This window comes from Capsicum annuum, chromosome 11 (assembly GCF_002878395.1).
Source record: "Capsicum annuum cultivar UCD-10X-F1 chromosome 11, UCD10Xv1.1, whole genome shotgun sequence".
NCBI classification, from domain to species: Eukaryota; Viridiplantae; Streptophyta; class Magnoliopsida; order Solanales; family Solanaceae; genus Capsicum; species Capsicum annuum.
The window spans coordinates 233942185-234014273 of NC_061121.1; the positions used below are offsets into that span (position 1 = coordinate 233942185).

The 72089-nt window shown below is 34.4% G+C and overlaps 4 protein-coding genes and 1 long non-coding RNA gene across 10 annotated transcripts; 4 read left to right on the forward strand and 1 right to left on the reverse strand.

Moving 5' to 3' along the window:
* Positions 1 to 3235: 3235 nt before the first annotated feature.
* Positions 3236 to 5082, forward strand: LOC107848240 (allene oxide synthase 2, chloroplastic). The gene has a single exon (XM_016692951.2). The coding sequence runs from the start codon at positions 3281 to 3283 to the stop codon at positions 4868 to 4870; it is 1590 nt and encodes a 529-aa protein (XP_016548437.2). The 5' UTR covers positions 3236 to 3280; the 3' UTR covers positions 4871 to 5082.
* Positions 5083 to 7711: 2629 nt separating this feature from the next.
* Positions 7712 to 13224, forward strand: LOC107847527 (ruBisCO large subunit-binding protein subunit alpha). The gene is made up of 8 exons (XM_016691826.2): positions 7712 to 8004; positions 9593 to 9776; positions 10442 to 10563; positions 10709 to 10916; positions 11010 to 11155; positions 11257 to 11563; positions 11869 to 12320; positions 12699 to 13224. The coding sequence occupies exons 1-8, from the start codon at positions 7948 to 7950 to the stop codon at positions 12984 to 12986; spliced, it is 1764 nt and encodes a 587-aa protein (XP_016547312.2). The 5' UTR covers positions 7712 to 7947; the 3' UTR covers positions 12987 to 13224.
* Positions 13225 to 29485: 16261 nt separating this feature from the next.
* On the forward strand, positions 29486 to 36669 carry LOC107847629 (P-loop NTPase domain-containing protein LPA1 homolog 2). 2 transcript variants are annotated; one of them, XM_047400009.1, is made up of 9 exons: positions 29621 to 29792; positions 30826 to 30994; positions 32259 to 32563; positions 33409 to 33490; positions 34326 to 34724; positions 34823 to 35563; positions 35743 to 35856; positions 35998 to 36041; positions 36152 to 36669. In XM_047400009.1, exons 2-9 carry the CDS (start codon positions 30830 to 30832, stop codon positions 36165 to 36167), a joined length of 1866 nt encoding a protein of 621 aa, XP_047255965.1. In that variant the 5' UTR covers positions 29621 to 29792; positions 30826 to 30829; the 3' UTR covers positions 36168 to 36669. The 2 variants fall into 2 exon arrangements, with proteins under 2 accessions (XP_016547491.2, XP_047255965.1); XM_016692005.2 differs by having other exon boundaries at positions 29486 to 29792; positions 35998 to 36669.
* Positions 36670 to 37134: 465 nt separating this feature from the next.
* On the reverse strand, positions 37135 to 43009 carry LOC124888748. Of its 2 annotated transcripts, none has more exons than XR_007047580.1 (2): positions 41188 to 43009; positions 37135 to 37578 (listed from the first exon to the last, which is right to left on the reverse strand). It is a non-coding gene; the product is annotated as an uncharacterized LOC124888748 (long non-coding RNA). The 2 variants fall into 2 exon arrangements; XR_007047579.1 differs by lacking the exon at positions 41188 to 43009 and adding an exon at positions 38461 to 38929.
* Positions 43010 to 51075: 8066 nt separating this feature from the next.
* On the forward strand, positions 51076 to 57987 carry LOC107848106 (SNF1-related protein kinase regulatory subunit beta-3). Of its 4 annotated transcripts, none has more exons than XM_016692786.2 (4): positions 51076 to 51545; positions 52447 to 52513; positions 57265 to 57324; positions 57402 to 57987. In XM_016692786.2, exons 3-4 carry the CDS (start codon positions 57292 to 57294, stop codon positions 57735 to 57737), a joined length of 369 nt encoding a protein of 122 aa, XP_016548272.2. In that variant the 5' UTR covers positions 51076 to 51545; positions 52447 to 52513; positions 57265 to 57291; the 3' UTR covers positions 57738 to 57987. The 4 variants fall into 4 exon arrangements, with proteins under 4 accessions (XP_016548272.2, XP_016548274.2, XP_016548273.2 ...); XM_016692788.2 differs by having other exon boundaries at positions 51092 to 51450; XM_016692787.2 differs by having other exon boundaries at positions 51202 to 51545; positions 52451 to 52513.
* The last annotated feature ends 14102 nt before the right edge of the window (positions 57988 to 72089 follow it).

Consider the following 72089-nt stretch of genomic DNA (forward strand, 5'->3'; position numbering starts at 1 on the left):
TACTTAAAAGTAGGTAAAATATTCTCTGCTGTATTTTGCTTCTCGAAAATTAATTTAATTAACTTTTAAAACTAAATTAGATTAGTTCAATTTAATTTGTTAAAATTTAATTTAAATATTTTAAAACTATCTCACTTCTCTCACACAAAATTTGCCAACACTGTTCATGTTCGCGATCTGCTAAAGTTATGTTACGTTTTGTCTAATTACTTTTTTAAATTATTTTTAAATACTTACGGTGTATGAATCAGCTTGTGTGCACCTCGACTAAATTCACGAGATACCTGTCACCTTCCCACCAGCAACAGGTACCAGGTAACTCTGTCCACAAAGGAATTGAACCTGAGACCAACAACAGGTGGGAGGTGACAGGTATCCCATGAATTTAGTCGAGGTGCGCGCAAGCTGATCCGGACACCTAGTGTTCATCTCTTTTGGGAATTGAACCTGAGATCAGGAACAGCCGAGCGGAGTCAGGTTTTTGGCGGGGGGTTTATTCCAACCCCTTTCGACGAAAAAATATTTCATTTATACATAATTAAAATTACTTTTTATGTATCTATATATAATAGGTGTTAAACCTCATTCGGCTAGGTGTTCTTCAAATATTGTATTCTCTATATTAAAATTCCGATTCCGCCTCTGCTTGAGACCTCATGGTGTTCATCCCGCTTCATTAAATTACTGGACCACACCCTTAAATGCTTCTTTGACTTTTATCTACCTCTTCTAACTTTTATTACCGTCAATTTCTCATACCTCCTCACTGATCCCATGAGTAACTACATAAAAAGAGGGATATCATAATACCAAAATAGACCCATGACATTTTCAGGGCCTACTAGAACATAGTGCATAATGTAAACATGTGCGCACTACTAATGGTTCCTATGATAGTATCTGAAAACACTATATGGTGTTCGAATCAATTTGTATCGCGTACGTTAATTTATGGAGAGGCGACTTCGGAATTAAATATAAAAGACTTTATTATTACAAAGAGGCAAATTTAGGAATTTATTTGTTCTAGTTTTGACGAATAGAGTTACTTTATTTGTTGCTGATGGGAAGTGACAGACATTTCGTGGATTTCGTTGAGGTGTGCGAAAGCTGACCCAAATATCACGATTATAAAAAGAAGAAGTTAACGATCGGTTCAACTTTTAAGTTCTTATCAAGGATTTATTATATTTTTGAAATTATAGATTTAACTCTTCGTTGTGCAATTTTACTACCACAATAACATATTCAATGTAAACAAAGCACAAAGTGAAGTGTGAAAAGAGTACACACATTTCACATTTTTATCTCGAGATAGAGAAACTATTTTCATTAGACTCGCTAATTGCAACAAATTAGTAAAATGTATATGTTGTATAATGGTTATGAACAAAACAAAATCCTATAAAATAATTGAACGACATTCACCTCGATTCAGTTGGACTTACATTCTTGTGAATCAATCCTTTTTTCATATTCAGTGCATAACGACAGTTCTAATGCATCCAACTGTCTAACTCGAATATTTTAAATTTAGCCATTTGTAACATTTATTAATATTAATCTAATATATCTTTATATACTCCCTTTTTTTTTTTTTTTTTATATTTAGGCATGTGATACACAATCACAGCTCACAACTTACAAAGGCTCTATCTATATTTGAATATTCAACTAGATCTAACTTTCAACTTCAACTAGTGTTGTAGCACAATATGTTGCTGGTGAGAGACTACAATTGTCTGAGCTGTATGAAAGCCGACTCAAAAATTATGATTATTAAAAATAAATAAAAAAAATTAGTCATATGAATAAAATAATTCAACTTATATATTAGATCTAACTTTAAACTTCAACTAGTACAATCTCTTTGAAATCTTCCTTTCCAATTTTTTTATTATACACGTGAAAATTTATTTAGATAATGACTTTCAACCTACCTTTCGAAAAAAAATATTTGTTTTTTAATCTGATAACCTTTTTTCATTTCAATATCTCTTGTACACAAGATTTGACAGTCTTATTTACTTTTTAAAATTTGATTTTGAATCAAATTACAAACAACAATAATATATCTATTGTAGTCTCACGAGTGGATCTAGGAAGGATACATGTATACGCCAATTTATCACTATTTTTTTGTTTTTGATAGGCTCTCGGCTCAAGACAATCGTGGGAGTAAAGAAACCACGACAAATAGTATTATACACAATATGACAAAATGTAATGAAAAAGGAGCAGTAACTATAACAAAATAATACGACAAACAAATTACCAGGAACAATATATAGTACTCCCTTTGGTTCAATTTGTTTCTTCGATATTGACTTGACACGAAATTTAAGAAAATAACAAAAAAAAAAAAATGAATCTTAAAATCTTTAAACTATCGACATATAGAATGTACCAAATACCCTGTAATCTTATTTACTTTCAACCTACCTTTCGAAAAAGAATATTTGTTTTTCAATTTGATAACCTTTTGATTTCAACATCTTTTGTACACAAAATTTTACAGTCTTATTTACTTTTTAAAATTCGATTTCGAGTCAAATTACTAACAACAATAACGTATTTATTGTAGTCTCATGAGTGGATCTAGGAAGGGTATATGTATATGCAAATTTATCACTATTTAATAGGTAGAGAGTTTGTTTCTGACGGAAAACAAACTCTCAGCTCAAGACAATCGTGGGAATAAAGAAACCACGACAAATAGTACTATACACGATATGACAAAATGTACTGAAAAAAGGAATAGTAACTATAACAAAATAATACGATAAATAAATTATCAGGGACAGTATATAGTACTCCTTCTAGTTCAATTTATTTCTTCGATTTTGATTTGAAACGAAGTTTAAGAAATTTTTTTCTTTTAAATCTGAATCTTATGGTCTTAAACTAAAGACGTATAGAATGTATCAAATACCCTTTAATCTTACTATTTTAAACATGTCACTTGAAAAGTTTGAGCTAAAACAGAATGACGACATATTGTTTTGATACAGACTAAAAGAAAAGTAAGCAGCAGCGAACTCAGAATTTCATTTGAGTGGGTTCAAAAGTAAATATACATACTAGTCGAAGGGGGTTCAACATCTATTATATAATTTGACCATATAAAAATAGTATAATTTTCCGACAAAGGAGGTTCGGATGAACCCCTTAGTTCGATGTGACTCTGCTGCTGAAAGTAAGACAAACAAACTGAAACGGAGAACGTAACATACACCAATAACCACTAGTCCCCACTACTCATTAATTATTAAAGAAAGAAATGTCATCAAACACTTTTGCATCACCTTTGAATTATTGTAGTACTATTACAACAATGGCATTAACTTCATCTTCTTCACTTCCTCTTCCTCTTCACCAACAATTTACATCACCAAAATACTCAAAACATCCTTCAATCACTCTTTCGTTATCCGAAAAATCATCGGACAGCGTAACACCACTCTCAAAATCAGCCACCCGTACGATTCCAGGTGACTATGGTTTACCAATTATTGGTCCCTGGAAAGATAGACAAGACTATTTTTACAATCAAGGTAAAAATGAATTCTTCAAATCAAGAATTGACAAGTACAAATCAACTGTATTCAGAACCAACATGCCACCTGGTCCATTCATTTCATCCGACTCAAAAGTGATCGCGTTGCTGGATGGTAAGAGTTTTCCTATCTTGTTCGACGTATCTAAAGTTGAGAAAAAGGACGTCTTCACGGGTACCTATACCCCGTCCACTTCACTGACCGGTCGTTATCGCGTACTTTCCTATCTCGATCCTTCTGAACCGAACCACGAGAAGCTGAAGAAGCTAATGTTCCGCCTTCTCACGAGTCGCAGCGATCACATTATACCTGAGTTCCAGAAAGAGTATACGGAGTTTGCGAAAACCCTAGATAGGGAAATGATGGAGGAGGGTAGAGTGGAGTTGAACGCGCTCAATGATCAGTTCTCGTTTAACTTGTTAGCTAAATCTCTGCTCGGAGTTGAACCTTCTGATACCGAATTAGGAATGGATGCCCCAATCCTGATAGGAAAATGGGTGCTGTTTCAACTTCACCCCGTACTTACTCTCGGTCTTCCGAGGGTTCTGGATGACATTGTTCTTCGTACATTTCAGCTTCCATCATTCCTGGTGAAGAAAGACTACCAGAGACTGTACGATTTCTTCTACACGAACTCAACCGATTCGTTCAATGAAGAAGCTGAGAAGCTCGGGGTATCACGCGAAGAAGCTTCACATAATCTGCTATTCGCGATATGTTTCAACACCTTTGGTGGGATGAAGATATTCTTCCCGAATATGTTGAAATGGATCGCGAAAGCAGGGGTGGAGCTACACTCCCATTTATCTAGCGAGATTCGCTCTCAAGTAAAATCTTCTGGTGGGAACATCACGATGACTGCGATGGACAAAATGCCCTTAGTGAAATCCGTTGTTTATGAAGCGTTGCGCATTGACCCTCCCGTATCTTCACAATACGGGAGAGCCAAACAAGACCTTATAATCGAGTCACATGACGCTACCTTCCATGTAAAAAAAGGCGAAATGTTATATGGATATCAACCATTCGCTACCAAGGATCCGGAAATATTTGATCGACCCGAAGAATTCGTGGCCGATCGATTCGTTGGAAAGGAGGGAGAAAGATTATTAAAACATGTACTATGGTCCAATGGACCGGAATCGGAAAGTCCTACATTGGAGAATAAACAATGTGCTGGGAAAGATTTTGTTGTGTTTGTTTCGAGATTATTCGTAATAGAGTTTTTTCTACGTTACGATACGTTAGAGGTAGACGTTGGTACGTCGCCGTTGGGAGCTAAAATTACAATAACATCTTTAAAGAGAGCTTAAATTTAGATTAAAGTCAAAAATCGAGATCGAAATTTGGTCACATGCTGGTGTGTGTTGTCGTCTATAATTTCAATAATTGTTATCCAACTTTTTTCCACTAAGGGGGGTGGATTTTTTTTTTTGGTTTGTTTAGGTTGTTGGTGGTGTACATGTTTTTTTCCTTTCCAAATTATTCTTTTCGTCTCAAAATATTTAATTTATGTTATCTTTTATATGATTTTTTGAATATTTTAATTTTAAATTATTATTAAAGCGACTCTCGAAAAACGAAATAGAGAAGAGAAGATCAATATAGGTTATGGTACAATGGTAAGATTGGTATATCCTTAATCAATGATTTTTTATTTGGGTCCTGAATATAGAAAAAATACTATTGAAAACATTATTTCTAAAATAGCCTTGCAATGCAGGATTTGAAATGGTCGAGATTTCAATGTGGATAACATTTGGTTGAAAAAAAAATGAAAAAGGAGAGAAGAAATGAGCAATAATATATATATTTATATTGGTGTCCTATCCTTTTTGTTACTACATGTTAGTCAAAGATACCAATTGACAATATTTTAGTTAAGATATTAAAATACATAATATTAATTTCATGACCAAACAGCAAAGAGATTTGTACCTAATAGCCCATTTATCTATAGTTTTATCATAAATTTTGAAGTTAAAATATGAAAAAAAAAAAAAATGTTTTTAAAGTTGTGTTCGGACAAACATATTTTTTGGAAAAATTTTGAATTTTTGTAAGCGAAAATCCAAAATAAAAAATCTAGCATTAAGTTGTATCTAAAAACTTTATTGGTTATAGCTATTTTCTTTTATGATTCATATTTTGGATTGAATTCATTTCTGTAGTAATCGAATGAATTGAGTTGTCAACATAAAGACGTAAGAACTCAACAGAAATCCCAACATCTCGTTGAAAAGGAGTATGTAATTTAAATTTTTGAAAAGCGTTAGAGTGAACACATATTTATATTCAATTATGGAAAAAATACATAAAGTAGCATACTTAAGTATTAAATTATAAAAAATAACAATACTTTTATCATGTTACGTTGTGTAGCATATGTATTTGTATTTTGTAGCAACAGCTTGCAAAAATATAAAATACATATCGATCATAAGGCAGTAAAAATCATATGTATTTGTATTTTTGTAGCAACAGTTTGCAAAAATACAAAATACAACTTGCTATATTATATAATTATAAAACTATTATTATGAAACTCATAATTAAGGGGATAGGTATGTTATTCCTGAATTTTGCCCAATTATTACTTGATATTACTTATGTTTTCAACAAAATTTGTAGTATAGCCCAATGGACTAGGATATCATTGTCAAATTTGGACCAACAAAATGATTTAAACAAAGCCCAAAATAAATGATTGAACCAAGAGAGTTGTAAATTGTGACAATCTATCCATAGTTTCAAATTCATAGCCCAAAGATTCTATTGTTGGCAAAATTAGAAATAACATACTTATCCCTTTAATTATGAGTTTCATAGCAACAGTTTTATAATTACATAATATAGCAAGTTGTATTTTATATTTTTGCAAACTATTGCTACAAAAATACATATACATATGAGTTTTACTGTCCTTATGATCGATATGTATTTTGTATTTTTGTAAACTGTTGCTACAAAAAAACAAATGCATATGCTACAAAATGTAATTCGATAAAAGTGTTGTTATATTTTGTAATTTAATACTTAAAGTATGCTATTTTATGTATTTTTTCCATAAGTGGTGAATTCTTTTATTTTCTTGTACAATTACATACATAAAGTTGTGCAACATATCGAAAAATAAGTTTTGTTCGAAACTTACGTTAATCAATCATCATAAACTAAATAACAATAGCAATAAACTAAATGTATTGTCATAAGCGGCAATTGAAGAAAATAGCGTGTATGTCGAAACTGTATTAGTTTATAAGACGAGAAGATAGAAAGATTGTTTTCGAAAAGTTTTCAGACAGCTAATAAATAAACGTAACTTAAATAGTTTAGTAGAGTGACAATTGGCTGACAACTCAATTTGTCCATTCAATATAGGTGGTTACAACTTGCAAACAAGTCATCAATCATAAACTTTGCCAATCAATCGTAAACTAAATAACAACAACAATAAACTAAATGTAGTTTCATAAGCGGCAACCGAAGAAAATAGCGTGTATGTCGAAACTTTATTAGTTTAAAAGACGAGAAGATAGAAATATTTTTTTCGTAAAATTTTTAGGCAACTAATAAATAAAACACAACTTAAATAGTTAAGTAGAGTGAAATGGCTAGCAACTCAATTTGTCCATTCAATATAGGTGGTTACTACTCGCAAATAAGTCATCGCTCATAAACTAAATAACAACAACAATAAACTAAATGTAGTTTCATAAGCGGCAACGTAAGAAAATAGCGTGTATGATGAAACTTTATTAGTTTATAGACGAGAGGATAGAGAAATTATTTTCAAATGACCTCAAGACAACTAATAAATAAAACACAACTTAAATAGTTTAGTAGAGTGAAATGGCTAGCAACTCAATTTGTCCATTCAATACAAGTGGTTACAACTTATAGACAAGTCATCAATCTTAAACCAAATAACAACAATAATAAACTAAATGTAGTTTCATAAGCGACAACCGAAGAAAATAGCGTGTGCATCAAAACTTTATTAGTTTATAAAAAGAAAAGATAGAAAATTTATTTTCGAAAGATTTTCAGACAATTAATAAACAAACACAAATTAAATTAAATAATAGTTTAGTAGAGTGAAAATGGCTAGCAACTCAATTTGTCCATTCAATTGTGGTTATAATTTGCAAACAAGTCATCACCCTTTTGTGTTTTCTGATTGGTTCTGGAAGGGATAGAATGTTCTGGAAACTCCTAAATCTTTCAGCAATAATATTTAATATAGTTTCAAAAAAACAAATGGAAAATATTAAGCCCTAGTAGCTTCTCTTTGTATACTTCAGCAAAGTTGCCTCACTCTTTGAACCCAATCCCCTTATCCACACACACACACACACACACACAACATACCAACACTTTTCTAAAACAAATGGCTTCTGCTAATGCTATTTCCACTGCTTCTATTATCCCTTCTCCTTCTAAACAGGTACCTTAATTTGGGTGTTGATGTTTTTGTTTTGTTAGCTGGTTTGTGTGTTGTTTGCGCATTTTCTTGATATGGGGTATGCTAATTTTAGTGTATTTTACTCTGTATTCGTTTTTATGCCATTTCTTAATATGGGTGTTCATGTTGAGTGTCTTATTAGCTATTATGTGTGTTGTTTGTGCCTAATTTGAGTGTATTTCACTGTAAGGTATTCTTTTCTTATACCATTTCTTTGATATGGATGTTTCTGTTTCCTCTCTTGTTAGCTATTCTGTGTGTTGCTGTTGCATAATTTCAGTGTATTATACTGTAAAGGATTCTTTTTTACACAATATCTTTGATATGGATGTTCCTGTTTCCTGTCTTGTTAGCTATTCTGTGTGTTGTTGCATAATTTGACTGTATTATACTGTAAAGTATTCTTTTTTATACCATTTCTTTGATATGGGTGTTCCTGTTTCCTGTCTTGTTAGCTATTCTATGTGTTGTTGTTGCTTAATTTGAGTGTATTTTTACTGTAAAGCATTCGTTTTTTTGTACCATTTCTTTGATATGGATGTTCCTGTTTCCTATCTTGTCAGCTATTCTGTGGGTTGTTGCTGCCTAATTTGAGTATATATTTACTGTAAGGTATTCGATTTTTGTACATTATCTTTGATATGGATGTTCCTGTTTGCTGTCTTGTTAGCTATTGCGTGTGTTGTAGTTGCCTAATTTGAGTATATTTTTACTGTTAAGTATTCGTTTTTTATACGATATCTTTGATATGGGTGTTCCTGTTTGCTGTGTTGTTAGCTATTCTGTTTGGTATTTGTGCCTTATCCTGATATGGGTCATCCTTATTCGAGTATAAATTTTTCTTTTTTTGTACCATTTCTTGATATGGATGTTCCTTTTAGCTGCTATTTGTGTTGTTTGTGCCTTTTCCTTCCTAATTTGAGTATATTTTACCAAAATATATTGGGTGTTCCTGTTTCCTGTCTCATTATTATGTGTTTTTTTTGTGCCTTATCTTGATATGAGTCATCCTAATTGGAGTATTTTTATCATTGTACGTTCTTATACAGTTTATTGATATTGGAGGATATGTACTAGGTATGTTGTATGATGTGTTGCTATCTGTTGAATTCTAGTAGTCGTAGTATTGTTCGTGTAGTTTCTTGTCTTCGATTTCTGTTGACTTCTCTTTTTTCTCTTGTACTTTGATTATTGTATTATTTTGTTGTAGCTACTGCTCAGTATGCTTTGTTATACTTTCACTTCCGTTACTTCTTTTGGACTGCTTGGACTGTTTTTTCTTGAGCCAAGTGTACCGGAAACAGCCTCTTTACGTCTAAGCTAGGGGTAAGGTCTGTGTACACTCTACCCTCCCCAGACCCCACTTTGAGGGACTATATTGGGTACCATTTCTTTTTGCTACTATGGTTGGTCTTTGTACAATTGCTTGATATTGTCCATATTGTGTCGAGTCTGTTTTGCTGCTGTGTGTTTTATCTGTATTGTGGGCCTTGTTGTCTTGAGTTCTTTTTGCTACTGTGTGGTAAATTTAGGATGCTTATTTGTTTATTTAATTGACTCTTTCATGCAGGGTTTGAGGAGCAGGAATGTCAGCCGATTGCAGGGACAGAAATTTGGCAACAAGGGTTCAAAGAACCGGTTAATAGTCAAGGCCTGTGCTAAGGAAATTGCCTTTGACCAGAAATCTAGGAGTGCCCTGCAGGCTGGTATCGACAAGCTTGCTGATGCTGTCGGCTTGACACTTGGTCCTAGGGGTATGTTTTTTCTGCCTCGTCTTTGCCCTTTCAACATTTTGCAGCACTTTTGGATGGAATTTTTGGTTTTAATTGCATATTTGAATCATTGAATGACCAACTACGAGTATTCAGGTTATCTACTTTTTCATGTGAAATGGAAATGAAGCAAATTGATGGCCTGAAATTGTGGAAATACAATTTAGCTCTCTTTGTGTGTTTTGTTTATTTAATTCCCTATCTTTAGAGCCATAGTAGATTAGATTAAGGCAGGGTGGTGTTATCAGCTGTGACAGAATTAAAGGCAAAGTTTTTTTTTCCTTTGATTTAAAGAACTTGTTGCGGATCCCGTCAATTATCTAGTGCACCTGAAGAGAGTGAACAGAAATGTATTTCATTTTGTATGAACATTTACTGGTAACTGATTAATTCTGAAGTATCTGTATGCAGAATGTGATAAAATGCCTGAGTAGTGCTTCACATTACTGTGCGGTGCCTGAATTTCCTAGTGTGCAATGCTATACTTCTATGCTGCTGTTTCTGTTAGCTGTGATTTCACTAGCTTGGACCGTGATTTCATGCTATGCCGGGTTGATTTTAACTAATCAATCCACTTGTTTGATTGAGGCTGTCACTATGTTTCTTATGATTGGTTGAAGTCCTGAAGCCCTTTTGATTTCCTGCAGGAAGGAACGTGGTGTTGGACGAGTATGGCACCCCTAAGGTGGTTAATGACGGAGTTACAATTGCTCGAGCTATAGAGCTACCTGATGCTATGGAGAATGCTGGGGCTTCCCTTATCAGGGAGGTTGGTTCTTTCTGTCAATTCTTAGTACTTGAGATATCATAGTGATTTTTTCCTCTACGTGCATTCCTTTATGTACATTATTTGCTACATATTGTCAAACTTATCTTGCTCGTTTTCTTTTCTTGATTTCAAATGCATACTGAAGGTTGCAAGCAAAACCAATGATTCAGCTGGTGATGGAACCACAACCGCATCTGTTCTTGCTCGAGAAATCATTAAACTTGGTCTGTTGAGTGTTACATCTGGTGCAAATCCAGTGTCTTTGAAGAAGGGCATTGACAAAACTGTATTGGGTTTGATTGAAGAGTTAGAAAAGAAGGCTAGACCTGTTAAAGGTCGTGATGACATCAAAGGTAATATTTGTTGCTTTTCATTGTGAACTTTATAGGTCATTCATTGTCTTTGACTAGCTGACGAATAATCTTCTGAATTGTTTCTTCAACCAGCTATTGCTTCAATCTCTGCTGGAAATGATGATACCATTGGCGCCATGATCGCCGATGCAATTGATAAAGTTGGTCCAGATGGTGTTTTGTCCATTGAGTCATCCTCTTCCTTAGAGACATCAATTCATGTTGAAGAGGGAATGGAGGTTCGTATCTATGTAGCGAATAACTTTTAATTCTTCATGGTGTCTGTCTCTTGCGGTTTGGTTCAATCTTTTATTGACAATTTTTACTTCATCCATTGCAGATTGATAGAGGATATATTTCTCCACAATTTGTCACCAACCCTGAGAAATTACTCGTCGAGTTTGAAAATGCTAGGGTCTTGGTGACTGATCAAAAGATCTCAGCTATCAAGGATATTATCCCCGTATTAGAAAAAACAACTCAATTACGCGCTCCTCTCCTCATTATTGCCGAGGATATCACCGGGGAAGCTCTGGCCACTCTTGTTGTAAACAAGTTGCGAGGTATACTGAATGTTGCTGCCATCAAAGCTCCTGGATTTGGCGAAAGGAGAAAGGCTCTTCTGCAAGATATTGCCATTGTGACAGGTTCTCCAACTCACTTATCTTCAGCTCTTTTCAAAGAAATATTGATGATAGCGGAGAGTACACCTTCGTTTTTGTCAGTCATAAGATAGAGGAGCTTGTTTTTGACATATATTCCGTTTTTGGCCATAGATGCTTGGAGTTTAAAATTAATTGAAACAAGCTTAACCGAAGAGAGAGTGGAGCAGGTTTTGTGTGTGTTATGTATACAGCAAGATAAAATCATGGCACTGTACTTGCCATTTGTGATAAAATGCATCTACATAAGCAGAACATTTCCTTACCATAAAGTTGTGACATTGTTTCAGGATCTGAGTACCAGGCATTGGATTTGGGCTTGCTCGTTGAGAATACCGCAGTCGAAGCACTTGGAACTGCAAGAAAGGTGACGATTACCAAGGACTCAACAACCCTCATTGCTGATGCAGCATCAAAGGATGAGATACAAGCTAGGATTGCTCAGCTTAAAAAGGAGCTGTTTGAGACAGACTCCGTGTACGACACTGAGAAACTTGCTGAGAGAATTGCCAAGCTGTCTGGTGGTGTTGCTGTCATAAAGGTAGGAGCTGCAACAGAGGCTGAACTCGAGGACCGGAAGCTTCGTATTGAGGACGCAAGGAATGCAACTTTTGCTGCAATTGAAGAGGGAATAGTACCTGGTGGTGGTGCTGCTTTTGTTCATTTATCAACTTGTATCCCTGCCATTAAGGACAAGCTTGAAGATGCTGATGAAAAGTTGGGTGCCGACATCGTTCAAAAGGTATAGCATGCTCAAGTATTATTTCGTTTCATTTTATGTGATAGTGTCGAACTTGCCATGGTTTTCAAGATAGAATCCTTTTGGTACACACAAAAGGTACTATTCAACTTGTGGTCGTAAAGACCTGTGATATTTTCACGGTTATAAAAGCATGCCATCAATAAGCCAAGCGTCTATCAGAAACAACGTCTCTACTTCTTTGGAGGTAGTGGTATGGACTGTGTAAATTTTACCCCAGACCCCACTAGGTGGGAAGGGAATACACTGGGTACGTCGTTGTTGTAAAAGCATGCCATCAAGGGTAACGGAATGTGCTGAAAAATATAAACGAAACATGGCAATATTAATCTTTTGTTGATTTTCAATTTGTGCTTGCAGGCATTAGTATCCCCAGCATCTTTGATAGCCCAAAATGCTGGAGTTGAAGGAGAAGTCGTTGTGGAGAAGGTGAAGGAGGCCGAATGGGAGATAGGTTATAACGCGATGACAGACAAATATGAGAATCTCGTGGAAGCTGGAGTCATCGATCCAGCCAAGGTGACAAGATGCGCCTTGCAGAATTCAGCATCAGTTTCCGGAATGGTGCTGACCACACAAGCCATAGTGGTTGAGAAGCCAAAGCCCAAGGCACCTGCACCCGCTGCTCCACAAGGACTTACAGTGTGATTCATTATGACAAATCTTTTCTAGGAATTTTTTGTTGGCGTTGAGATGAACATTTGACGCGGGGCTGGCTTGTTCGGAACAAGGTTAGCGTAGAACTAGATGAGTGCTTTGTTATTTTAGCTGGCTTTTAGCCCTCACAGTTAGAACTTGTATTAGAAGTGAATCATATCGTCGCTACTCGTTCTGGTAAACATAAATGCCAACCTTATCTATTTGAAATGGATAAAAGTCTTGGTTATTCGTGTTCATGTTCACTTTGGGGCTTGGTTCTGTGCACCGATATGTTCTATTGTGTTTCTGTTTTGCTACCCTGCTTAAGTCGAATGGTTGAGAACCTCCTAACCATATTTGATATCCTTCCTGCTCTGAGTCGCGGAGCGTTTGATTTTGGAGGTTTGTTGTCAGCCGCCTCCTGTATAGTTTGAAGTCTTGCTTTTTCAGTTCTTTTACGATTTTATGTTGTTATAGAGAGGTTTGACCGTACATAAAAATAAATGACGATTCAAAGTGCAAGGTTGACTTGTATGCTCTCGGCTGCAGAAATTTTCCAATTCAATGAGCGAGTTTGTGAACGGAAGCTTTGGAGTAACCGGTGAAGTTGTTGTCATGTGACTAGGAGGTCATGGTTTGAAGTCTTGGAAAGAGACTTTGATAGAAGTGCAAGGTAAAGTTGCGTATTACAGATCCTTGTGGTCGATCTTTCTTTGAATTTTGTGCGTAACAGAAACTTTAGTGCATCGGGCTGACCTTTTAACGACGCGGGATTCTGAAGCCTAACTTCATAATGAGGTTTGACATTTGAATAGGAAGTAACTGAAGTTAGGCTTGGCGGTCTCGAACTTCAAACCTATGAAACTAAAGTATCAGGTCTGACATTTGAATAGGAGTTGGAATTCAGGCAAGTATCTGAAGTTAGGCTTGGTGGTCTCGAGTTAGGTTTGGTAGTATCTAAAGTTAGGCTTGGTGGTCTCAAACTTCAAACCTATGAAACCTAAAGTATCAGGTCTGACATTTGAGTAGGAGTTGGAATTCAGGCAAGTATCTGAAGTTAGGCTTGGTGGTTTCGAGCTAGGTTTGGTAGTATCTGAAGTTAGGCTTGGTGGTCTTGAGTTAGGTTTGGTGGTCTCAAACTTCGAACCTATGAAACTAAAGTATCAGGTCAAGTATCTGAAGTTAGGCTTGGTGGTTTCGAGTTAGGTTTGGTAGTATCTGAAGTTAGGCTTGGTGGTTTCAAGTTAGGTTTGGTGGTCTCAAACTTCAAACCTATGAAACTAAAATATCAGGTCTGACATTTGAGTAGGAGTTGGAATTCAGGAAGTTGTGCGTGAAGTTAGGCTTGATGGTCTCAAACTCCAGACCTACGATGCTAAAGTTTGAAAACTTTAAGCTCAAACGTCTGAAATTGAGCATCGTCAAATCTACCTTCACACTCAAGTCACGAAACTCCAAATCTACGATACTAAAATTCAAAAACTTTAAGATCAAACGTCTGAAATTGAGGATCGTCAAATCTAACTTCACATTCAACTGTTTGAAGTTGGCATTGCTATTGGGGAAACTCTATTGCAGGCAGGCTTAGAAAATAAGTTAAATACTTTAAAAAGTTTAATGTAATTTAAATAAATTGTGAATTTGTAATTAAATTCACATCATCGTCATCAATAACAATAGACTCAATATATTTTACAAAATTTAATTTGGAATTATTTAAGAAAATTGTATTATTTTTGTTTTTCGGAATCCACCTTCGAATTTCGATAGAACAAATGTTCGTTTATGAGCAATTTCTTTTTAAAATTAATAATTCTTAATTGACTATTATATGAAAAGTCAAGTTAATTATTTGTCAAAAGAACAAACTCATTATCAATCACAATTAATAGTATTTGATTTTATTTTTCAATATATGATTAGAAAAGGTTGTGGTATTTGTGACTATATATGAAATAGAAATGTGGTCCCTAATGTTTTTGTCTCTTTTATTATGGTATTTTTCCATTGAATTTATGTCAACTTCAAAATAAATCAAGAAAAAGAAATACAAAAATCTTAATACTATATGTAGTAGTATTATATAGTCCAATATTAATGAAACATGGACAACTAAGGCATTAGATATCCTATTTGAGTAGCGGTAAATACTCTTTCACTCTTAATTCAAAAAAAAAAAGTTTGAGCGAGCATTATGAGCGAAATTATCTTTATTAAGTAATAATTTATAACAATATATAAAATATCAGGTGAAAAATAATAAAATGCAATATAAATCACATATATTGGAGTAATAAGTACTCCTTGATCTTTAACAAAAAAAAATTCTCGAGTTCAAGCGGTGTGTGAAACCGCCTTTGTCAAAAAATATTGTATTCTCAATGTAAAACTTACGATTTTAATTGAGTATCAATATTCATATCGAATATCGAGTGTAAATTTTAATTTTTTAAAAAATATAGACCATTAATTAATTGATTAATTTAAGATTGGGAATTACTCCCTCCGTCTCAAATTATCCGTTCTAAATTGAGATGACACATTGATTAAGAAAATTAATAATTAATAACATGCCTAATTTATCATAGTACCCCTATTAAAAGATATTTACAATTTAATTTGAAGAAAAAGTAATTAATGCAAAGGATAAAACATGGAAAATTTTTTTTATCTTGTCTTGATTAATAAAAAAAGACAAGTAAAATGGAAAATCAAATTAGAAAATTTGGGACGGATAATTTTGAAAGACATTTTGATTATTCAAATATATAATATATGTGACAAATAAGCAAGTTGAGTTAAATTTAAACGTATGAAATAAAATTATTAGCTTTTCGATATTAAAGGAAAGTGGCTTTAAACCTTCATCTATGTCAATATACTGACATCAAAAAGAGCAACGAGCAACATGGAAAGTGAAGCGCGCTCCACATCCTTCTCCGAAGGCTTTAGGGTTAAGGCAGATTGGATCGAGATAGGTCAAATCCAGGGTAATTATCAAATTTGCCCAATAATACTTTTAAAAATGTAATTTTTGCAATAAGAAAAAGTTATTAATACATGTGAGTCGTACATCAACAAAAAAGTTATCGTGAAATTTTGTTCCTTTAGGTTGTTTTTTTATTTTCTAAAAAAGTAGTGCCGGATATTAATAAGTTTGTATTTTAGCTTCTCGATATTAAAGGAAAGTGACTTTAAATCTTCATCGATGTCAATACACCGACATCAAAAAGGGCAACGAGAAACATGGAAAGCAAAGCGCGCTCCACATCCTTCTCCGAGGGCTTCAGAAAACGAAACATGAAGCACTCTATAAATGCGCAAAATTTTCTCGCGTTAAGATAGATTGGATCGAGATAGGTCAAATCAAGAATCATAATCAAATTCATCCAAAAATACTTTTAAAAACATAATTTTTGCGACCGAAAAAAAAAGTATCAATACATGTAAGTCGTATGTCTACGAAAAAGTTATCGTGAAGTTTCGTTCCTTTAGGTTGTTTTTTATTTTAGAAAAAAAGAATTTTCTTTGTGTATTACTAATATGTGTGTATTTTAGTTTTTCGATATTAAAAGAAAGTGGCTTTAAATCGTCATCGATGTCAATACACCGACATCAAAAAGAGAAACGAGCAACATAGAAAGCAAGGCGCGCTCCACATCCTTCTCCGAGGTCTTTATGAAACAAAACATGAAGCGTTGTATAAATGCGTAAAATTTTCTTGGGTTAAGATAGATTGGATCGAGATAGATCAAATAAAAGATCATAATTAAATTCGCCAAATAATACTTTAAAAAAAATAATTTTTACGAGCGAAAAAAAGTATTAATACATGTAAGTCGTATGTCTACAAAAAAGTTATCATAAAGTTCACTTCTTTAGATTTGTTTTTTTTTATTTTCGAAAAAAGCATTTTCTTTGTATATAATTAATGAGTGTGTATTTTAAGTGCCATTACATTGAGAAAATAAAATAAAGTCAAAAAGTGCTTTTAATCAAATAACACTAAAGATGGGATTCAGTTCTTTTCTCTTATTTATATTATTATTATTACTGCAATAAAAGAATCCTTCCTTAAATTATTTAAAAGAAAGAATAAATAAAATATGATTAAAAAAAAAAAGCATCTCCAATTTTATATGAATTTGTTTTCAAGAGTGTGAAGGCATATATTCCATTTTTTTTATCTCTAATTAGTTTAAATTTCGTGCTCTTATTATATTTTCGTATTTGAATTATTTCTCTTTTCTTGTTGATTAATAATTAGAATAAAAATAATAATAATAATTATAACAATAATAATAATATTATTATTCATATTGTTACGTAACCCGCATTAAAGATCTCAGTCCAAACCGTATATGCGTATGACTTTCATCGAATATGACTTTTTGCGAAAATGTATTGTCTATAAGATCGAGTATGGGAAGAAGCATATTATTTAGAATTGTATTCTCAAGGTATTTTTATTTTCAAATGTATATGTTCACATTATTATTCAAGATTCTTTCCATTTTATTATGGCAATTTATTTATACTCCAAGATATACATATTACATAGTATTCAAGGGAAGATTGGATTTTAATTACCTAGTATCTTAAATTTTAGGGGAAACAATGTTCTCGAATTGTGGTGTCCAGACAAGTCTACGCGCAGTTCGACTATTTTCACGAGATACCTGTCACCTTTCATCAAATCAGCTTGAGTGCAGCGCGATTATTTTCACGGGATACTTGCCACCTCTCATCGGATCAGTTTGCGCGCAACTCGACTATTTCCACGGGATACCTGCCACCTCCATCGGACCAGCTTGCGCGCAGTTCGACTATTTTCATGGGATATCTGCCACCTTCCATTGGACAAGCTTGCGGGCAGCTCGACTATTTCCATAGGATACCTGCCACCTCCCATCGGACCAGCTTGTGTGTAGCTCGACTATTTCCACAGGTCTGTCTCTTCTCACGGGAGGACCTACCGGCCACCTCCCACCAACAACAGGTACTTGGTAACTCTATCCACAAAGATTAAAACAGATAGGAAGAAATCACCTAGTGTTAATTTGGCTGCGTTGAAAATTAAAGCTGAGATCTCATGGTGTTTAACGCAACTTCATAGTTGGCAAATTCCCCCTTAGTACTGATTATTCATACGAAATATTGTTCCATAAAAAATAAAAAGAAGAAAATACTGAAAAAGGAGGTTGTAAATTTAGAAAACATTATTTTTGGTCATTCTATTTGTCACGATCCGAACTAGGGCCTGGCCGTGACGGACATCCCGAACCATAAAGGCCCGAAACGCCCTTCTCTATTTGGTAATCATGCACAACATTCAAATAATAAAAGAATATGCGAAAAGATAATCTGCTACAGAAACATGGTCAATTCTGAATTCAACATAAGTATAGAAACTGTAAATCAACTACATCTAAATAACATCTGACTCAGTCTGCGAAATCTCTACTACAAGGAAATCTGACAACTGTCTGAAACTGGGACAAGGCCCCCAGTAGATCAAAACGGTAATAAGTAACATAATCTGAAAAGACAGGCCTTCTGGAATAGAGAAGGCTCACCACTGCACAATCTGATCAGCTGTCTGAATTATCTACTGCTTATCTGGACCCCTAGACAGAACCTCAGAACCTGGAGGGAGGAGGGGGGTCAATACAGATGTACTAGTACGCAAAGTAATCCAAAATAAAGCTTTTATATAAATAAAATAGTTGGAGAGCAATTTGTCAAAATATCACGTATGAAATAGTTCTAAAATATATGGGCACTTTCTGAAAATCATAAATCACTCTTGTCAATGCAATGTCTGATCTTTGTATTACTTCTGAGTTAGGTGGCACTCCCCTACAAGTATGATATTCCACGGGCTATATGAAATCCGCCATTGACTTGGCAGGGAAGCCCCCAGCCCAAATGTGCCGCAAGGGTTGGAGTTACTGAATCTGATACGCCACAAGGCTCTAGGCCAGCGTAATAAATAAACCTGGATCGGCAAATCACGGTTTTGGGCAATGAGTTGTCTGAACTCACGCCTTTTTCAGGGAACCACCTAAACTCTCTTTATGCCCAATTTTATCCTGTTCTGATTCATGCATATTTCTAGTTTCAACATCTGAAAAATCTAATTTCAAACATGCATTCTATTCTGTTATGAAAATATCATGGCATAATCTGAATTGGTGTCGTCACACCAAGACTTGCAATTTCTATTTCTGAGACATAATGTATCATGCATAATTCTCTTATTAAAACACAGTTCAGACCACCCAAACATGCAAATAGTATAAGAGTTTTCATGTTCCGAAAGCATAAGTCAAAACTATGCAAGAACTCTTCAAATATAAGGTGGTCATGTGTTTTTGGCAAAATCCATGCACTCTTTCATTATATGCATTCTCAACACTTTTCAATATAAACAACCTTCTCTTTGGAATTCAAGATTCATAAATCAAGACACTTCGTAACATGCTTTTCAAGATGGATTTCAAAACAATCTATATTATATGATAAGTAAGGAAAATCATAACAAGAGAGGGATTTTCACATGAATCATGATCTCAGTTCAATCATCAACATTAAAACATGTACATATATGAGTCCGGAGCCAAAAGGGCTCTTTTTTTTAATCAAAAATTTCAAAAGGAACACTTAAAAAAAAAACCAAAACGGACAAAACGTTGCAGGCCCTGCGACTTACAAGTTGCCCGGGGCCCAGCGACTTGCAACTCCTTTTTTTTTTTTTGTTCCCATCCTTAACATCATCATTTTTACTCCTTTCTTTTCTCTTTCATTTTGACCGAGAACAATAATACTCAACCACTCAAAGATTTCACACTACATAGACCATTCACATATACTCCATTTTTTCTTTTCTTGGTGGGAGCAACAGAAAAGAATAGAGAACATTGCATCATCTTTCTTTTTCTCCAATGACCGGAAAACATAAACACAAATAATTCTTCATTTTCATCACTTCACAATTCCACTCTCAAGCACACAATGTATTTAAATAATTTAAGTTGTTAATTATTGTAATTTATTATTTTTTTAATGTAATTTTTATATTAATATACGTTACTTTTCTTATCCAAATTTTTGTGGCATTGATAGTCAATTATATTTTAAAAATAATTTAAGTTTTTAATTATTGTGATTTATAATACTTTCTTCTATTATGTACAGTACTTTTTATTTCATTTTCAAATAATATATGTTGCTTTATATCTTCTTCTGTCTCGTCCCAATTTATATGGCACTAATATAATTTTGATAGTCAATTAAATATTTTATGTTGATATATCATTTTGTTATTCTTATTTTTCTAATACATAATGACTTATAATAAGGAGTGATATAGTAAAATCATCGTTCGAAAGGCGAAAGTTTAATTTAAAACATTAAGAGTTAATTTCACATTTTATGTCTATTTTATTTTTTATTAAATATTATTTATTTTCTTAATACCTAGATGACTCATAATAATTGATTAAGAGCGACTGATTATGTTATTACTATAAAAATTAATATAATTTTATCATATCCAATAGTAATCATCGATAATTCACCGAAATAGTATATTAATTAAATACGTGATGCTATATTTACATATGCAAAATATGATATTATTAAATATTATTGGATAGTGCATTATATTTATCTTTCACAATAATAAAATTTTACTATATATTTTTCTTTATTTCTTTTTAACTTGATATATATTGACCCAACACAAATTCTAAGAAAATATTCATTAGAAATTTGTTTTATTAAATTAAATTTATTAATTTTGTACTTTAAAAATTTAAAGTTAAGTTTAAATATTAGTATTTCTATATAAGAAAAAAATAATTTTAAAATTTAAACTTACTAAAATAAATAAATAAATAAATAAAAAGATTAATTTTCTTATATAAAAGTCAAATAAATAATAAAATTGATTTACTTTAAATATTTAGTTGCAATTAATTAAGATAATTTTTTATTTTGTCATAATTGATGTTGCACCGATAAAATTTTGAGAGTTGAATAGAACTTTTATATATTTTTAAAAAAGTATTTTAGCTTGTTAATTATTGTGATTTATAATAATTTTTACGTAATTATCAAATAATATGTTTACTCCTTGTGTTCCAATTTATGTGGCTTCGATTCAATTTTGAGAGTCAACTAAAATTTTATATATCTCTTAAGTATTTTAAATTATTAATTATTATGATTTGCAGTACTTTTTCTTTTATCTCAATTTATGTGGCATTACTAAAATAATGAGAGTCAATAAAATTTTTATATGTCTTTTAAATATTTTAAGTTATTAATTATTGTGATTTGTGATAACAAATTAGTTTTGAACATGATAGCCAATTAAATAAAAAAAATTACTTCCAATATGTAGTTATAGTTAATTAATATAAACTAATAGAATATATTAAATATTTAAATCAATATGCTGAAACAATGGAATTATTATATATTGAGGCATGATATGTAATTAAGTGAGAGTAGAGGGTTTTTTTTGGTAAGAGTCAATAAATTTCTATATGTCTTTTAAATATTTTAAGTTATTAATTATTGTGATTTATGGTAGCAAATTAGTTTTGAACATGATAGACAATTAAATAAATAAATAAAAATTACTTCCAATATGTAGTTATAGTTAATTAATATAAATTAATTGAATATATTAAATATTTAAATTATAATGATGAAAAAATAGAATTATTATATATTGGGTGAGTATTATTGTTCTCGGTCAAAATGAAAGAGAAAAGAAAGGAGTAAGAATGATGATGTTAAGGATGAGAACAAAAAAAAAAAAGGAGTTGCAAGTCCCTGGGCCTCGGGCGACTTGTAAGTCGCAGGGCCCGCAGCGTTTTGTCCGTTTTGTTTTTTTTAGAAAGTAAGTGTGCCTTTTGAGATTTTTGATTAAAAAAAGACTCCTTTTGGCTCCGGACTCGTACATATATACATATATCAATTCGAATAAATTTGGGGAAGGCCTAAAGACCAAAACAATACAGCCAAAACTTCTAAAAACATAATTATATTAAATTCAAAACCCCATTCTTAAAATCATGATTTCTACGCCCATGAGATTTGAGGAAAACCCCGCGTACCTTGATGATTACGGAGAAAAGTGGATGATTCTTGAAGCCTTTGGTGTGGGGAGTCCAAATCTTTAATCACTTTTGAAAACCCACGGTTAAATCTTGAATTATTTGGGTTTTTAGTTTGAAACCCTAGAGAGTGTTCTTGGAGTAATTTGATGAAAATATCAATAATGAGATCATTTGGAATTAAAATCCCGTGTTTAAGCTGAAGAAGGGGGCTGAAAATACCCATTTTGCCCTTGAAAATGCGGAAAGAGAATCTGAAAATTTGGAGCGTGCGATAGGGCGTGCATCACACGCTTATCGCATGCTGCTACTGTCTCAGTCACTAAAATGGCCATAACTTTTCGCTCGGATATCGGATTTAGGCGAAATTGGTATCGTTGGAAAGCTTATTCAAAGACTTTTATAATAGGCCCTCTAATTTATCCTATACTAGGAGTTATGGTCGATGGAAGTTGACCCAAGTTTAAACATCCACTAAAACTTATTCGGTAGAAATGTTTTCAACTCGTCTTAGAGTTTGGGGATTTTTATGAACTTAATTCATATTCAAAGGTATTCTTACACTATAAGATTGATCACCACACATATATTAACAGGGACGACGATCTTGATTCTAGCCTGAAAGTACGGGGTGTTACACTATTTTTATATTTTATGAATCTGATTCTAGGTGAATTAATTCACAATTTTGACTTGAGCTATCATTTTTATTTTATTTCTAAACCGCTAAATATTATCTTAAATTTATTCTGAAAATGACATTAATTAGCTTTTTAGCATATAATGTTAAGTGAAAAGAACAAGTGATGATAGATAGGAGAGTACGATATATTCCTTTTTTTTTTTTATCTCTAATTAGTTTAAATTTCGTGCTCTTATTATATATTCGTATTTGAATTATTTCTCTTTTCTTGTTGATTAATAATTAGAATAATAATAATAACAACAACAACAATAATATTATTATTCATATTGTTACGTAACCCGCATTAAAGATCTCAGTCCAAAACCTATATGCATACGACTTTCATCGAATATGACTTTTTGCGAAAATGTATCGTCTATGAGATCGAGTACGGAAAGAAACACGTTATTTAGAATGGTATTCTCAAGGTTTTTTTTTTTTTTTTTTCAAATGTATATGTTCACATTATTATTCAAGATTCTTTCCATTTGATTTTGGCAATTTATTTATACTTGAATATATACATATTACATAGTATTCAAGGGAGGATTGGATTTTAATTACCTAGTATATTAAATTTTAGGGGAAACAATTTTTTCGAATCGTGGTGTCCGGATCAGCTCACTCGCAGCTTGATTATTTCTATGGAATATCTGCCGCCTCCCATCGGACCAGTTTGCGTGCAACTCGACTATTTTCACAGGATGCCTGCCGCCTCCATCGAACCAGCTTGCACGCAGTTCTACTATGTTCATGGGATATCTGCCACCTGTCATCAGACTAGTTTGCTTGCAACTCGACTATTTTCACGGGATACTTGCTACCTCTCATCGGATCAGTTTGAGTGCAACTTGATTATTTTCATGGGATACCTACCACCTCTCATCAGACCAGCTTGCGTGCAACTCGACTATTTTCATGGGATGCCTGTCACCTCTCATCACATCAGTTTGCGCACAACTCGACTATTTTCGCGAGATACCTGCCACCTCTCATTGGACCAACTTGTGTGTAGCTCGACTATTTCCACGAGATACCTGCCACCCCCATCAGACTAGCTTGCGTGGAGCTTGACTATTTCCATAGGATACCTGCCACCTCCCATCGGACCAGCTTGCGTGTAGCTCGACTATTTCCACGGGATACCTGGCACCTCCTACCAACAACAGGTACTTGGTAACTCTATCCACGAAAATTAAAACAAATAGGAAGAGATCACCTAATGTTAATTTGTCTGCGTTGAAAATTAAAGCTGAGATCTCATGGTGCTTAACGCAACTTGATAGTGGGCAAATTCCCCCTTAGTACTGATTATTCATACGAAATATTGTTCCATAAAAAATAAAAAGAAGAAACTACTGAAAAAGGAGGTTGTAACATTTGGAAAACATTATTTTTGGCCATTCTATTTTTATATTTTATGAATCTGATTCTATGTGAATTAATTCACAATTTTGACTTGAGCTATCATTTTTATTTTATTTCTAAACCGCTAAATATTATCCTAAATTTATTCTGAAAATGACATAAATTAGCTTTTTTTAGCATATGATGTAAAGTGAAAAGAATAATTGACGATCAATTTTGAACTGAAAATTAAAATTGTCATTTCCACATAATCACGATAGAAGAGTATGTTTCGCAGCGTAAAATTATAAAATTAAAAAAGAGTGAGAACTGATAAAAGTATTTATCGTTTATTATTTATCTCACGAAATCATATACGCTTATTTTAAAGGAGCTTCTTCGCCGTATAAGATTTTCAAAAATCGAGATTCGAGTGACTGACTGAGATAATGATATTTTTATTTATCGCCATCTAGTCGAACCCTACTTTAGTTGTGTAAGATTCTTTGATCAAGTTAAAAATGTGAGATCTAACAAAAATACTTTAATATATCACTCATTTTACGAAAATTTTTGCACTTATTTTTCAAAAGAGTTTATCGTCGCGTAAAATTTTTAAATTGTAACTATAACGAAGTGTGACAAGTACATTATTGTCCATTTCACTAAATCTTAATGTGCTTATAAAATTTTCAAATCTCAACTATAATGAGATGTAATATAGTATCTTATAAAATCATATTAAACTTACTTTTAACTAAGTTTTTAATTTTTGGTTCTTATATATATTTCCTATAAGGAATATAAACATTGACTTCTAGAAGATTTGGTTCTGTTTTAAATTGTGTGCCAATGGTGGAGCCCCTTTTCATAAATTCTTAATTTGTATTTTAAAATAAATAATAATATAAAATATACGTAGATTTTATAATCTCTACCTTATAAAAATATGAGAATTGTAAAAATATTTAATTTTTATATACACAAAATCTAGAAATAGTAACTTTTGTAAAGCTAGATTATACATTTATGACTAAAAAATTATTTTATTTTTAAGTTATTAATAATCATACATCTGAGTTGTTGCTCGAAAATTAATTGAGAATCAATACTCTTTCTTTAGTCTGGGGTCTTAAATCTTAATCAAGAAGAAAAACAATTAACCTTTATTGAAGTAAGCAAAGAATAATTTTAATAATAGTATAATTTATGTATTATTAATTTAAGTAGAGTTAAAAACATCAGTTGATTTCTTTATTTTCATTCAAATTACGTAACTGGAATCATATTACCCAATAAATGTGATGATAAAAAGTTACAAACATCTTATAAAATTAATCGAGAGATACAAAAATGAGCAAATTTATGATAGACCATAGTTTTACGTCTTTAGAGGAGGGATAATAGACCATACATATATGTCTCAACTCTTTCATGAATATAATTCATGCACACGTTTTTGATCTAAACAAAGTTAGGTACACATATATATTACGATAAGATAGACAAATATCTTCGATGATAATAAAAGTTCAAGCGAAATTTAAAATTTATAAGTTTTTGAATTTGTAATTTATTTATAACTCATTTCAGTTATTAGCTTAAATTTTTAAAATATAAATATAATATCTAAATCAAAATTAATTCATTTGAATTCGTATTTAATTTGATAAAATTTGGATACACAAGTGAAATGGAATTAGGTAACCCATTAATGGTAAAGTACATAAAATTTAAAAGATAAATTTATGTTTAATTTGACTTATTAATTAATTTAGGGATATACGATGATAAGAAAAAAAATTCTCTATTGATTCAAAATTTCAAACATTGCACGTATACACATATATTTTTGACACAATCAAAGAATTGAAATAATTAGAATTTATAATTGTATAAACCTATAAATAAATCAAACTGACTTTTTCTTTCTTTCGACTCTTTTCAGATCGATATATATAAATTCATATTAATTAAAAAGTACAAAAAATTCTATTGACTCTGTCATTTTACGAGTCTCTTTTTTTTTGTTGTTGTGGGCTTTATTAAATGTTGTTATACTATAAAAATCTCATTGTATCAATGGGTCCTTTTGCAAATTGCAAATTAAAAAGAAATTAATTAATTAATTAGTTAGTTAAAAAGTCGTTATATTAAAACGCCGTGAAGTGGAAATTATTGAAAAATAATCAAAGTGCATCTAATTATTTTTTTGATCTTTGAAGCTACTTTTCTTTTTTGGTTGCTAAGCTTTTTCTTAATCATGTCAATAAACAACAATAATAATAAGAATATGCTTAATATATTCTCAAAGATTTAAAGGGTAAAACTGTAAGCAGCTCATACCTCTATTTTAAAGATAAGATAGAGAAGTTGCTTCAGTCATGTCAATTATGTCAATTAATGCGTGACGTTAATAATCATTAAACTGAATCCCTCTCGATCTTTTTTCTCTAATCGATAGTGTTCGAATAAGTTTTTATGGATTTTAATTTTTAGATTGATATATTGCCTTCTTACTTTGGTTACAATGACAATAATAATAGTATCATGCTTAATAGTCAATATAATTTTATAAGTAGGGTTTAGAAAGAATGAGGCGTACTCATAATTTGTTTCTATTTTTGTAAGGTAGGAAAAATTATATTCGATTGATCCACGACTCAAAAAAAAAATTATTTTTCACATATCTAAAAATAAATGCGCAAGTAAAATATAATGATGAACGTATTGTAGAAAGAGAAATACATACAAATAGTAAATATATTAAAATAATTAAATAAAAGAAATAACATCAGCGATAAAAGCGAAGAATAAGATATTGATAGCATAATAATGATAATACAAATTTATAGGTATTTCAGACTAAAAAAAAAAGGAAAAGAAAAAAGAAAAAATGATCAGCTACCTAATAATCATCTATCTCTAATTCTTAATTTTTATGCTTTTCTATCTAGATTATGTCGCGGTAAACTGAAAATATATCATATTTGATCTAATTAATATAGTACTATTTATATACACAGTGTAGCTTTTCAAACTAGCTATTACATTTATTAACTATAATTAATTTTAAGAAAGAAGTCAACAATAATTAGTTAACCTAACTAATTATCCAACTAATTAACCCATCATGTGCCTTTTAACATGTTATGTGAATGCATTTTCAACATGGTACTACCCAAATGTTCCTTGCAAAGACTTATTTTAGCATCACAATTTAATATTTAGTAAAAAAAAAAAGATAATACATGTATAGATTAGGAACATATAAAATAGATGTTCAATAATATTTGTTCATATATTTTTTTTATTTTCTTTACTTGTTTATATTACTAAAGTATACTTTCTTCATTCATTGTAATTTGTTCATTATCTAAAAACAGATGTTTAATAGTACTTATCTGATTTTGAATTACCAATGAATAATTCGTTAATTTATATCCTATTAATAATAGCCATTATAAATATTTTTTAAAATATTAAATTTTTTAGGTAAGGGTGCTTTTGTTTGCATCTATATCTGTAGCTGCTTGTTTGTGATGTTTCGATGTTCTTTTCAATTTTAAACCTTGTGGATGCATTATTTTCATTATTATCTAGCGGCGTGTTATCTCATTTTTATTGTGTGCTTTTATATTTTCTATTTATTTATTGGTTATACTGTTATCTGTCTTGAGTCGAGCATCTATCTAAAATAGTTTCTCTATTTCATCTGAAATAGTGAAATAGATTGCATATATTTTACTTTTTTTAAAACTCATTTATTAAAATACATGGAATATGTTATTGTATTATCTATGAAGTATATGTAAACATAGAAAAAAAATATTTTAAAAGCCAAACGAATAAAGAAAAAATTATAAAAATAATATGATAACAATATATTAATTGCCTTGGGAATTGTGTCCTTGACCATAGACTGCGTCTGTCTTCTGCTATCCTTAAACCGCCCAAAATCCACAGACAAAAAAGTGAAGAGAGGGAATAATTAAATAAAAATAATAATTATTTTTTATTTTAAATTATAATTTAGTGCATGTTTTAATATATTTTCTGATGAGGTAATTTGTGAGAGAAGATAAATAATATGAAAAAATAAGTTTCGAAAGTTATAAGATTCAATACGATTTAAATCTGTATGTAATTGATAATTTTATGCAATTCGTAATTTTTATATTGAATAATGGTATAAATGAATTTTACGGTTATAAAAATACATTTTATCACGACAGAATTTAGAATTTATTATTCTCTTGTCGAGCAGATAAAGATTACTTTTGTGAAAATATTGATTCGTTTGGATCTACACGAGAGTCGATTTCTTTATTTCTTTTTTTTTTTTTGGCCAATTAAAACTCAATGGAAAGAGGTAAAAAAAAAAAGAAATTGCTCGCATGATAAGTACTTTCTACTTTTAATTCCGAGGTTATGAGTTCAAATTTAATAGGATAGTTTTTTCTTTGTTTTGTTTCTTTTATCCTAATGTTTATTTTCAAGTCCTTTTCTTGTTTTACTTTTACTAAATTTCATTTTCAATGTCTTTTTTTTAAAAAAAAAAAAAAATTATTCTCAAATATTTGTATATTGACAATTAAACCCCCCAAAACAAAGACAAAAGTTGTTGCTCATTGTCAGATCCACATTTGTCGTTTCCCATAATTACAAAACCATTGCTTCTGATTCATTCCCCACGTGTAAGCACCTACTTCTCCGACCTCCGATGTTAATTATCTAGAGATTAATTATTTCAGAATCAGTTATCCTATCATTGTTATGAGATAACTTATCTCGTTAATGTGATGTAAATGATGAGAGAAATAATTACGAGATTAATTAATACATCAAATCAAACGTCTAAACATTCCTCATTTTCAGTCTTGAGGTTGTAAATAGAGTCGTCAAGGAAGAAAAAAGGTAGAATCTCCCCATAAACGAGTATACAAAACGTATTAAACTTTCTCATTTTAATCAAATCTCGAAACCAAAATAGAAGTAAAGTTGTGTATATGTTATTATTCCGAAACTCATTTATAGAATTACAATGAGTATGTCATTTTAAATGCCCTCATTTTCGACAACTAGTTAATTTCAATTTTTTAGTGACATTTTATGCCACAAAATTAAATCACGTTTTAGTAGATTTTATGTATCTTTAATTTAAAATTATAAAATTAAAAACTTGTCTTTAATTTCAGGGACTTCATATTAAATTAAAATTAAACAAATAAATTAGAAGATAGGGCAATTGTAATACACAACTTTTTTCACATATCTTAAAAATGTCTTTCTTCATTTCTTAAATTTCGTGTCAAGACTAAACATGTTCACATAAATAATGACAGAAGAATTACTATAAATAGACAAGCAGGGACCCACTCTTTCTGTTCCTTCCCACGTGATATTCGACCCGACCCGACCCAAACCCAGACCCATGTGGTTTCTATTTTCATTCTTTTTTTTACTATAAATATGAATTCGTGTATACAAGTATGTATATTTATTTGATGCAGAATGTGTTAATGGCGAGATCGCGTTGGAAATACCTTTCTTCTTCTCCTTTTCCTTCATCATTCTCCGCCTCCTAACCCTAAACCGCGGCCGCCGTCATCATCAGACGGAACCGACATTGAATACACCGAATTAATCAACCAGGTTCAAGTCCGATTCATTGTTATTGTTATTTTGTTGTAATGTATGTGATTTTTGTATTTTTTTTCGTTGTGGAATTGATGATCGATGATGCCTAGGAGGTTGATTTAGTAGGTGTTTGTTCATGTTTCATTGTAAAAATTAGCAAAAAAAAAATTGTATTTGCAAATTGGAGTTGTGTTTGGCTGTGAAATGAATTTGAGTTGTTTTTGAACTTTTCTAGGTGATTTGGAGTGAAAAAAGTGATTTTTGTAGTTTTATTTTGTTGTGGAATTGATGATCGATGATGCGTAGGAGGTTGATTTAGTAGGTGTTTGTTCATGTTTCATTGTGAATTAGCACAAAAAAGTTATATCTGGAAATTGGAGTTGTGTGTGGCTGTGAAATAAATTTGAGTTATTTTTGAACTTTTCTAGGTGATTTGGAGTGAAAAAAAAAAGTGAAAAACAACTTTTTGCTGTATGTGATTTTTGTAGCTTTTTTGTTGTGGAATTGATGATCGATGATGCGTAGGAGGCTGATTTAGTAGGTGTTTGTTCATGTTTCATTGTAAAAATTAGCAAAAAAAATTATATTTGGATTTTGGAGTTGTGATTGGCTGTGAAATAAATTTGAGTTGTTTTTGAACTTCTCTTTGGTAATTTGGAGTGAAAAACGTGAAAAACAACTTTTTGCTGTTTTTGGAAAATTTGGAAAAAAATAAAATAGAATTTTTCGAAATTTTATGGCTAAAGGTGAAATTTTGTAGGCATTTGGCCATGCTTCATTGTGAAAATAGAAAAAGGTAATTTTTTGTTTTCAAAGTGAAAAAAATGATATTTGGAAATTGGAGTTTTGTTTGGTTATGAAATGAATTTGAGTTGTTTTGAACTTTTGTATTGTAATTTGGAGTGGAAAGACAGAATTTTTCGAAATTTTATGGCCAAATGTGTTTTCCGGAGTTCTAACTCCAGCAAAAAGTGAAAATTTTCATGGCCAAAGTGAAATTAAAGTATATGCATGATTGTATATTTTGCTTTTTTATTTTTGGTCGTAGGGAAATGGCTACAGAGGTGACAAAACTGTTGTATATAGTGGTAGTAGATGATGATGATGATAAGGAGGAGAAGAAGAGAGAGCAAGGGAAAGACTCTTTCAGATATACACGTTCTGTTCTGCAAAGTACTCTTCAACTTATGGGATGTAAACCTCGACATGCCTTTAAGGTGAGATTTTTTCTTGATGATTTCGAAAATGTGCCATCTTTATGATCCAATTTGATTTACTTCCTCCATTTTAGTTTGTTTGTTTGGTTTTGACTTGAAACGAAGTGAGTATTAACAAAGTGTTTCAATTTGTTTGTCTGGTTTTAATTTAGTATGGAGTTCAAGAAAGTGTTTTAGATTGTCTGGTTTTGGTTTTGACTTGATAGGGAGTTTTAAGGAAGTGTTCAATATGTTTTTTTGATTTTGATTTGACACAGTGTTTAGAAAAGTAGAGAAGATTTTTGAATTTTGAGGTCGTAAAACTAAATATAGGTAGAATGTTCCAAAATGTTTTTTAATCCTATGGTCTCAAACGTACCATGTGGAAGGAAAGGTGGAAACTTGAAATCAAAAAATTGCCAGAAAAGGTAAGAAGCATTATTTGAAACTGGTAAAAAAGGAAAGTAAGATTGACAAATTAAAACGGAGTGAGAACAGTTTTTGGAAGCTTTTCCTTCCTTACTGTTGAACTTGTTCATCCACAGTTATTCTTAGAATTATTGTTATTCTCGGTAATTGATTTGTGGTAAAAGCATTGTTGGGATGTTAACAATCTTTCCAGGTCAGTTATGAAAAGGAAGTTTAATCATGTATTTCTAGTCTATCTATTGTTTTTCTAATCAAGGTTGAAGTTGAAAGTCAGATTAATGACTATCTTCGTAAATTCGAATCCCCCCCATCCCATAAAAGTTGTGTTTTTCCAGGTAATGAAATTAATGCCTCTCATGTTAAAGCTCACTTGTAATGTGTTGCTTCAAAAATATATGCTTGAGAATTGGATCCTGCATAAATGCTGCCAAGAAACATTCTTGCCCATCCTTAAAATTTGAGTTTTAATGAGGCTTATGTTTCCTTTTTAGTAGGTACAAAAATTCTGTGTTCAGATCCTCCAATAATGCTTTTAGGTTATCGTTGGATCCTCCTAAGTTTTTTGCATTTTTCTGAGGATTAGACATGTATGCTGTGGCATTTTGGAGGATTTGAGCAACGTATTTTATTCGTATATCCTTCTTAAAGGACATTTAAGTCTCATTTGGTATTCTGCTTCTAAGGATTGGCAAGAATGGTTTTCTTTTACCCTGGTGATGGAAGTTCGCATTCATAAGATTCCACTAGTCCATTATTTGATGTTCTTTAGAGGATTCTTTTGCATCGTGACTTACAAAATCGTCTAGAACATATAAATTTTGGGGCTTTAATTACTGAATCATTTTTTAATTAACAGATAAGCAGAACAGTTTTTGACAAGATGAGAAGTGAATGCATGGGCGCTAAGTTGGTTTCAGCAGATAGAGCACAATTGGGACAGAATAACTCTAAAGGACTTCATCCTAAAGAGTCCAGAACCGTTATCGATGCATTTTTGGATAAAGGGAACAATCAAAGCGAGAGCATACCATTTGAGTTGTACAAAAGGCGCACGACGGTGATTGTCAGGAGAGGAACTTTCCTGGATGTTGTTTGCGATGCTTTAACCGAATACAAGTATATGGGGCCCAACCAGAGGGCTGACTTAATTTTAGCTTGCAGGTGAGGTTCTGCTGTCTCTCCCTTGGTATTACAAGGTGTATTTCGCTGTTCGTAACCCCTACCCCCATCTCACTCACACACGCGCAAATCGTAGCGATTTATATAACGACATGGGAATTCTTGTTTTGTGGCTTATCCTTCTCCCCTATCTGATATGGTGATATTTCTAATAGTATGCAACCACTTAGAAAAGAATGATCTTTTTCCAGATCTTTTTCTAGATATTGGTAATTCTTTGGCCTAATCTGGAAAGAGTTTTTGCAGAAATATGGGAGTTGTAAGAGAAGAAAAATAGAAGTTTCCATATTAATGATCTATTTGGTTTCATGGGTAACCGATATAATTTATCTATTGTTCCGTTAGAGCGCAAACTGATGTATTTGTTAGTGAATAGAACAAGTATTATGAAATGAGTCTGCCAGTCTCATCAAATTCATGCTCAGACTTCGCTAGCAATTTTCTCATCACCTTACGATGAGTAGATGACCGAATCCGTAATTAAGTTATTGAAATTAGAAATGTGTCTAGTCATTTACAATTATGGAGTAGTTGTTGCCTTTGGGGGCTTCCTCAATCTCTTTTGAATTAAAATTCAATCAGCATAGTTCTGGATTGCGCTAATCAAATTTATCAACATCATTTTCCTTTTAACTTTTGTTTCCTGTATTTGTGGTTATGTAAATTTAATATCACTTGTTAAATTAGGGGAATAATGGCCCTATCCACTTGTATTTCCAGTTTCCATGATGATTGATATAGGAAACTGGTGATGTGCTCAGTTTCTGATATTCTTCAGCAGTGTACCTTGTTCAATATTTTTTCACAGAGTTGTTGGTATGTTTCAGGATTCGAGAAAGAAAAGAATCTGTAATTGTGCTATTGTGTGGTACTAGCGGCTGTGGCAAATCTACCTTGTCTGCTTTGCTGGTATGAGTTCTCTCATTGCTTTTGGCTTTTGTACTAACCTCCTACTTTTTGCATGTCATACTTCCTTGGTCCCATTTATTTGACTCCATTTGAATTGATATTAATCTGACGTATCTCCTATACAAGTGATAATGGAAGAAAATACCAATGTAATAATTGTAAAGGTAGTTTGATCTTTTAAAAGCAAAAGGAGCAAAATAGCTACTAAGCTCATGGGGCTTGAAGTGACAAGCAAAAAGGGTAAGGCCATGCATCTTTTTAAGTGTGTGCATAATTTATGGAAAAATTAAAAATTCCAACTATGAAGTGAAGCACATAATTTATGAAAACCAAACAATACCAAAGATATATGGATAGAGTACTATAATGAACAAATTGCAATCAAAATTATTGATTTCAGAATCTGAGATGCAATAACGCTGATATTAATCCAATTACTCAAAGTTGAGAACCAAAAGAACCATTTTTCTTTTGTTAGGATTATTTTGCAGTTACTGTTTGAAGCACATGGCTTCACCAATGAAACAATAACCCCTCGCTTCACATTGCTACATCGCTTCAAGTGGTAAAGCAATCGCTTTTAGTAATATGGAGTTTGATCGGGAAATTATCACATCAAAGGTTCAAATTTGATGTAGTTTCAATGAATTTGAACCTTGATAAGTGAGAGAACTCAGTAAAATAAGTAATATCATTGGTGGAATGATGTCAAGACATTATAAATTGGGACATAAGGTGTTCGTTATTATCGCTTATTAATCTCCTGAAATGGAAGATTGCCTTGTATATTGGGACATGAGGTGTGTATGATTTCCTCCTCCATTAATCTTCACAGGGAAGCAGGTTGGGTATAACGACTGTGGTGTCCACCGACTCCATTCGACATATGATGAGGAGTTTTGTAGATGAAAAGCAAAACCCTTTACTTTGGGCTTCAACATACCATGCTGGGGAACATTTGGATGCAGTAGCTGTTTCCGAAGCAAAATCGAAGAAAAGGGCGAAGAAGTTAGCTGGAATTTCAACCCCACCAATACAAAAAGAAGGTGTAAAATCTCCACTTGCGGGGATTTCAAATGCTGTTGAGTTGATTAGTGCCAGAGAAATGGCAGTTGAAGGATTTAAGGCACAGAGTGAGATGGTAATTGATAGTCTTGATAGGCTAATCACTGCATGGGAAAACCGGAATGAATCAGTCGTTGTGGAGGGTGTTCATTTGAGCCTTAATTTTGTGGTAATAATTAATTTTAAATATTGTATATTATGCTTTTTACCTGGAGGCACCTTTCCTGTGGTGGTTAAGTTGGGGCATATATTTTCTTATACCTGCAGATGGGACTAATGAAGAAGCACCCGTCAGTCATACCTTTTATGGTTTACATTGCAAATGAGGAAAAACATTTAGAAAGGTTTGCAGTACGTGCGAAGTACATGACTCTTGATCCTGCTAAAAACAAGTATGTCAAATATATTCGGAACATCCGGACAATACAAGAATATCTCTGCAATCGAGCTGACAAGCATTTGGTGCCAAAGATTAACAACACAAATGTTGATAAAAGTGTGGCTGCCATTCATGCCACTGTCTTCGGCTGCTTACGGAGGCGTGAGGCAGGAGAGCAACTGTATGATCCAATCACAAATACAGTTGCCGTCATTGATGAGGAATACAGAAGCCAGTGTACTGCCAATTGTGTGAGCTCTAAGGGGATGTTTCAACTGATTCAAAGAAAAGGTTCTTCTAGGCACTTGATGGCTCTTCTGAATAACGATGGATCAGTAGCAAAAGCTTGGCCAGTTTACACCTTGGGCAATGATGGCAAGCCTATTGTGGATCATTCTGTTGCGAGTGGAATAGGGACCCCTATGTATGGACCACTGCAGATTGGCAAGGCGGAACCTATTAATCTGCAATTTGGCCATTTCGGGATCAGTGCGTGGCCGAGTGATGTTGGTGGTACCAGTCATGCTAGCAGTGTTGATGACTCGAGAGGTGAGCTAACAGACAATGGCAGCAGGTACTATTCCTCTTGCTGCAGCTCACCAAGGTTGCCTGAAGGACATGCAAAGGAGGTACGCCTAGAAGTTCTGATGGGTTTTTATAAACTAGCGCATAATGTGCACTTTTCACTGTATTACCCTTCGCTTGATGGAGCTTGGAGTTTGTATATATTTCATTCCTTAATTATTTGCGCCTTCCATTTAGTTCCATTAGTTCTTTGATGCATTTGTATTTTTCACCATAATTACAGCTCAAAGAAGAACAATCAGTGCATGGTAGCGATGATGAAGTGGTTGATGAATCACTTGAAAGAGACAGTGACGAGGATCTTACTGATGATGGTCCCAAACTAGTTGATGAGGAGGTATGTAGAATCCTCCCTTTTTCTTGCCAAACCATTATACTTGTCGTGCTAGGTTCCATTGAATTAATTTGAAGATTAATCGATTTTTTGCTAGCGACTGAGGATTTAACCCTCTCTTTTTTTGTTTAATAATGCACACAGGAGGAAGGCTCAGTGGATGAGGAATCTACGAAATCAGATGAGGAGTATGATGATCTTGCCTTGCTAGATATTCAAGAAGATGGTTATATGACCGATATTAATGAAGAGATACTCAATAAGTCGGAGTTTAGTAACAAGGTCGTACCTGTTTCAGGGGACGAGCTAACTGAAGGTTTGGAGACGTATAGGAAGAGCATCGACCAATCATTCAGAAGTAAGAGTGCTGTAATTTTGGAGCCACCACTGGGGAGCTACGCTTCTTTTCTCAAAGAGAAGAACGAGAAGAGAGTCCCAACTTCTGGCAACATTCGAGTAAAGAAACGTTCTAACAGCAGCATTCCAACCTTGGGAAAGCATGGAGCACTGATTAATGGCTCCCCGGAAGGAATGTCTAGGTAACATCATAGGTTTATTGTGTTGTTTTCTCTCTCGCACTTGATGCAGTTGAAGCATCGCTTCTTGCATCCCGTGAGACCTTAATTCCTTGTTTCGTATTTGACTTTGCCTAGCAACTGTGTCTTTGTTTTTTTAGCTTTGGTTAAACTACCCGAAAGAGGTATTACCTCTGTGTATAGAAAGTGCATCTGCATAAATTATGCCAGAGGGAATGCCTGTTTTATTGTGTGTCATTGTGCATTGTGCACTAATTAGTAGATTTCCAAGCTTACTGTATCCAGATCTTCTTCGATGGCGTAACACTTCTTTTATCACCGACATAGTTGTGACGTTTTCTAGATCGCGCACATAAGATCTAATGTGGTTTGACCCTTTCTCTAGATCGTGTGCATAGTCGGAGTTTAGTAATCACTCCAAATTCGAAATTCGAACTCCTTTGGTATATGGGAAACAAAAACCAAAGTTTGAGTAGCATACAAGTCATCGTCTTAGCAAATGATCTAACTCCTAAAATATGACTTGCAAACAATGATTTGAATCTGATGTTTAATTGTTTAAGTTGAGGGATAAATTTTTCGTTTATGCTAGAAATGTAATTTGAATGTTCTAAAAATTATTTCGAAAAAAATGTCTACGGATATAAAAAACAACAGCAACTCAATATATTCCTACAAAGTGGGTAACGGGAGGGTTAAGTGTACGTTGATCAAGTAGATTGGTTATTTCCGATAGACTTTCAACTCAGGACAAATAATAGTATAATAAATTAAAAAATATAAAAATAAAACTGCTAGATAATAAATGAGATAAAATTATTTGTTCGAGATCAGAACACTACGAATAAAAAACTACAAGAAATCATTGGCATAGATATAAACAGTGCACTCCTTTCTACTATTACGGACACACTTCTACTTACTAATCCTCTACCTTCATTCGCATTCTCCACACCTTCTTATTAAGGGTCATGTCCTCCGTAAGTTGTAGCTGCTCCATGTCATGTCTAATCACCTCCCTCCAATATTTCTTCGGCCTATTCCCATCCCGCCTACAACCATCAAAAGCCAGCCTGCCTGTCACACCTCCATACTAAAGCATCCGTGCATCTCCTCATCAAATATTTGAATTATAGCAATTTCACTTTCTGCATCTTATCTTCCATCGAAGCCACTCCAACCAAAGCCACTTCAAACAAATTAATTTTATACAATGAAGTCACATAGTCATAATGCATAAATAATTGTTGTTGTATGTTTTATTGACAGCGCAAATCTTAATAGTTAATCAGTTTCAATAATCAAGTGATTATTTTTACGAGTTTGTATGATCGTACATACAAACTAATTGCCTTAAAATTTTAATTTGAAATGCATAAATCATTTAGTACAGTAATATAACTTAAACAATTAAAATTTTCATATTATTAACGTTTATATAGTGTAGGGTGTTTACTAAAAAAGACAATATACATATTCAAACAACAGCAACTTTTAAAAAATAAACTTATCCAACCGAAAATATTTTTTTATGTCATAAATTATCATCATTTACTAAAAGATATGACATAAAAGAATAATAAAAGCATGCAAAAAACTTTATAAGAGTCTAACAAGTCTGAATTTGCCATGATATGAAGAAACAAAGAAATTATAATATTTATGTTAAAAGAACATTTTAACGCACTAAAAAAAATTCCATAAAAGAATGAATGACATAGTAAAAACATTTTTAAAAAAATCTATTAAGTACATAATCCTTATTAGGAAAAATATTTAATATGTAATTATAATATTATAGATTTGCAATGATAGAAAAATATAAATAAAGGAATCTAATTAATATTATGAGTTGGTCAAAATTCTTCTGAAAAAGGAATTAACATAAATTTCTTATTTATTATCCATGTTCATTTTTGGTTAGTTACCCCAAAAAGGTGATAATTTTATGACTATGAATACATTGGTGTGATAATTTTGGTTAGTTACCAAATAAATGTGAGAATTATTATCACACTATAAATACACTCTACATTACATTTTGAGTCGAATCATGATAAACTCTACTGACCGCAAACCAGTTATCCCTAAGAAGACATTGCGTTTGCAGGCGAATGAACTCACTCGCAACCCTATGTGGTGGTGAAATTGACATTGTAATTCTTTCTCCTGACAACAATATCATCTATTCAACTGAAAACTCATCTGTCACTTCAGTTGTGGATCGATTTCTCGAGGTGAATCCTTCACCCATCTCCCAGCCCCGTCAAAATGTTAAAACCCATTTTGAGAGGCTGATTGCAGAGGAGAAAAAGCGTGGTTAATATATTTCCATGAAATAATATATATGTCTTTTTATTTATTTAGTGTCATTCATTGACATTACTCAATAATAATATATATGTTTTTTATTTCTTTTTTGATGAACAACTTGTTACCTTAATAATTGTATGGCTAGAAAAACTAGTTACTATATACCAATAGCAAATGCCTTTAGACATAAAGGATTGAAATTTGATACTATATGTACTATAAAATCTCATAAAAATTTACCTTATTGGTTTTTGTCATTTCTTCTTCAAATCAATGGACCCCCCCCCCTCCCCCCCCCCCCCCCCCCCCCCTCCCTCCACCCGACCACCAATCCCTCTTCTCTTTTTTTTTTTTTTTTTTTTTTTTTCACAAATAAACCCCCCCCCCCCCCCCCCCCCCCCACCAAATTTAAATGGACCAGTTAGTACTACTACTGCTGTTTTTGTTTCTCACTTTATATATATGTGGAAGAAAAAGAATAAGCCAAATTCTAAAAGTGACAAAAGCCCCTTTTCTTGTATAGAACATGTAACATGGCTAATTAACCATTGATCTTAGTCTAACCCCACGCCCCCGGCCCCAGTGGCAGAGCCGGGATTTTCATCAAAGAGGTTCACAAGTGAACATACAAACTAACCGAAGAGGTTCTATATCCACTATATATACATAAAAAATAGTTTTAAACATGTATATATAGTATAGTATCACACTCATAAAGATGGAAAATAAAGAAAGAAACTAGAGCCATGCCTGTTTCTTAATTATTTTACTTCATATATTATAGAGCCATGCTATAAAAAAAGGTACTATTATAGTTCATCTTGCATACGATGTTTACATCAATATATTTGAATAATTTATTTTAACATTTCAAAATTAAAGTTAGGTCACATGTCGTTTAATTATGATTAAGTGATAAATATATCATGTGTATAAAAAACATAATATCTTGCGTCCATTAATTTAGCGCAAACATTGAGATAAGAGGTTTTACATCACCACTCTCATGTGCGGTGACGTCAAATTTATCTAAATCTAATATTTTTGGTGAAAAACATAACACTATGTCTTCAAATCTATTAAAATTCCAATGAATAATATGTTTGAATCGATAACTTTAAAAATATAACGAAAATCTTGAATTCGCACTCTAACAATACAAAATGTAAGTGTAGAATTACCATAAAAGCCCATGACAAGAAAAAAAAGGATAAAATTCAGAAATAGCATACTTATTCCTTTAATTATGAGTTTCATAGCAACAGTTTCATAATTACATAACACAACAAGTTGTATTTTGTATTTTTGCAAACAATTACTACAAAAATATAAATACATATGATTTTTACTGCCCTTATGATCGATATGTATTTTTACAAACTGTTGCTACAAAATGTAATTTGATAAAAGTATTGCTATTTTTTGTAATTTAATACTTAAGTATGTTACTTGGTCCCTTATTTTTGACAACCTTAGTGCCTATGTGGCACATACGTGGCACACACGTGTGCCTACGTGGATCCTTCAGTGTGTTGTGCCACGTAGATAGTAAGGTTGTCAAAAATACGGTTTTAATTAGTATAGAGGGGTAATAGGACCCTCCTAAAGTTCGGGTGTATCTCAATCTTTTCACGTATAGTTCAAGATGGAAATAGAGTATTTTAACTTAAGAGTATCCCAACAATCCCTCTACAATTAAGTTGTTCCAAGTGACCCTTCACCACAAGATCCATGGATTCTCCCTTTCGAATTAAGTTCCACATGACCTAGCTACTACCATGATTGACACGTCAATTTCCGATATTCGTATGTATATCGCTCACACGAGAGAGCATATACGGACATCGAGCCCGGGGTTAGCTTTTTCTCGTGCGCATGTGTGGATATACATCCTAGCTAAGCCTGAGACCATCACTCCGACATTATCTCCATACTCATCTCGTCGAATTATTAACTTTGATATTCCACATGACACTTCACCACGATTCATGAGTCTCTATTTTGAATTAAATTCCACATGACCTATTACCATGATCGATATGCCAATTTCTGATATTCATTGTATACCCTCAAAGCATTTTGTATTCACGCAGAGTCCAAAAAGAGCGTGAGCGTAATGTAGGCATTGATCCTACCTTAACTCAAATATCGATCAATAGCTGATCGATTTCACAGTTTAAAATCATGACTTATTGATTATACTGAAACACCGTTTCTCCAAGGCTCCGCTTCTTCTCATTAATAAAAAATCCAACCTAATAATGACAATTGACATGCACTAATTTCATGATTTTGCTCACAATCAAAGTCACAAAAATCCAGAATTACAACAAGTTCCCATATATCAAATTTTTCATTTTATTTAACAGACAAACATCACTTGGATGATTTTTCATTTTCCCATGAATACTACACTTAAAATTATATTTTGAATCTTTTTATTAATTTTATAAAAAAACAAAGAAACTTTGCAACTCAAACTAACCTCTTCTTCCAGACTTGAAGCTTTTTCTCCAACTCCTTGACCTAAAATAAAATCAGATTTAAAAAGGACATTTTGATGGTAATATTTATATGAATATATAAGTTATATATGCTGACAGTATAAAATATATAACACACTATGGTTAATGTATTTTAACATGTTATGTCCTCTATTTTAATTTATGTTTGACTTGATTTGAAGTATAAGGAACATACTAGCTACTGTTTGTGAATTCAGACACAAAATCTTTAATTTTATAAGCATAAACTCCAAATAATAACTATGCTTACAAACAACAACATTGTATTCCCACAAAGTGTGGTCGGGAGAGTAGTGTCGGAGCCAGAATTTTTATTGAGGGGTTCAGAAGTAAATATACGAACTAGTCGAAGAGGATTCAACATTTACTATATATACATAAAAATATTTTTGATCACGTAAAAATAGTATAATTTTCTGACGAAGAGGGGTTCGGATGAACCCCTGAATTCAATGTGGTTCCGCCACTGCCGAAGAGGACAGAGTGTATGAAGTTCGTACGTCTACCTCAGAGATGAGGTAGAGAGGCTGTTTCCAACAGACCCCCGGCTCGATCAAGACAAAAACAGTCTAGAAAAATATGCAATATAAGAACAAGAAACAGTAGGTAATAACAAAACAACAGCTTATAACAGAAAAAAGGAACAATCTAGAAAAATATGCAATATAAGAACAAGAAACAGTAGGTCATAACAAAACAACAGATTAACTGTAACAGAAACAAGGAGTAAAACAACAGATTGTAACAAAAACAAAGAGTACTATTCTTACTATGGTAAAATTTAGCATAATTACTTACCTTATAAGCGATCTGATTGTATAAATATATATTTTTCGTACCGACCAGGAGAATAATAATAACAATAACAGATCTACAGCAGTCCTCATTTCATCTATCTGCAACAAAAAAAATCTAAACTTTCACCTGTTAGATTCTGAAAAAAAGTAAAAAAATAAATAAAGCAGATAGTAAACAAAATTAAAACAAGTACATATAATATAACTGACAAGAATATTGATAAAGTACTGTAAAATACAGTAAAATAAAATTAAAAAGAGAAAAAAATTCATCATCTTTCTCCAGGTATAAAGAACTGAGCATTCGTACTACTACTGCAAAGTATTGAACAAATAATATCGTTTCATATGTATAGTGGATGTTGAATCCCGCGAAAATCCTACCCCTGCAGCTCGTATTAGGGTTAGGGCAGAGTTGGAGGGGCGGAAAGCGATTCATCTGAACCCCCTTCACATAAAATTAAAAGAACTTTTATTTATAAATTTATATATATATTGGATATTAGAAACCCTAAAAATCCTGGTTTGACCGCTGATAGCTGTTTATTGCTGATGCAGCATCATCAAGATTCTCACATTCCAAAAAAAAAAAAGGTCATGGTAATATATATATTCTATTTTTTCATTTAAATCAAATCTATACATATCACCTTGACTCTTAATTTTCATGTATGAATCTTGATGATGCTACATCTGCAAACAACAACTGTGTTGATTGTTCAATCCGCGATAACTCGATTCAAATCCAGAACCCTATTTTCTCTGTATCGTTCCAATTTTATTGGCATATGAACCACACAAACCCTAATAACCTTCAAACATAATTTATGATTGGTTTTTACTATAAATAAGTAAGCAAAATCCAAATATATACATATCTAGATACAATTGTAAAGATCTAAAAGAAGAATTTACTATTTAAAACTTCAAAATATTTTTTTCTCTTTCTTTGTAGATTGGATTTATTAAAAAATATACTATCATAAGTTAGACTACAAATCTATCCATATTGAAGAATAAGCTAAATCAATACACTAAAAATTGATTAAAAAATATATATTTATAATAAAAACAAAACTCCTAGAAACATATAGTTCAAGACTATATATAGCAAATGAATATAGAAAAAAATAACTAAAAATAGAGAAAATAATATGCAAGATAAAATTAATTAACCATCCTACTTAGATCCAAGAAAATTTGTAGTGTGTGTGTTTTATTTTTTTTTTTGGTGAATGAGTAAGAGAAACTACAGATGAGAAAAGAGGGATTAAGAAGCAATGGTGGAAAAGGGAATATGTATATATATACACACACATAAATGATATAAATATATTAATTTTATAAAAATTATTTTGTTGTGAAATTTTTTGGTTTGGCCCATACTTGATAGTGTGGGTTGATACCTCAGTATATGACTGAGGTAGTTACACCAAACCCTAATTTTTTTTAGGGCAGATGCATCGTTTATCGAGACAGATTCAGAATTTAAACTCTATAGGGTTGAATGTTTGAGTTTTTTTTTTGCGTTGAACTTATTATATTTTTAACGTTGTGAACTCGTATCTACTATTTTTCGCGAGTTTATTAATTTTATGTTTTGCATCGAAAATCCTAGATTTTGATGAACATGATATTATAATGATTCAACCGCTAAGGGATCGTTTGGTGGGAGGGATAAAGGTAACTGATTCTAGAATTAATTTTAATATGAAAATTTTTACCATGTTTGGTTGGGGTAAAATGCATGTGATAACTCATTCTGAGATTGTAGTATTATTTTTATTATCCCTTTTGAGGGTGGGATATCTAATCCCGAGATATATAATTAATCTCGGAATAGCTTTTTTCCAACCAAACGATCCCTAAGTATTTTATCATCGACTTCATCTAAACCTAGAAAAAAAATTTCATTTGTTTTTTTCTAATATTATTAATTTTTAAAATTATTTCTAATATAAAAAATTAAACACACGAAGAGGCGCAAGAGCAACGGCCGAGAAGAATTTTCACAAAGGAGGTTCAAAATCGAAAGAAGTAGGCACACACGAACTAGTCGAAGGGGGTTCAACATCAATTATATATACGTAAAAAAATAATTTTAATCATATATAACTAGTATAATGTTCCTTCGAAGGAGGTTTGCATGAACCCCAAATCATAAGGTGGCTTCGCTACTGCGTAAGAGGTTCAACATCTACTATATACGCGTAACAAAATAATTTTAACTAGTGTAATTTTTCACTAAATGGGGTCCGAATGAACCCGTGGGGCTCTGACTATTGCTGCACCCCTAATTGGAGTCGTTTGATTGTTGGTTAAAGTTATATAGATATTAATTAATGTAGCCATAATTAGTTATCTAGGATATATTTATTTAGGTACCATTAATTCATATATTAATATTGTTGAATAATTCACGAAAGATTAAACAAAATAATTTTTCCACATGAGAACCATAAACATGGGAATTAAATAAATAGAAAAGAAACTAAATAAGTTGGATCAAATCTAAGGCAAGATATTTTTCAACAATTAGTTAGAATATTTTTGATAAACAAATGAAGTTGAACCACTCACTTAACATATGGTACTTTTCTTTGTCTTATATAATCTTTTAATTTATACACTCTCATGAAAGGTTTTGGCCTATGGATTAGAACATGATACCCACTCACAAAGTACTTTATATATTAAATTTTTTTATTAAAAGTAATAAAATTAGTATAGTTTATAACAATTCAGAATAGCGAAGTGAGGTTGAAATGGTTTAAACATGTTAAAAAGATATATGTAGATGTCTCAGTGAAGAGGCGTGAGAGATTGACAACGGTGAATCTAAGGACAATAGACGTGCACCAAACAAATATTACAAAGAGGTGACTCGATAGAACATGACGTATGTCTTCAACTTATCGAGGTGATAGTAGATAGAAGAATATACAGGTTGCGGATCAGGATGGAAGGTTAGTAGATAGTTGACCGTTGTCTCGTTTTTCAGCAAAATAGGCTTGGTGGTAGTCTAGAACACTGTGTCTATCATGGAATATTAACTTTATTCTCGTAGTTTCTTGTTCTTTTATTTGTATTTCTCGAAATATTTAATACTACTTTCTTTATTAGTTATCATATTTTCTTCGCTCTTATATATTTTTTTTTCACAACAACTTTGATTTGTTGCTTTCGAGTCAAGGAACTTTCGAAAACAAACTCTCTTTGTCTCCACGTGATAGGAATAAATCTGCATACACTTCTATTCTCGGCCTAATACTTCACTTGTAGAATTACACTATTATTGTTAACAATTCAAAATATTATTTTAAAAATAGTTCAAAAAATTTCAATCAATGAAAATATTGAAGAGTTTCATATAAAACATTATTAATGTTTCCAAATCTCAATCGAACCATAACAGGAAAAGTAGTTTTAGAAATATTAGTATATATAAAATTCATTTTTAACTTACAACATTTAAATTATAATATTTTTTCTCCTCAAAAAAAATATGGAACTTCAACTAAGAATAAAATAATAAAAAGGTGGAGACACAAGGTTTTAATTTCACACAGTTACACCAGAAAAAACCTGAATGAATTAAATATATATTTTTGTGTAAAGTGTTAGATTTATTTTTAGATTCTCTCTGCCATCAAAGCCTCCACTTTTTATTTATGTCATAACAAGGATTATCTGTCTTCTTTTTAAAAAGTCACTATACAACCTGTAATTATTGTTTGCAGTTATGGAGCCTCGAATTATGATTTGTTTTAGTTGTGCATCTGAACATATAAAATATGATCGTAGTAAATATTATTTTTGATTCAAATTATGAGATATATATATGTATTTTTAAAAATTTATTATGTATATAAATTAATTATTCAAAATATATCATTTTAATTTATTATATGCATGAGCCTCAAATGAATCGTAAAACTCATACATATTTCAATTGAAGTTGATATGCATAACAAAAAAAACGTAATATATTTTGTATAGTTGATTTATATATGTAATGAATGCTTGAGGTTAGTGGCGAAATCAAAATTTTCACTAAGAAAATTCAAAATATAAAGAAGGAAATACATGAACTTATCGAAGGAGCAACGTCTGTTATATATATGTTAAAAAATAATTTCAATCATATATAAATGTTCCGCCTCTATTTTGAGAATATGAACATAAACTTTTCTAAAATTTGAATTAAAAGAATTAAATAAAATACTTTAACACGTGTTTAAGTTCTCAATTGAAACAATTCGTAATTCATGTGTCTGAACTAATTTATTTGTGTAAAATTTGAAAATTATTATTATTATTATTATTATTATTATTATTATTATTATTATTATTATCTTTTAAAAAAAAAAATCTACCTGAAGCTGGATCCATTTGTCCGTACAGACAACTAGCATCAGATATTAAGGCATCTCTGTTACTTGCAGCTTTGTGATTTGCTTTCTATATTCCATTACTATTTATTTTAATTAATTTTTGATATTTGTATTTTAATTCAACTAATTTAAAGTAGTATTGAAAAGTTTTATATTAGAGCTAAAACATTTTTTTGTTGAAGGTGGTTTCATATTAAGATTTCAGTTCGACTAATTTGAAATCGTATTGAGAAATTTTATGTTAGAATTAAAACGTGTTTTTATTAAAGGTGGTTTCATATCAAGATTTCAGTTCGACTAATTTGAAGTCATATTGAAAAGTTTTATGTTAAAGCTAATAACGTTTTTTTGTTAAAGGTGGTTTCATATCAAGATTTCAGTTCGACTAATTTAAAGTCGTATTGGAAAGTTACGTTTTATGTTAGAGATAAAATATTTTTTTGTTGAAGGTGGTTTCATATCAAGATTTTGGCTTGACTAATTTAAAGTCGTATTGAAAAGTTTTATGTTAGAGATAAAACGTTTTTTGTTAAAGGTGGTTTCATATCAAGATTTTAGTTCGCCTAATTTGAAGTCGTATTGGAAAGTTTTATGTTAGAGATAAAATGTTTTTGTTAAAGTTGGTTTCATATCAAAAATTCTAATATGAGGCTTTTAATTAAGAATGAAGAAATACTTATCCTTCCATAATTATAACCTTTGATTATTTAAGTGAAAGATTGATTATTTAAGTGAAATAGTACTTATCTTTCTTTTTATTTAACTAAAATTATTGAGTTTGTTCACATCTTTATTGAAACTTCTAACTTTGCTTCCACATACTTTCACTTTAATTTATAATTTAATTATAAAAAAACAATATAACTTGATTTAAATATCAAATACGAATAAATTTTTATCGTGTTATGATCTCATGGATCGTGGGGATTGGCCATAAGTCTATTATTCATTGGGTTGCATGGAATTTATATAGGTAAGATCCTTGCGACTTGTGAGGGTTTGGGGTGTTGTGTGTGTGTGGGGGGGGGGGGGGGCGAGGGGTAAGTACGTAATAATATAGTCAATATATTTTCATAAAATAGAATTTGGAATCGTATCACTATCTCAGAAATGAGGTAGAAAGATTGTTTTCGATATAAGACCTCCGACTCATGATAAAAAAACAACCTAATAAACATAATATAAGAAAAAATAATGGATTCATCGAAAACGGCCCGTTCGTCCCGTTTCATCCATTTGACCATCAAAATGGCGTAGGCGAAACCGCTAGACCACCCACATCCGCTCCACCATCGGGCCTCAGACCCACCCAACGAACTGTGGGCTCTCACCGAAAAAATGACTCGTTCGCTCCGTTTCGTCCATTTGACCACCAAAATGAACCAGATGACCCCATCGGACTACTCACGTTCATTTCACAGCCTGTCGAAGATAACAAAACAACGAATAATAACAAAACAAAAAAAACTATTACAAATAATATCACAATCAATTTATCCAAAACTATAAATATAACCAAAACTTCAAAAACGAGACACCACAAACATCTAACACTACCACTACTTTTGTAAAAGTGTGTTTATGTGGGGCTATATGATAGTACTAAAAAAGATAAACTAAAAATAACAACATTTTTGTAGTACTATATGATATGCTTCTTGAAATTTATGGATTTAGTAGGGTTATCTTCACGTGGGAAGCACGTGGACTTGTTGGATGAATTTACAATTGGCTTAAAGTCAATTTAAACATTTGTATTGTCCCACCCCCCCACCCACCCTACTTGCTACCTACAAGAGTATGGACATGGTTTCTTTATTATTTTCAAATAATTTTTTTTAAAATATATTGATTTATAGTATTTTAATATAATTTTCAAGTATGTAAATCATACGTTTTTTTAAAAAGAATTGAAGTATTTTGTATAGTAGGTCTTACTTCGATACGAAAAATAAGATCTTCTTAAAAGGCATCTTGACGAAAAAGGATTGAGAATCATAAAGCGATGCCTAAACGCTAACAGAAACTGTTTTTATAGACAAGACGATCAGTGGCAGAGTCAGAATTTTTACTAAGGAGTGTTCGAATCGAAAAAAGTAGGCACACAAACTAATCGAAGGGGAGTCAATTTTAATAATATATACATAAAAAATAATTTTCAACCATATATAAATAATATAATTTTTCATCAGAAATTCGGATAAACTTTCTAACCATAAGGTGGCTCCGCCTCCTGGACGTGATAAGGTGATGTGGAGATAATACTCAAAATTAAATATTTCGATCTTTATACTTTGAAAAAAAATTATATATAGTATTATAACAAGTAAATATATAAATTTTCATAGAAGAATTATTGAGCTGATTTTCAATGCATGAAAATAATCTATCAGAAAATATAATTTAAATGATACTCCAAAAAAGAATGACCAAATCTTTGTATAAATAGATATTCCATGATTTATATACTTAAACTAACTCTAATTAATATATGTATTATCTCTTTTGGTTAGATGTTAATTTCTTTTTTTTTTGAAGATTTTTTTTTCACCCTCATGAAACCCTATAACCTCTTTGCAATATTCAGAAATTTTTAGTTTTGGTAACTTTTATGGCCCATTTAGATTTTAGAGTAATTGGGTTGCATATTTAGAAGACAACCCAATAGTTTCTTGGCCCAATAACAGGTAAAGTTGGATTTAATTTTAGGAAAAATTACATCGCAACGCTAATTATCTTATCATATCTATGTAATATTTCATATCTTTTATTTAATTACATCCATTCCGTAAGTAATGTATACGAGATAGTAATGTACATAAAGACAATACATATTTGGAGAAAATTAAGTAATTTATCTGAGAAAATATGTATCATCAGTAAAACATAATGTATCCGGAAACATCGCAATGTATTCGAGATTATTTCATATTTTCGGCCAATCTAATGTATCAAGACCAATGAAATGTATCCTAGATTTTTAATTTTTTAAGTTTTTTAGTAATATCGAAAAAGAGTTGGGACATGAAGTAATCAATTCCAAAAGTGATGGAATTAATCGCACGAGGCGGACGTGGTAGTGAAGCTTGATTCCCAGATCCTCCAGAAGAGGGAGTGTTTAAAGTACCTTGGGTCTATGATTCAAGGGAATGGGGAAATTGATAACGATGTCACGCACCGAGGATGATTGAAATAGAGGCTCGTTTCGGGAGTCTTGTGTGATAAGAAGGTGCCTCCTAAATTCAAAGGTAAGTTCTATAGAGTGGTGGTTCAGCCGACTATGTTGTATGACGCGGATTGTTGGCCAGTTAAGAACTCATACCTACAGAAGTTGAAGGTGTCAGATATGAAAATGTTGCGATGGATGTGTGGACTTACTAGGAGGGATAAGGTTAGAAATGAGATTATTCGAGAGAAGAAAGGAGTGTCTTCGGTGGAGGACAAAATACGGAAAGTGAGGTTGCGATGGTTCGGGTATGTGATGAGGAGGGGCATGGATGCTCCAGTACGGAGGTGCGAGAGGCTGATTTCTACTACCCGGATTCGCATCCTCCACACTTTCTTATCAAATGTGATGTCCGATAAGTTGTAACTGCCCCATGTCATGCCTAATTACTTCCCTTCAATATTTCTTCGGCCTACCTCTACCCCTCCTAAAATCATTCATAGCTAGCATCTCACACCTCCGTATTGGAGCATTCGTGCTTTTCATCATATGCCCGAACCAATGCAACCTCACTTATTACATCTGTTCCTCCACCAAAGCCATTCACACCTTCTCCGAAATAGTCTTATTTCCAACCTTATCCCTTCTGGTAAGTCCACGCATCCATCGCAACATCTTTATCTTCGTCACCTTCAATAGTCCGCTCCATACAACATAGCCGGCCAAACTATCACTCTGTAGAACTTACTTTTAAACTTATGAGGCACCTTCTTATCACATAAGATTCCCAAAATGAGCCTCCATTTCAACCACCCTGTACTAATATTGTGCGTGACATCCTCGTCAATCTCACCATTCTCCTAAATCATACATCCAAGATACTTGAAACTCTTCCTCTTCTGAATGACTTGAGAATCCAGCTGCACTACCATGTAAGCCTCATATGACAAATCACTAAACTTAAATTTCAAATACTCTATCTTGGTCCTGCTTAATCTAAATCCTTTAGACTCAATGGTTTGTCTCCAAACCTCTAACTTACCTTTAACTCCTCTTCGAGTCTCGTCAATCAGTACAACATCATTAGTAAACAACACACACCAAGACACCTCTCCTTGAATACGTCGCGTTAAAACATTCATCACCAAGACAAATAAAAACGAACTAAGACTCGATCCCTAACGCAACCTCGTCAAAATAAAAAAGTGCTCTGAATCTCCTCCTACCATCCTAACACGAGTCTTGCACCACCGTACATGTCTTTAATCGATCTAATGTACTCCACGGACACCCCCTCTATCCTCCAAGCACCTCTAGACATGCAAAAATTTTCGTAAGTATACATGATCTAAAACTAATTTATATTTCAATATCCTATTTTTTGATTGTGCATAAGCGAGTTAAAATAGGTAAATAATTTTTATATGAATACGTAATTAGGTTTGTGAAAAATGCACAAATAAAACTACCTACAATAAATTCTTCTAATTCAATTCTTTTCCAAATCTCACTAAATTATTATTTTTTTTTTAAAATAAGTTTCAACCCTATGACTGATTTTGCCATCTCTAATTCTATTGTACAAATTAAGTAAAATTAAGTTAATTAAACATGATTACAAAGATAATCTGATCTCATTAATTTACTTACTTTGACAAATTCTTAATTAAGATATTTTATAATTTGGTCCATCTGCTCTTTTTGATCAAGCCCAATTATTTTTCTTTATGTGTTTCTATTTTTTTCTCTTTTACTAGCATAAGTTTTATTTCTTGAATAATTAATTATTTATTTTCTTCAAATATAATTCAATTTTGATTTTGTTAATTTGATTCCTTATATAGATTCTAAGGCGGAATCTTCTAGGTGTGATACTCTCAACTATATATAAACAGTGTTTTAGGTTTTTTTTTTTTTTTTTTTTGAGTTTCAAGAACCCTTTTTTTCTGCCATTTTTTCAGGTGAAATTCTTTCTTTTTTGCTCTATGTGAACTTAAAGTTTTGATTTTTATATGCTTAATTGCCTGTTTTTGTAGAGTTTGTGTTGAAAGTAATCACTTTTACTCAATTCTTATTTTTTTTTAGGTGAAATTCTTTGGTGTTTGCTCTATGTAAAATTGAAGTTTTGATTTTTATGTGCTTCTTTTCATGTTTATATAGATTTTCTGTTGAAAGAAATCAATTTTACTCAATTTTTGATATTTTTTTCTGGCATTTTTAGGTGAAATTCTTTGTGTTTAGTTGCTCTTTTGGTCTATCTAAACATAAAGATTTGATTTTTATATACTTCTTTGCCTGTTTTTGTAGGTTTGTGTTGAAAGAAATCTTTTTTACTCAATTCTTGATTTGTTTCCTGGCATTTTTAGGTGAAATACTTTGTGTTTAGCAATTGGGATTACTCTTTTTGCTCTATGGAAACGTAAGGGCTCGTTTGGTATGAGGGATAGGGGATAACTAATTACGGGATTAATTTTAGGATGAGTTTATCCCATGTTTGGTTTGAATAAAATCTCGGGATAACTTATCCAGGGATTGGGGATTAGGATTAGGATTAGTTATCTGGGGATTGTAGTGTTATTTTTATCCCACGTTGAGGGTGGAATAACAACCCCAGGATAGCTTGTTCCCAAACCAAACGAGCCCTGAAAAGTTTTATTTTTTTTTATACTTATTTGCCTGTTTTTGTAGAATTAGTGTTGAAATAAGTAATCTTTTCGAAATTCTTAATCTTTTTTCTGCTCTGTTGCTTGTGGATCAATTAGTTTTTTTTTTTTTTTTAGTTTAGTAGTTCTTGTGCATTTCCTTATTTTTTGGTGGATTAAAGTTTTGATTTTTCGCGGGGTTCCATTGATTTTTGTGCAGATAGGTTTTGGATTCTGCTGAATTCTTTCTAGTGCATGATTGAAGAGCCAAAGGAAAGTTGAATCAGGTTACGTAGCTCATGGAATTTATATTAGTTCATGAATGTTTATCTTTGTAGTTCCTTCTTGTGTTTGCTAATTTATGATTGTAGAATCAAAATTCCATTACAATCAACGTGTGTAGATCGTGTATATATCCCCTAGGTGAATGATTGTGGAGGGCTGTACCGGTGGCGGAGCCAAGATTTTTAGTTTACGATTTCTAAATCACCTTATTTTTGCTTGCTAGGTTCTGAGTAAATTATTTATATATGTTATAGTAAATTCTTTTAGTCGAGGGTCTACTAGAAACAACCTCTATACCCCAAAAAGGTAGGGTTAAGTTTGGCTCTCCACCCCACAAAGCAACGATAGGAGTAAGATCAGCGTACTACCTCCTAGACACATGACGTGTGAGATTACACCGGGTATGTTGTTGTTAAAATAAAAGTTTAACACAAATATACGGTTTGAGCCTAAGCTACTTGGGTTCTGTTGAACTCATTACCACAATGCTGGCTCCCCCCAGGGGTGAAGCTGCATTAAAAACACGGTAAATTATGTGCTTTTTAGGTTATAATTTATTGACCTTCCTGTTTTCTACCATTCCATAGAGAACTAGAACTCAATACTAAAAAAATCATTTGTTTCTCTTCTTGAGACTTTTGAGTTTTCCCCTTTACATCTTCTTTTTGGAGGTTGGCGAAGTAGTCGATTCTTATTTGAGAAAGAAAATCTTTGTTCAACAAATCTATTAATATTTCTAGTTGACAGTGTGTAGTTGCCGGTAAGGAACTTCAGCACCCTAATCAAAATTATAGATTTCCTATTAGATCTACAATCTCATCTACATCCACTATACACAACTGTTTACACCAAAAAAGTAAAGAGACTAAACAGTTCCATTTTACTTTTTGAATGATATTGGATTTATCTTGGAAACATCTTCCATTCTTTCTATCCATATAGACCACCATATGCATGACGGAATCAGCTTTCACCCTCTTATGAGTCTTGCTTCCTCCTCTTCTGATCCAGCAGCTATATAAGTAAGCTGTGTGCTCAGGCATGGACCAACTGCAACTGTTGATGTTGAGAAAGAGTTCCCAGAACTAAGGGGCGTAAACTTGCAGTGCATAATTAAGTGTCTATTAGTCTCCCCTGTCAGGTTCCATAGAAAGCATCTAGGGACTAGCGTCTTTCCTTTCTTCTGAAGGTCTTCTTGGGTAAGATATGCTCTTTTGATCACTAGCCAAGTGAAACACTTCACTTAGTAGGAATCAGGCCTCTCCATATGGTCTTCCATTGATAGTGATTATCTCCAGGACCCCCTTGTATCCCTCTTTTGTATACACTATTAACTCTGAACTTCCATCCTTGCTGTGTTTCGAAATGATCCTGTCTGATACGTTTGTGTATGATAAATGTGTCTCGATTAGATCTTGGGCTAAAAAGAAATGTGATATCGGGCATCCACGTTTTGTTTTGCTTGGTAGAAGATTACATGTGAAAGTAGTTGTGCGTGTCTAATGAGCTGTGAATGTACACTTGCTGTGCATGGTAGTGAAGAATAGGTGCGTGTAAATTCTGTGTGTGAAACATACGTGTATGAAGAGGAAACTATTTTAGTGGTTGCTGCATGGGGAGCTGATTTGTTCCGTAGAGTATCAAGATCAGGAGATGCTTGGTAACGTGGCTTTCATCAAGCTGTATCTTTATATGCCAAGGAGACATGTTGCTCTGTGACTAGCTGTTTTTCGTGTCTAACCTTGAGTACGTGGTAACTCAGTTATATTTCTACAGAGGTTCTGCCTTACATTGTGGACGAGCATCAAAAGCTCTTAAGATATTTTCAAATCCAAAATTTTATCCGGATTTGTGACTTGGCAATTTGAGTTGGCTAACATAACCGGAGTTCAATATGGCCTATACATAGTCTGTGAAAATTGATATAGCCAACCCCAATTTGTTTGGGATTGAAACATAGTTGATATTGCTTTTGGCGTATGGAAATGAGTTAGAAGTGAGAGACGAGGGTGTTTGGTGGAGTGGAAAGTCTGAAACCGATAGCTATGGCTTTCAACTTTGTTAGGACAAGCTTGTGTATGGATAATTTGAACTATTTGACATCAATTATTAAAAACATTTAGTTGTCACGATCAAGGACATGCTCTTATCTTCGGCAGCGTTTTGAGATTTTTTTGAAACTACGCCTCAACTCAATCTAGATTAGTTTCACTTATTTTAAATAATCGAGGATATTTAGGAGATTGTTGAAGTTTGATTTGCTGCCTATTTGAGATTTTTTTTAATGTTGTGGTTTGGGGTGCAAACATTTATGGAAGTAGCGGTAAGAGTACGGAAATGCGTACGTGTTCCATCTGTATTAGGTTTGGTATTCGAGTAGCTTCTTGTTTAAATTATATGTATTTAACCCTCTCTAGCATCTCATTTTTTGTGCATGGTATAAGCCATTATGCGGCCGTCGGCTGATCATTAAGTCAAGATGGAGTAGTTCGTGTCTTTTTTTGCTTTTTTATTTTTTATTATTAGGTTACGTTTTCAACTTTGTTTTCATGCATTACCGGTATAGGGTAAACTATAATTTGTTTCCTAAGGTACAAATAGTACCTAATCTCTTCTAACAAGAGTTTATAGTGAACGATCCATCTCCACTCTCTCGCAAGCTCCTCCATACATCCGATAAGTTATTAGAAGTGGCTAATGGATACAAAACTTCAATCAGATTGTGAAATTATCCCATCTCCCAATCTTGCAGGTTCCTTCTGAATCTCAAATCCCAGTGAATAACCCCCTCGTGAAACCTGCGAATTCGTTGGACTCTCCTCTCTTTGGCAAGATACTCGATATATAAAGCTAACTATTTCTGTGTCCGCCTCCAGCCTTAATGGAAATCTGTCCGCAAAAATCTGCCTACTCCTTCATAATACGCCTTCACAAGCCACCATAGGTGTTATCAAAACTCAACTACGAGAAAGCTATGGAGTAAAACCAATCATAGAAAAGTTAAAAGAGTCATCATCTTCATAACACAAGATCAAGTGAAGAAAGCTGGTAAGAAACTTCAAATCTCTTGAATCCTATCTTGCGTTCAATCCTCTTTTCGCTCTATATTCTCGCCAAAAACTGTCTGGCTGTGTGTGGCGTCCCTGCTGTAACCTCACAACTTCTATTTATATCCATCGCCCAACCTAATAATTGAAATTCTGAAAAATTTGCATTTGGGTTGTGCCGTTGCAGTGACCGAAACTCCATTGTTGCAACGATCAAGGCTGTTTAAGAAGTTTTGATGCAGCATTGTCGCTGCAACGGTCAGGGACTCAGGGGTGTTTTGTGCACAACTATACTTCAACCAATTTTTCTTCAATTCTTGCATCTCTTTTGCTTCAATCTTGTGTATTTCCTCCTTATCTCCTTGCATATCTATCATGAAAACAACAAATATGTGAGGAATAACATCATATAATACCTGACCTCTATAATTCAAACATGCAAAAAGACATAAATACATATTTTACACATATATGTGACTCATCACTGAAGCCAATGGCTTTCGCATGGGGACACTGGGAATTAGAAGTCTACTAGGCCTAATCTACCTTGATTCTGGCTTACGTGTTGGGACACTGCGGATTAGAAATCTACTTGGCCTAATCTACGTTGATTAGATTTCCAGATTATGTTAAGAGCTATTGCACCCCCGGGACAAAGTGAGTGGCAAGGAATTTTTGCACCCCCGGGACAAAGTGAGTGGCAAGGAATTTTTCCATTTCTAATGGCCAGGGATTCACTATTCTCATGTTTTAAGCTCTAAATTTGTGTTTCTAATATTTGGGTAGTTCTATTGTTCCGATGAAAGCAATAGCAAGAGAAGAACTCAATCTGGTTTGAATACGCTTAATTAGTATTCCATAATGGTGCCTAGCATTCTTTTACAATCATCTTCCGTTTCTTCTTGGAGTTGGGAGAGGATTTCTTATGTGGATTGTAGCTTGATGGCGGGGCTTACCTTTTTCACATGGATTTCTTTCGTTCAGTTTTAGATTTGGACCCCATAACCGCTAACCATCCCCTCAGCTTAAGACCAGACATCATTTTTTCTGAGGTGGGTCGGTGGTGTTTTAGAGTGTTGACTATGTTTGAAGAGTTCTCTGTGATGGTAGAGTTAGAAGTTCTTCGATCGATGATACTATGATTTTTTGGATCGGTTGAGGTATCTAGTTGGGAAGATTGAGTTTGAGGAAAATTTCCTGTATTGGAGCTTAAGGCGGGAGAGTGTGCGAGTCCAGGTGCAACAAAGTTGATGGATAAGCGCGTGTCAGCTTGAACGAACTTGTTCTGATGTTTAAAGGACTAAGGAGATTTAGCGTGCGCCATCCATTTTTTCTTATTTTCATTGGAATTGGTAAAAAGATTTAATCTTGTATAGTGTCCTGTGAAACTTGTCTATCTTTCTCTCTCGGAGACATATATTGTAGAAAAGAAGAAACGCTTGAAACCTTGAATTTGGTCATCTTGAATTATAAACGATCCCTTGTATAACGTGGAAACATAATTGTAAAATCGTACCACCTTCTTTGTTCATTTGAATCGCGTAATTCTTCTTTTTCTTGGTTTCAATATACGATATACTTCTTTTTAAGTATAAGTTCGATGTTTTACTGATTTGCATGTATCATTATTTTCGATTTGGTAATGCTTTAATGAGTCAATGAAACCTGAAGAGCTACTAATTTAAGGCCCCATCTCTCTATTTCAGTTTGTGCGACTCGTCGTTGAAGTGAACATGAATCAACCACATCAATATGGTGAAGCTCAAGTAAGTTGCACATTTCATACATAGCGATTGTACCGTTGTTTCTTAAAACTACGCCTTAATCCAATTTATGCACACAGGATGAAGCCACCGTGACAGGTTTCGAAGTACCAAGATCACCCGAGACAAGTTACAACAACGTGCTTCCCGGAAACGAAGATGATGAACGCGAACCACCAATGGTTCCAACACATCTGCACCATACCGTATTAAACCATCGCCGTGTGACTAGAGATCAATCTGCAGAGCTGCCATCACCACAACACGTGGTTCTAAACCATCTCTACCTCGAGAACAGACAAGCCCCGGGATCAGTTGTGGCAGTCGGTGCAACACATCGCTTTCGCTCAAAGTATGTTACTGTAGTGCTTTACAAACCAGTTCAAAGGAGAGGAGGAAGTAACAACAATGCCTGATTGTTTGTTCTGATGGCGAAACAATAGGTAGAGGTAAATACACAGGCAGCAACCGAGCAACGGGGGAGAACATAGGAAATATTAGGATCGCGATTGTCCTTGGACTTAGATCATGGTTGGTTTCGAAAAATTTACTATGGCAGTATGGAAAACAAACTAGTTATGTGTCTGATGTTAGTTTGGATTTAGCAGTAGTATCTTATGGTTGTGCTTTGGATTGAGTTATTCAATACAGTATTTATGGCTTAAATGTTTGATACCTTATATTCAATGTGTATGAAGCAGTCGATGAGGCACTGGTCCTCCCTTCCATAGGTCTCAGTTTCGAGCCACGGAGAAATTTTTTTGGCGGGGAGCGCTTTCCCAAATGGGCCTTACGCGCGGCGCAAAACAAGATTCGTTGTGCTTGGGTATCGAACTCTAGGTGGGAAACAAAAAGAGAGAAAAAACATGTTGATACCTTATATTCAACGTTTATGAAACAGTGGATGAAGCTGTTCTTTTCTTAATCAAAGGTCTCACTTTCGAGCCACGGATATGGAAATTTTTTGGTGGGGAGCGCTTTCCCAAATGCGCCTTACGCAGCAAATCAAGATTAGCTGAGATTCAACGTGGGTATCAAATTCTCCGTGGAAACAAAAAGAGAAAAAGAAAACATGTATTATATCTTATATTCAACGTGTATGAAGTAGCAAGAGAGGTTGCTCCTCCTTTCACCAGAAGTTTCAGTTTGAAGTCATGGATATGAAATGTGCCTTATGTAGCGCAAATCAAGATTAGTTGAGCTTCAATGTGGTTACCAAACTTTAGGTGGGAAACAAAAAGAGAAAAAAAAAACATGTATGATACCTTATATTCAATGTGTATGAAGGGCTGCTTCTTCCCTAACCAAAGACCTCAATTTCAAATTATGGATATGGAAATTCTTTTGATGGGGAGTGCTTTCCCAAATAGGCCTTACTCATTAACCAAAGGTCTCAGTTTCCAGCCGTATGAAAATTTTCTCATGGGGAGTGCTTTCCCAAATGCGCCTTACACAGCGCAAATCAACATTAGTCGAGTTCCAATGTGTTTACCGTACTCTCGGTGGGAAACAAAAAGAGGAAAAAAAAAACATGTATAATACCTTATACTATTCAATGTGTATAAAGCAGCGGATGAGGCTGCTCCTCCCTTAACCAAAGGTCTTAGTTTCGAGCCATGGATATGAAATGTTTTTTGGTGGAGAGCGTTTTCCCAAATGAGCCTTACGCAGCGCAAATCAAGATTAGTCGAGTTTCAATGTGGGTACCGAACTCTCGAAGGGAAACAAAAAGAAAAAAAAAAAACCATGTATGATGCCCTTTACAATTATATACTCATTCGATGGCGGAATCAAGAATTCTAACAAGGGATGAGTCGCAGCGAAAGCTTTTGCAACTATTTACGAAAGGAAAATTCATAGACTAACACACATGAAAAAACTTGAAAATTGCAAGTTTTCATTTCATGACCTCAAAAACGTCGAAAAAAGAGATGACAATTATGAAAATGCAAATGATAATGTTCCTATTTGACAAAAATTCAATAATTAATTAACTTTGAATATTAGATGGTAAAAAAAAAAAAGAGATACATAGTTTGTGGTGTTGTATGTTGGTACGTTAATATAAGTTAGACAAAAGAATATTTTTACATTATCAAAGCTTATATTAAAAGTACTTTCAGTAAGCATGACTACAAAAGACAATTTACATATTTGAATAAGAGTAAATTTAGAAAAATAATAAAATGCAATTGAACAATATTTTACCTCATAATTACAATCATTTTATATAGTATGAACTTATTAAAAGATACACCATAAAAGAATAGCACAATAAAATTTTTTAGAAATCTAATAAATGCATCATTTTAATTGGGAAAAATAGTCACTATGTAATTATGGTATTTCTTTTTGGGTAACAAGAGATATTTTATTAATAGCTATTTTTTTTCAAGATAATTATGGTATTTACATATTTGAAGCAATACAAAAAAGGAAATTCATTTATTATTGTGAGTTAATTCAAATCCTTCAAGAGAAAGGACATAATATAATTATTTTTCTTTTTTTGTTTTTTTGAGTTTATTTTCGTCAAATAATGTGATGCTATAAATACACTCATAGGGTTAAGATGAGACCCAACATTACATTTTCTTACTTTCTCAAATCGGTGATAGAATCATGAGAAGGTCGTCTACTCGCCGCAAAAAGATTGACAATGCAAAGATGGAAAATGAAAGAAACTTAGGAGTAACCTTTAGAAAGCGTACACCAGTTAATTCTGTTGTAGTTTATACTTCTGTCGTCGTTTATTATTTACTTCCACCCAGGACTGACTCAAGCGCGTAAGTGGCTTAGGCAAAAATCAAACGGAGGTTTTTTTTTTTTTTTTTTTTTTTTAATAAAGTCTATTTTTAAAATTATATAATCAGTTTCTTTCAATAATTTTCTTTCAAATAGTAATGTGATCCTCGATTTAAAGAATTGGTAGCAGACCATTTAGATCCCATTAAGTTTACTATATGTATGGTTTTAATATTATGTTTTATTACGTTTATTAAGAAATGAATGAATAATATATATGTTTTATATTTAGTGTGTGGTATTTCTTCATTTATTGTCTTATATTAATATTTTAGTGTTGAGTGCATAAAATAGTCAAAAGAAAATAATAAAAAATTTAATAATATATCGTGCAAATTAAGATTAGTCGAGCTTCTATGTGGAAACTGAACTCTGGATGAGAAACTAAAAATGAAAAACAAAAATTTGATGCCCTTTACAATTATGTACTCTTCATTTTGTGACGAAATCAAGAATTCTAACGAGTATATCTTAAAAAAATACGAATGTCACCAAAGGCAAAACCATGTGACGATTTGAAGCATAAATAATGATAGATTAGACCTTCATCAAATGGATAGAGTTACTCGATATCTATGTTTGTAAAAGCTATCAAATATTATTCATTAATTAAAATGTGCACTAACTTGATAGAAAAATGCTCAACTCTAGCGATTAATTAAAATTCAATTTTTCTTGGCCTTGTGTCTATAAAAATATTTGGCCTAATTAAGTAAAATCATCAAATGCTTGTCAATCAGTATGAAGGCAAATTCACGTGTGTTATATTTTAATTAACTTTAATTATAATATGGTTAACCAAAAAAAAAAAAAAAGAGATATAATTTATTGTGCCGTTGTGGAATTTATAATGTATTATATTAAATGTATTAGAATATTTTAAAGAGGTTTATACATGTTTAATTAAGTTAGAATTTCAGATTTTCTGTTATGATATTGATAACGCCCAAGCTATACCTTCAATTTGAAGATAATGCAGTCTCTGTCAAGTAAAGTAACCCAGCAAAGGTTGGGGTCGATTCCACGGGGAATAGGCTGAACTTGAATCTCAAACTTGCTGAAATATCAGAAAGTGCGGAAAAGTAAATGGGGAGAATTTGTATCAAACAACAAAAAGGTGACAATTTTGGACGCTCTGGTTGTAATCAATCTGAGAGAGAAACTAAGACTGTGTTCCCCACGGATTCGTAACTCAGTAGGATTCTCGTACTCAATCCGACTAAATCAACTACAACATATGCAGAATCTGCAAACTAGGTATCACCAACCGTCTTGTGGACGAATTGGCAAATCTCATTCTTCACCTTGTGAGTCTCAAGAGTGTCGCCTTCTCAATCCTTGTCTCCAATCCCAGTTTAACTATCACCTTGTGGGTATCAAGTTATTAGACGAGGATTGATAGCCTCGAATCACCGTCATGACCTACTTTTTCCAATCTTGACCTCCCTTGTGAGGATACTCTTGAATAAGCCTGGTTCCTAACGTTTGCAATAGTTAAGAAAGAATTTAAACCGAAGAAGATCACAATACACCGCAATAACTATCTCACCGGATCTTGCACTTCCCCTACTTCATCACTACACCAGGGTTCCCACAACCCTAGCTAAGGAATTTAGCTACTCATGGTTATACAACAATCCATGAAAATCAATGAATTAATTGCACACGAATGAAAGAAGAAAAATCCAAAATCTCGAATTAATTATCAAATCAAAAACCCACGAACAATGAATATGTCAAAGTACGTGAAAATATCTTAAAAGTGCGTAACCTAATAAAGAAATAACCCAAAGATATTTATAGTATCTCAAACTAATAAAGAAAACCTAATTAAAACAGAATAGAAAAACTAAGTCGACAGTGGTTACGCCTCTGGCAACGAGTCGTTAAGACTGGTTACGACTCGTTGCATGTCGTCGTAGCTTTCTTTTTCTTCAGTGGTCACGAGTCGTAGGCTGCCAATCGTAATCACTCCAGTAACTTTTCACCATTAAGGCTTTTGAGTCTGTTATCCATACGACTCCTCACCACAAATCATAGTGAGTCCTTACGACTCGTGATCTTCAGTCGTTACCACTGAGACCTTTTTGTTCAATCTTCAGGAGTTTTGGCCATTGTTCGCAGTACTACTTCACACCACGACTCGTAGTCACTCCTTACGAGTCGTGGTCAGTTTATACTTAACTCCTTCAGCTTAGCTCTTGCCACTGTTAACGTCACGATTCTGGGTACGAGTCATAAGGTGACTTAACGATTCGTAGTCTGGCCAGTACTTCAACTTTTTAAAGCTTTTTCATCCTTTTTGAAGTCAAGCGCCACTTCCAACCTAATCTGCCTGTAACATACACAAAACACACATCATATCCGACAAAACAACCTAAGTAGATGCATTCTTTTAACGTTTTAAGCATTGAATGTGCCACGAAACAACGGCACATCACATATTTTTTTCACTTGTCGTAAGTTATGATTATGAGGTTGCAAGATCTTGAATCCACATCAATATTCTTTAAAATGTAAAATTGAAGTGCTTAAATTTTTTGATACACTGATATAAGTTAGACTAAAAGAATATTTTTATATTGTTAAAACTTATAGTGGAAAATGTTTTAATAAGCATGACTACTAAAGAAAATATATATATTCGAATAAGAGTAAGTTTTTGAAAAATAAGCAAATACAGTTGAAAAAATATTTTACCTCATAATTTACAATCATTTTATATATGAACTTATTAAAAGCTATACCATAAAAGAATAACACAACAAAACTTTCAAAAATCTAATAGATACATAATTATAATTAGGAAAAATATTCTATGAGTAAATATAATGTTCCATACTCAATTGGACATCCATCGGTTAATTACGTCATAGATAATTTCCTTGGAGAGAATCCTCCGCCGAACCCCCGCACTGAGACTCATCCAAACGGGAGAACTCAACCCAAAAGACCATTGGTTCATTACAGAGGAGTTGCTGAAAGAGGAAACAAATCGTGGACGGAGAAACTCTTCGAGCAATATATGCAAAAGGTTCACAGGAAGAACAGATCGAAACCATAAAAGCTAATAGCAGACCAAAAGAAGAAGGAGAAAGGTGTAACATTCCCTTACACAACACATAGAGAATACCCTATGCCCAATTTTAATGTTTAATCATCTGAATTCGATTTACTGTAATCGAATTTTAAATAATTAAATTTAAACTTGAAAACAATCTACCTTTTCAGTTTTAAATTTTAATATGTTTATTTAAAAATGAATGAATAATATTTATGTGTTTCGTTTTCTACTCAGTGTTTAATATTTTTTATGTGCAAAGTTTGGCCGCCAAATAAGGATATCTGACCTCTCTTCATTATACTTTCTCTCTATTTCCTCAGATATATATATTTTATATTTATTATATCATTCGAGAGATTTATAGAGTATTGCATTAATATCATATAAAACATAGTTTGTCAATTAAATTCAGAAAAATTAGCATGTATTAATACACATGAAAAGAATTATATTCATGAATTCGCATTTCATGACCCCAAAACATAAAAAATAAACAATGTTAGTCATATTTCATATAAACAAATCTGATTAATTTGTTTGGTCTACCACCTAGAATATTTAAAAAGTTAATTATTGGACTATAATTAAATAATTTATTGTCATGAAAACAACCTTTGTCTCTCTATAAAATTAAATTAAATTACCCAAAATGATAATGGTACGGCACCATATTCGCCGTACCTTAGTTGACTTCAACCTTAAAATATGTTTTACTAATTAAATATTATTTTTTTTCATTCGGTGTTCAATATTCATTTGAGATTCGATTAATCTTGATTTGTATCAGAAGGTTGAAATAAATCGCTTGCTATTAAAGACTATTCCATTTTCAAGACTCGAACTTGAGACCTATGAGAGAAGTGTACTTATTACTCAAACACAACAATTTTTTTTTTCTTTCAGTGTTATATATTCGTTCAGTTTCAATTTTCAGTCTAATTACTTATCAACCCATCACAACGTTTGATGATGACATCTAAGTGTTGGTGTTTATTTATATCCATATCTTCTAAAGTCTAAACTTTATTTGTTTATATAACATTTACAATTCCTATAATCTTAGAGGTTGCTCTATCTCTATCTTGTTTACTTTGTAATTGTCAAAAGCCAATTCATTATTAAATCTAGTATATAGCATATATAATTAAACTTGAAGTTATATATACTTCCTACTTACTATCATCTAACAAACATTTATATCTTAGCTTCTCCTTTCTTTACATAAACATGAAGTTATATTTTTTGATAATCTATCGCTAAATAAGATTAGCTACGGATTTTACTGCTTAGCTACAGAATTTCTTCGTCATCTTATTTTTTTTTTGTAGTAATTTACGGGTATTTTTATTGAGAAATACGCGATGATGGGATTAGAGAGGTTGATGATAAGGTTGAAGATGAAATTGAAAGAATCATCCATGAAAATCAAGAAAAAACCTTATGATAAGATTGAGAAAAGTGAAAGTATGAGAGTGGAAATAAGAAGCATGAAGGCTAAAAAACTCAATGAAAAAACTCTCAAAATTGCAGATTCTCCCAAAACTAAAAGCTATCCTTTCTAAAATTATAGTATAATATTTAATCTGTATCCCGCGGAAACAACCTCTCTACCTCATACAAGGTAAACATAAAATCTACATGCACTCTACTCTTTTCAAATTAACTCCACTAATTATGAGATCACACTGGGTATGTTGTAGTTGTTACGTTGTATCCCTCGGGTACATAGTGAATAATACTTTTATTTAAATTTTATTATGGTTTGCTTAATTTACAGACTCCTTTTATCTTTAGTTACGTAATCTATCGCGATGGTTAAAGGAAAGCCTTGGAGCAATTGTATAATAGTGACTATGGATGTAACAATCTGATTTTCGCACGTCCAGATAGGCTATTTTCTGCAAACTTAACATTTGCATGATGTAGCCCTTTTAGTTTTTCAACTTCTGTCCATTTTGAGCCATTATAATACTCTTCATTGTATTTTCCATCATTGGATGCTGAAAAAAACGTACTCCCTCATTTTAAAAAAAAAACTAGTGCTATAACCCACGGTTTCGAGGGTGGGCCAGGGGTCCGGGAGTGCTTTGGGTCGAAAATTGTTCGGACACCCCTGAAGGGCTGAAATGCTTCTTAGTGTGGGCCGTTGGTGTCGGTGGGACCATTTGAGAGGTCAAACAAGCGAAACGATGCGAACGAGCCATTTTCGAGATAAATCAGTGTGCTATAGCCTACGGTTATGGGGGTGGGCTCGGGGTCCGGGCGTAATTTTGGCCGTAAATTTACCAGGCTGCCCCAGGCAGGCTGGGGAGCGGCCTAGAGTGGGCCATTTTGTTTTCTCCTCGACGGTTTGGTTGGTCAAACGGGTGAAATGACGCGAACGGTCCATTTTCGAGCCAAATCGGTGTGCTATAGCCCACGGTTTTAGGGGTGAGATCGGGTTTCGGGCGTGATTTTAGCTGAAAATCGATCAAGCTGCTCCAGGGAGGCTGGGGAGTGGCCTAGTGTGGGCCATTTTGGTTTTCAGGGCCGTTTGGTTGGTCAAACGGGCAAAATAATGCGAACGAGATATTTTTCGGGCCAAATCGGTGTGCTATAGCCCATGATTTTGGGGGTGGGCCCAGGGTTCGGGCATGATTTTGTTTGAAAATTGATCGGGCTGCCCCAGGCAGGCTACGGAGCGGCCTAGTGTGGGCCATTTTGGTTTCCTGGGTGATTTGGTTGGTCAAACTGGCGAAACAGCGGGAATGAACCTTTTTAGGGCCAAATTGGTATGTTATAGCCCACGATTTTAGGGGTGTACATGGGGTTCAGATGTTATTTTGGTCGAAAATCAATCGGGCTGCCCCAGGCAGGATGGGGAACGACTTGGAGTGGGCCTTTTTGGTTTTCTGGGCGATTTCGTTTGTCAAATGAGCGAAACGACGTGAACGAGCCATTTTCAGAGCAAATTGGTGTGCTATAGCCTAGGTTTTGGGGGTGGGCCTAAGGTCCGAGCGTGATTTTTGCCTAAAATTGACTGGTTTGCCCTAAGGAGGCTAGAAAGCGGCCTAGTATAGTCCATTTTGGTTTTCTAAGTGGTTTGGTTGGTCAAACGAGCGAAATTATGCGAATGATCCATTTTCGGGTTAAATCGGTGTGTTCTAGCTCATGGTTTTGCGGGTGGGCCTGAGGTTCGGATTTGATTTTAGTCAAAAATCAATCGGGCTGCCCTAGGCAGGCTGGGGAGCGACCTAGTATGGGCCATTTTAGCTTTCTGGGCGGTTTGGTTGGTCAAATGAGCAAAATGGCATGACGGATCCACTTTCGGGCTAAATTGGTGTGCTATAGCCCACGATTTTGGGGGTGGGCTCAGGGTCCGAGTGTGATTTTGATCAAAAATCAATCGGGTAGCCCTAGACAGGCTCGGAAGCGGCCTAGAGTGGGCTATTTTAATTTTTTGGGTGGTTTGGTTGGTCAAACGAGCGAAATTACATGAACGGGCTATTTTTGGGTCAAATCGGTGTGTTATAGCCCACTGTTTTGGGGGTGAGCCCAGGGTCCGGGCGTGATTTTGTTAAAAAAGCACCTGGGCTGCCCTAGGAAGGCGAGGGAGTCCTAGTTTTGGCCATTTTGGTTTTCTGGGCGGTTTGGTTGGTCAAAAGGGCGAAACAGCGCGAACGGGCCATTTTTCGGGCCAAATTGGTGCGGTATAGCCCATGATTTTAGGGGTGGGCTTGGGGAATGAGTGTAATTTTTGCCAAAAATGAATCGGGCTACCCCAGGCAGGCTGGGGAATGGCTTAGAGTGGGCTATTTTGGTTTTCTGGGTGGTTTGGTTAGTCAAACAGGCAAAACGATGTGAATGGGCCATGTTCGAGCCAAATCGGTGTGCTATAGCTCACGGTTTTGGGGGTGGACCAAGGGTCCAAGCATGATTTTGGTTTAAAATTGATCGGGCTACCCCAGGCAGGCTGGGGAGCGGCTTAGAGTGGGCTATTTTGGTTTTCTAGGTGGTTTGGTTGGTCAAACGGGCGAAACGACGCAAACGTACTATTTTCGGGCCAAATCGATGTGCTATAACCCACAGTTTTGGGGGTGGGCATAGGGTCCGATCGTGATTTTGGTTGAAAATTGAATGGGCTACCCCAGGAAGGCTGAGGAACGGCCTAGTATGGGCCATTTTGGTTTTCTGGGCGGTTTAATTGGTCAAACTGGCAAAACGATGAGAATGGGCCATTTTTGGGCCAAATAAGTGTGCTATATGCCACGATTTTAGGGGAAGGCCTATGGTCCGAATGTGAATTTTGTCGAAAACCAATCGAACTGCCCTAGACAGGTTAAAGAGCGGCCTAGTATGGGTTATTTTGGTTTTCTGGGTAGTTTAGTTGGTCAAACGAGTGAAATAGCACAAACAGGCTATTTTCGAGCCAAATCGGTGTGCTATAGCCTACGATTTTAGGGGTACTATAGCCTACAGTTTTGGGGGTAGGTCCGGGGTCTGGGCATGTTGTGGACCAAAAATCAACCGGAACGAGCCAAGGAGGTTGGGGATCGTCCCAATGTGGTTCGTTTAATTTTTCATGCCCATTTGGTGGACAAAAGGACAAAACAACGAGAACGGAGCATTTTTGGGACAAATAGGTGTGCTATAGCCTACGGTTTTGGGAGTGGGCCCGAGGTCCGGGCATGTTGTGGGCCAAAAATCGACTGAGGCATGCCAGGGAGGTTGAAGACCATCCCAGTGTCGTCTGTTTAATTTTTTGTGGCCATTTGGGTGGACAAACGGGTGAAACGGCACAAACTAGGCATTTTCAGACCAAATCGGTGTGCTATAGCCCACAGTTTTGGGGGTGGGCCTAGAGTCCGGGTATGCTATGGGTTAAAAATTGATCGAAGCATGCCAGGAAGGTTTGGGATCGTCCCTATATGATCCGTTTAATTTTTTGTGGCCATTTGGGTGGACAAATGAGCAAAATGATGTGAACGGGGAATTTTCGAGCCAAATTGGTGTGCTATAGCCCACGATTTTGGGGGTGGGCCCGTGGTCCGGGTGTGCAGTGGATCGAAAATTAACTGGGGCGTGCCAGGAAGGTTGGGGATCATCCCAGTGTGGTCCATTTAATTTTTTAAGGCCATTTGGGTGGACAAACAGTAAAAAATGGCACGAACGGGGCATTTTTAGGCCAAATCCGTGTGGTATAGCCCAAGATTTTGGGGGTGGGCCTAGGGTTCGGCGTACTGTTGGTTGAAAATCAACCGGGGCATGCCAGGGAGGTTGGGGATCATCCTAGTGTGGTCCGTTTAATTTTTCGTGGCCATTTGGGTGAACAAATGAGCGAAAAGGTGCGAACGGGGTATTTTCGAGCCAAATCGGTGTGTTATAGCCCATGGTTTCAAGGGTGGGCCCGAGGTCCGAGCGTTCTATGAGCGAAAAATCGACCGGGACATGCCAGAGAGGTTTGGGATCATCCTAGTATGGTCCGTTTAATTTTTTATGGCCATTTGGGCGGACAAATGGGCGAAACGATGCAAACGAGATATTTTCGGGCCAAATCGGTGTGCTATAACCCACGGTTTTGGGGGTAGGCCCGGGGTCCAGGCGTGCTGTGGGCGAAAAATCGTCTGAGGCATTCCTGGGAGATTGAGGATCATCCCAGTGCTATCCGTATAATTTTTCGTGCCATTTGGGTGGACAAACAGGTAAAGTAACGCGAACGGGGCCTTTTCAGGCAAAATCAGTGTGTTATAGCCCACGAGGGGTTCGGGCGTACTGTGGGTCAAAAATTTATTGGGGCGTTCCAGAGAGGTTGGAGATCATCGCAGTGTGGTCCGTTTAATTTTTTGTGGCCATTTGGGTGGACAAACGGGTGAAATGGTGCGAACGAGGTATTTTTTGGTCAAATCGTTGTGCTATAGCCCACGGTTTTGGGGGTGGGCCCGGGATTCGGGCGTGTTGTGTGCTAAAAATCAATCGGGCCATGTCAGGAAGGTTGGGGATCGTCCCAGTATGGTTCGTTTAATTTTTTGTGGCCATTTGGTTGGACAGACAGGCGAAACAGCGTGAATGGGGCATTTTCGGGCCAAATTAGTGTGTTATAGCGTATGGTTTTAGGGGTGGGCCCAAGGTCAGAGCGTGCTATGGGCCAAAAATTGACCGAGGCATGCCAGGGAGGTTGGAGATCATCCCAGTATGGTCCGTTTAATTTTTTGTTGCCATTTAGGTGGACAAACGGGAGAAACGGTATGAACGGGGCATTTTTGAGCCAAATCGGTGTGGCATAACCCACGGTTTCGGGGGTGAGCCCAGGGTCCGGGCTTGCTGTAGGCCAAAAATCGACTGGGGCATGCTAGGAAGGTTGGTGATCTTTCCAGTATGGTCCGTTTAATTTTTCCTGGTCATTTGGGTGGACAAAAGGGCAAAATGGCGCAAATGAGGGCATTTTCGGGCTAAATCGGTGTACTATAGCCCACGATTTCAAGGGTGGACTCGAGGTCCGGGCATTCAGGGGGTTAAAAATCGATCGGGGCATGACAAGGAGGTTGGAGATCGTCCCAGTGTGGTCCGTTTATTTTTTCGTAGCCATTTTGGGGGATAGACGGGCGAAACAGCGTGAACAGGGCATTTTCGAACCAAATCGGTGTGCTATAGCCCATGATTTTGGTGGTGGTCCCATGGTTCGGGTGTGCTATGTGCCAAAACTCGACCGGGGTGTGATAGGGAGGTTGGAGATCGTCCCAGTGTGGTTCGTTTAATTTTTTGTGGCCATTTGGGTGGACTAACGGGCAAAACAGCGCGAACGGGGCATTTTTGTGCCAAATTGGTGTGCTATAGCCTACAATTTTGGGGGTGCGCTCGGGGTCCGAGCGTGTTGTAGGCGAAAAATTGACCGGGGTATGCCAGGGAATTCGAGAATCATCCCTGTGTGGTCTGTTTAATTTTTTGTGGCCATTTTGGTGGACAAACGGGCGAAACAGAGTGAACTGGGCATTTTTGAGCCAAATCAGTGTGCTATAGCCTATGGTTTTAGGGGTGGACCTGGGGTTCGGGCATGTTGTGGGTCGAAAATCGACCGGGGCATGCCAGGGAGGTGGAGGATCGTCCCTGTATGGTCCGTTTAATTTTTTGTGGTCGTTTGGGTGGACAAACGAGAGAAATGGTTCAAACGAGGCATTTTTAGGCTAAATCGATGTGCTATAGCCCACAATTTTGGGGATGAGCCCGGGGTTCGGGCCTGCTGTAGACCAAAAATTGATCGGGGCGTGCCAGCAGTGTTGGGGATTGTCCCAGTGTGGTCCTTTTAATTTTTTGTGGCCACTTGAGTGGACAAACGGCGAAATGGCGCAAATGGGGGATTTTCAGGCCAAATTAGTACGCTATAGCCCACAGTTTCAGGGGTGGTCCCGGGGTCTAGGCTTGCTGTGGGTTAAAAATAGACCAGGGTATGGCAGGGAGGTTGGGGATCGTCCGAGTATGGTTCGTTTAATTTTTCGTGGCTATTTGGGTTGACAAATGGTCGAAACGACGAGAATGGGGCTTTTTCGGGCCAAATCGGTGGGCTATAGCCCATGATTTTGGGGTTGAGCCCGGGGTCTGGGAGTGGATTGGGCTAAAAATTGAGCAGGGCGTGCCAGAGAGGTTGGGGATCGTCCCAGTATGATCCGTTTAATTTTTCGTGGCCATTTGGGTGGACAAACAGGCAAAATGGTGCGAATGGGGCATTTTCGGGCTAAATTGGTGTGTTATAACCCACGATTTTGGGGGTGGGCCCAGGGTAAGAGCGTACTATGTGTCAAAAATTGATCGAGGCATGCCAGGGAGGTTGGAGATCATCCCAGTAAGGTCCGTTAATTTTTTTTTTTTCCATTTGGGTGGACAAACGGGCGAAATGGCACGAACGAGGCATTTTCGAGCCAAATCGGTGTGGTATAGCCCACGGTTTTTGGGGTAAGCCCGGGGTTCAGGCGTGCTGTAGGCCAAAAATCGACCGGGGCATGCCAGGAAGATTGGTAATCATTCCACTATGGTCCGTTTATTTTTTTTGGCCATTTGGGTAGACATAAGGGCAAAATGGCACGAACAGGGGCATTTTTGGGCCAAATCGGTGTGCTATAGTCCACGGTTTTGGGTGGTCCCATAGTTCAGGCGTGCTGCGGGCCAAAACTCGATCGGGGTATGCCAGGGAGGTTGGGGATCATCCCAGTGTGGTTTGTTTTATTTTTCGTGGCCATTTGGGTGGACTAACGGGCAAAACGGCGCAAACGGGGCATTTTTGTGCTAAATTGGTGTGCTATAGCCCACGGTTTTGGGGGTGGGTTTGGGGTCCGGGCGTGCTATGGGCCAAAAATCGACTGGGGCATGCCAGGGATGTACGGGATCATCCCAGTGTGGTTCGTTTAATTTTTTGTGGCCATTTGAGTGGACAAACGGCCGAAACGGCGCGAACAGGGCTTTACGGGTCTAATCAGTGTGCTATAGCCCATGGTTTCGGGGGTGGGCCTGGGGTCCAGACATGCTGTGGGTCAAAAATCGATCGGAGCATGCCAGGGATGTGCGGGATCATCCCAGTATGGTCAGTTTAATTTTTTGTGGCCATTTGGGTGGACAAATGGGTGAAACGGTGTGAACGAAACATTTTTGGGCCAAATCGATGTGCTATAGTGCACGGTTTTGGGAGTGGACCAGGGGTTCGGGCGTGTTGTTGGTTTAAAATCGACCGGGCCATGCCAGGAAGGTTGGGGATCGTCCCAGTGTGGTCTGTTTATTTTTTTGTGGCTATTTGGGTGAACGAATGGGGCATTTTGGGGCCAAATTGGTGCGCTGTAGCCTACGGTTTTGGGGGTGGACCCGGGGCTGGGCCTGCTGTGGTCCAAAAATCGACCGAGGCATACCAAGGAGGTTGGGGATCGTCCGAGTGTGG

Coding starts and splice junctions, on each gene's coding strand:
- LOC107848240 (XM_016692951.2), top strand. CDS start 3,281: ATGTCATCAAACACTTTTGCATCACCTTTGAATTATTGTAGTACTATT.
- LOC107847527 (XM_016691826.2), top strand. CDS start 7,948: ATGGCTTCTGCTAATGCTATTTCCACTGCTTCTATTATCCCTTCTCCT. Junction 10,564..10,708: donor GGGCTTCCCTTATCAGGGAG/GTTGGTTCTTTC, acceptor TGCATACTGAAG/GTTGCAAGCAAAACCAATGA. Junction 11,156..11,256: donor ATGTTGAAGAGGGAATGGAG/GTTCGTATCTAT, acceptor CATCCATTGCAG/ATTGATAGAGGATATATTTC.
- LOC107847629 (XM_016692005.2), top strand. CDS start 30,830: ATGGCTACAGAGGTGACAAAACTGTTGTATATAGTGGTAGTAGATGAT. Junction 34,725..34,822: donor ATTTGAGCCTTAATTTTGTG/GTAATAATTAAT, acceptor TTATACCTGCAG/ATGGGACTAATGAAGAAGCA. Junction 35,857..35,997: donor CCAAACTAGTTGATGAGGAG/GTATGTAGAATC, acceptor TAATGCACACAG/GAGGAAGGCTCAGTGGATGA.
- LOC107848106 (XM_016692786.2), top strand. CDS start 57,292: ATGAATCAACCACATCAATATGGTGAAGCTCAA. Junction 57,325..57,401: donor ATCAATATGGTGAAGCTCAA/GTAAGTTGCACA, acceptor TTATGCACACAG/GATGAAGCCACCGTGACAGG.